This window comes from Cavia porcellus, unplaced genomic scaffold (genome assembly GCF_034190915.1).
Source record: "Cavia porcellus strain 051 isolate PalLab524CR breed Dunkin Hartley unplaced genomic scaffold, mCavPor4.1 scaffold_4, whole genome shotgun sequence".
In the NCBI taxonomy this organism is placed as follows: Eukaryota; Metazoa; Chordata; class Mammalia; order Rodentia; family Caviidae; genus Cavia; species Cavia porcellus.
The window spans coordinates 66,499,325-66,571,413 of NW_026947487.1; the positions used below are offsets into that span (position 1 = coordinate 66,499,325).

The window sequence follows — 72,089 nt, forward strand, 5'->3', positions numbered from 1 at the left end:
ACCTTAGCTTGATCTCTATTGATGTTCTCATCTGAAAAGCTTGTGATTATTTTCGCTTTGTAACTGTGTGCGGTTGAAATTCAGAAACTGAGGCTTCATATTGAATTAATCTTTAAATAGATTGAAAATTATATTAATGTTTTTGGCAGAATGCTTTAAGTATTGCTATAATTATTTACATATGAGAATTTATGCAACACCTAATTTTATCTATTTTCTAAAAGTAGTCTTATCTAATGGTTATAAAATGTATCTAGCCGGGAGGTAATTTATAAATACAGCAATGGGAAGAAAAGATTATGTCATTATTTCAGTTCTGATTACAAAATACCCACAATATAACACAGAAACATTATAGGTAGAAAATCCTAAATGCTAACAGATTGCATTATGAATTTTCTTCAAGTTCAAAACAAATGCTGTTGAGTTGTATGAATGAATAGTAAATCATATTTTCCCACTATAGGCTATCTGAATCCAGAAGTCTTTAATAGCAATAACTTTCCAGTACTTTCATAAAATCCACAGAAAAAATTTAGTTTTAATTTTATCGGTTATACTTCAGTCAGTGTCAAGTGCTACCTGCACAGTTCTTTTTGACCTGTTTATTAAAATTGCTGTGTAACTTTGTTTTACCAAATTAATTATTGATATCTTGAGTTTATAAAGTTCTGTTGAAAATGCCACACTATCCTTGACTCATTTGGTCCAGCTGAAATCATTAAAGGAGTGGAGTCTAAGATATCTTCATTCAATAAGAACTAAATAATTTCAATAGCTCCCAGCTTTAATTTGACCAATAGACTGTGGCCACTAGACTGAGCTTTAATTAGCCCTTGTGACTCAAAATCAATAATAAATTCCTCAAAAAAGGATGTAAATCCAGAGTAAGATTCTTAAATTAAGAACTCCCCTTGTCAGGTCATATCACAAGCTCAGAACAATGAACAAAATATTTAATCTCAAGGTTCTAAAAATTTATTACTATGTCCCTACAACCTTTTCTACAACATAATGATAGTCAATGTTGAATAAAATATATCAAACAACTTTCTAAACAAAGATGAGGTAGGATTATTTCTATATAACTCTTTCAAATACTTCTCATTTATGAAGCATTCAGATAATATATTACTATTTACATAGCATTCAATCAGTAACTTAATTACAAATATATAGCCATATTCTTTAGTGTTTCATAAATAAAATACTGTACCGTGTAGTAATTGCTTGTATATATCTCTTACCTATTGCTGTGAAGATTATAATTCACATACAAAGCCAAATGGTCAACTAACTAATCTCAAATTTTTGTGGTCTCCTCATTGTGTCATTTTTATAGGTATTAGTGGCGATAAATTATTTTCTTATTTGAACTACCAAACTAAAAAGCAATGAGGCATATCAAGGCCACATACAATAAAGAAATAATAAAAATTCTTTCACAAAATCTTACATAACCACATCTTACAAATCCTGTTTGAAAAGTACCTTGAAATTCTATAAAATAACAACGAAATAACAGAAACTTCATATCTCCAAAGTACTATATGTTAAAACTGTTTTTAAACCAAGAAAACTTTTCAAAGTGAGAGGGCTTAATTTTAATCCAAAACAACAAGGTAAAATATAGCTATCACAGATCTAGCCATCTAATATGGAGGAAAAAAATCTGTATTTTTTAAAGAACCTCTTTAAAGAAATGTGAATCAACAGAAATACTCAGCTTTACAAATGATAAGTGATTTAGCTGCAATTAAAGTGATGTTGAGAAGGGTAAAATATAGACTTTCAGTCAACTTCACCAAGGTCCTGAGGTTTTTTCTGAGTATGCAAAGTGCTTGTCCAGTAAAAGGCTCTATATAGAAAAATAAATGATGCTTCAAAATGAAATTAGGAGTACAGATGGGAATAGGAGAATTCTTATAAATGTACTTGAAAATTAAAAAAGGAAAAGACACAGATACTATAAAAATGTTCAGAAGATGACCAAAGATATTTAGACTATGTGTACCCAAGAAAACTGAGGAATGTGGCAATTAATTTGAACTCTTTCATGAATAATCAAATAGCCTTTTATCTTGATTACAGATTTTCTTTAACTTTTTTCAAAAAAACTTCAAAGTACTATTGACTTCTTAGAATAATGAACTGATTTACAAACAAAATATTTAAATGTGGCATTATATTCAAGTAACCAATTTTGAGAAGAATGGATTAATACATTGTTTTTATCTCCACAGTGCAAGTTTCCTGGGATGACAGGAAAAAAATAAAAATAAAAATTGTTCTGGGAAACAAAGAAGATACACTAGGACAACAATATTGAACACATTAGAAGATATAAAACAGATAGTCCTGAATTAATAGAAAACCACTAATTAACACCACACAGGAGACAGTACATGAGAAATGATGTAGTGATGAAATTCCCCACAGATAATACTTATAAGAATTGGATAAAATGAAATTTAAGAAAAAATTGTTTTAATATACAACAAAATATCAAAAGATAAAAGGAGAAAACAGTTAATCTTTTAAAAATTGCACCTGACAGGAGTATGAATTTTGACTTTGTTAAATATTCTGGCATGCCCAAGTCTCACAGCTATCGCAGATGATTTAGCAGAAAACCACAGTAATGTGGGGCAAAAATCAGATACTAAAATTCAACTCAGGAAAAATCCCAACAATTGAAAGGGGAAATCACATCAGGAAGAGATCCATAAAAGGAAATAGAGCTCAAAGCATAAACTGTCTAAATACCAAGTCAATAATGTTTTGGAAAGCACAGGAACACAGAAACTTGCTTTAGAAAGCAAAAACTATACAAAATTTCAGTGCTATGCTCTACTCACCTGCACGGACACATACACACCCACTTACACACAACTTCACTATAGAATGCTTACAGCATCAGAACACAAATTACAAAGATGGTGGAGCAGCTGGAAATGAAGAAGAAATCCATATGATCAGCAAGATGAGTGCAATAGTAAACAACAAAATGACTGGAGAAAAGAACTAGTGAACTGAAAATAGATTGAGAAAAACTCTCCTGTACAAGAGGGAAGAGAAAGAAAAGACAGGACTCTGAATTGGTCTAACGTATATGTCATTTGAGTTCTAGAAAGAAGTTCAAGAAATATTTGAAAAGTATTTATTGAAAATTTGCAAGTTTAGCGGCTGGGGATTTAGCTCAGCAGCATAAGCGCCTGCCTTGGAAGCAGGCAGTCGTGAGTTCGATCCCTGGTACCGATAAAAAGGAAAAAAGACAAAAAAAAAAAAAAAAAAAAAGAAAAAGAAAATTTGCAAGTTTGGTAAGATATATTAATTTATAGTTTCAGTATGTTTAGCAAATCAAGATAAATGAAAAGAAATTCCCTCCCACTCATATCACACACAAGCTGCTATAGGCCAGCAGTGAAACAGTAATCTCTAAAGATACTTTTAAAATTTTTTTTGACTTCCGGGAGAAAATGGCGGATAGATAATTGCAGCTATGGAGGCTCTCTGAGATACCCAGCTTAGAATCCAGCAATGGTATGGTGTGAGGAGTCCTAAGCAAGGGGAGATGTATCCTGCCGACCCAGGAATGAACTAAGCTGAAAGAAACCAACTGGAAATTCGATCCCGAAGCTATAACCGGACCAGATAAAATCTCAGCGTAGAAGCTGGAACCCACCTCTGGAAGCCGCGATTTGAATTTCCTGCTGCCGCTGCTGCATCCAAATCCGCACAACAGGGAGACAGACGCACGAAAACCCTGAGAGCGGGAATGGGCAAATGGAGTTGAGAGTGGGACTAGCGGGGAGCACTGCATCAACCTGCGGTGAGTGTGTGGAACGAGGACCCTTCCATAGACTAGGAGGCTCCAAAAGAGGACATTCTGGGACTGGGCAGACTAGCCGGAACAGGACACTGCAGTGAGTTTAGTTGCATATTCCCCTCTTAAGCGGGATTGGTGTGAAGCACTTGGCCTGGGTGACGCTGCTGACTAAGACCCAGTAGGCTGGCCCAAACCAGGTCCCAGCCCCTGGCGGTGCACCCTAGCAGTGAAGCCTTCAGTAGGTTGACTGATCTGGAGGGGCGGGCCCAGCAGAGGCTGCCCAGGTCTGTGTCTCCCTAGTACACTGCAGTGGGCAGGAACACCTAGCCGGCACAATTCAAACAAACTGCAACAGACAAAGAAAAAAACTAGGCCTCCTACACACGCTTGTATGGAAGGAACAAAAAGTATGGGAAGAGGGAGCAATAAGAAAGGGTCCTCAGTCCCCAATCCTGAGAACACTGATCCAGGAAAGGTAAATGGAAAGGAGGACAGAAAACATGCAATATCAGGCACGGCACCAATAGACATAAAGCAATATCTCCGGAGCCTCATAGATGAGTTCAAAAATGAAGTATTTAATGAAATAAAGCAAGAAATAAGTAGAATAGTTAGAGAAATGCTAAACACCACCCAAGAAAAAACAGACGGTGGAATGGAAGAACAGAAAAAAAGGTGAGAATTGTTTGATGGAGAAAATAGAGAAAACATAGAATATGTAAAGCAGGTTCAAAGAGATTACTAGGAAATTAAAAACTCTATCGAAAGCTGGCATAACAGCTTGAAAGAAATTAAGGATAGATTATCTGAACTGGAGGACAGATTTGTAATGTGGGAGCATGAAATGAAAAACTTCTTAAAAAATAACAAGAGAACAAACAGCAATAATACAAAGGCTAGAAGATGATAAGAGGATCTATAACTTAAGAATTAAGAACATAAAAGAAGAAGTAGGGACACAAACAAATGAACTACAAAAGCTATTCACAGAAATAATCCAGGAGAATTTCCCTAATTTAGCAAAAGGTAAAGATACTCAGGTGTATGAGGCATACAGGACCCCAGCCACCTACAACCCAAACAGAACTACAACCAGGCATATAATAATCAAAATGCCAGAAATCCAATATAAGAACAGAATATTAAAAGCTGTCAGAGACAAGAAACAGATCACTTACAAGGGAACACCCACCAGAATTACAGCAGACTTCTCGGCACAAACCATCAAATCACAAAGTGCATGGGGTGAAAATTCAAGCTTTGAAAGATAATAACCTCCAGCCAAAATTGATATATCATGCACAACTGTCCCTAGAAATTGATGGAAAAACAAGGTGCTTCTAGGATAAAGAGGAACTAGGGGAATTTGCAACCACCAATTCAACTTTACAGAGAATACTGCAGGATATTCTAAAAAAGGAAAATACCAAGATTCCAGAAACAATGGCAGAGAGGCCACAATGAATGGAGCAGAAAGCGAAATGAGGAAGACAAACTGACAACCAATGACAGAAAAAGAGCTCAACAGAAATGAGCCAGAGAAGGTTGGATGATAGGAACAGCTATTTTGGAGAAAACAAGACATCATAATAGCTAGTGCTGATTTAGTATCATCTTGTTTTGAAGTCCCATCAAGCTTTGCTTCTTCTGTCTCCATCAGTCTTAACAGGTTGTATCTTATTGGATTTTATTATATGTGATAATATAAACAAAAACATTTATAGACAAGGAGATTATACAGAAACCATTGTTCATTTTCTGATAGTTGGTTCTAAATACCCTGTAATCCTGTCATTCTCTTGAATGGTTTTACATTGTCTTGATATGTTTGGTGCTACAGTATACAAAGTTATACTCAAAGATTTCAAGGAAAGAGACACTACGGTAACTACTCTTATGTCAGGATATCTTGTGGTGAAACACTATTTTGCTTAAATGGTTGTGTTTTGACCTGTGCTGTTTTGTTATTATGCTCTCTTTTATCTCAATCTCCTTTTTTTATTGTTTACTTTTTTATTTTTATCTTTTTAATTAAGGGAAAAATAAATTAAAAATAGCAGGATATATTACAGTAACCCACGTTGATTTCCTATTAACTTAATTTGAAACCCTATATTGCTCTCACCATCTTGTTTTGACTGATTTTCCCCTATTCTGCTTTGCTTGATAGTACCAACTTTGCAAGTATAGGCAACAACTCTGAAGACAATAAGATTCATTATGACGCCCATTCTGGTTGACTAATTATCTTCTTTTGAAGTCCTATAATGTCTCCAATGTTTTGGTTTTATTCTTTACTGTTTTGTTCAATTTTATTATAACTGATGATATAGGCAATTATTTTTAAGATAGCAAGAGGCAGTATGGTAACCATTGTTGATCACCTTGTATTTTGTTTTTACATTGTGTATTATGTCCATCCTTTTGATTTGACTGACTCTGTCCTATTATGTCACATTTGGTTTTACTCTCTTCAAAAAAAAGTAATAAGAACTGTGGGAGTAATAAAACCCAAAATGTGTAATTGTCATTGTACAAAAGAGAGGAAAAGAAAGTGCTCTATAGGATACAACTGCATGTATATTTAAGTGTATAAGATAGACAACCATATTACTGAGTTTTATTGGCTCATTGAGCAGAACTGTTTGCAGTCTCACTGTTTGAAAGTCCACTTTATATGCTTTAACTTTGTAACTTGAACAACTGTTTCTAAGATGACAATATGTAATCTATTAACTAGTGATTTCCTACAGTTTATTTTTTCTGAAATTCTGTATAACTTGTACCCTTTTTCTGTTTTTTTTTTTTTTTCTTTTTCTCCTTAAATAAAATTTTAAAAAAAATTTTTTTTCAAGGAACTGGAAAAAGGGAGGATAAGACAACATTTAATGACTGACTTCTTATCAGAAACTATGGAGTCCAGAAGATGCTGGAATATCACGTTGAGAATACAGACAGACAAAATAATCACATGAATTATTTTCAGATTAACAGAAAATGAAACAAACCTTTCAAAATAGATATGCAACTGTTGGGTAATGTTAAAAGAAGTTTAATGTGAAAGTAAATGACACTAAATGACACCTCATTTCTACAGGAAATAATAATGAGTATCAGAAATGGTAAAATTATAATGCCTATTCTTTTTCTTGATTTTTTAAAGTTATATAACTAAAAAAATTAGTGAGTTTAAAGCAACTATTGATATGATAGCATTTTGATCTTCAGTTTTCCTACATTTCAATTTTCTTATTTAGTTTTATATTCACTTGCATATTTTTACTTTGTTATTACTATTAATCAACTATATTTTAAAATGCTATTTTAATATCTATAGCTATCTCTGCATATTTTAGTGGTTGCTCCAGAGACTGTAATACATAGTTTGTACCTACCTATTTGGAGCCTTTAAAGTTCCTAGTTATAAAATGACTGATTAAACCATAAAATTAATTTAATTTGTTAATAAAATTCTATGTTCAGTTTTCTCTAATTAATGGTTGAAATGAATTTACAAATACCTTAAATATTGACTAAATATTTAGCTAAGCATAAATCAGTCATAAGAGCTTAAAGGGTACTGATTATTTTAGGATAATTTTAAATGGAAAACAATGTGGAAAAAAATCTGTCCATATGTAAAGATATATGTTTGGCTATTTTTGCAAAAGAATACTTCCTTCTTTCTCAACTTGATAAAAGCATTGCGGCCTTGGTTATATTCTCAGGATTGCCAGAAGGAAGTCTCCTAAAGAAGTGCTTAACAGCTGGCCACATTTTGCTTTTAACTCTTTGATGTATCCTGTGCTGACTCAGCATAACTGGTTAGGCAATTATGGTAACAAGCTCATGAGAGCATCATCCACATAGTGCAGAAAATCCCCTTCTCTTCTCAGTCACTAACATACATTTAACTTGTGGGCCCAAGATCAAACAAATGACAGTGTATGGATATACACTGCAAATTTATCATCAGTAAAAAAATAATTTGCAAAGCATATTCAACTCACAATAGCGTAGCATTATCATTTTCTGTATGACACAAATTCAGTTTCTAGTGCTCTCATCATATGCTATTAATCTCAAAATATTCCTTTTTGATTTGAGAAACTGCTCAAATTTTATATCATTAATAGTATGTTTGCACCCTTGATGATTAATGCCTTCTTATATTTGTTATTCTTTAGGGCAAAATGTCTTCCAAATTTTTAACCTAAATAAAATCCACCTTTCATTGTCCCTGTGTTATTGTGCTGATGGTCCAATAGTCACACAGACACTGCTGAGAAAGAAATGTCTCTGATGGATCATGAGAGTAACATAGTCATCAGGCTTTCACTAGTACACTAATTTACACAAGGTTTAAATTTTATACAGGATATTGATGCATCCAAAAACATAGTTCCAAATTTACTAGAGAACACTGGAGTTCACATTCACTTTGAAGCTTCAAGGAATCATCTCTTGTAAGTGCTCTCTACTGAACATGACTTTGAATGTGGGAACATTAGGAAATCACAAGACGCTGCTTTTACAGTGAAGCCCCTTCACGGTACTCTAAGTAGTATGCTACATCAGATAACAAAGCACAAACCCTTATACACCTCTAGAAGAAGTCAGACTTCAGAAACATTTAAAATTCTAAGATACGCAGCAGGTGTCTCTGTGATTAATTGTACGGAATACAGTTTAAATGTGTCTTGGTTCCCATTGTCACTGTGTCAGAAGAAAGCAAAGATATGAGTGTGTAAGAAAAGAAAGTTCTTACCCTGCTTGAATATTAAGATAATCTATGAGCACTCATGCTTCCTTGGTCAGCTTTTCCAGAGCCTGCTGGTACAGCAGCAGTGCTGACCTGGTAGGGCTGATTATGAATGATCAATGTGCCTATTTGCAATAAAAGTCCCTGCACAGATCTGGACCCTCAGCCCTTATTCACTCATGCAGATAATAACGGCAGTTCAAGGCACTTGCCCATAACTCCAAGCTTCATTAAACAAAGGGAATGTCACCAAAAGTCTCTCTCTAACTGTCTTTATGTTGCTGGCCAGGGAAAAATTGGAAACGTGGAGGAAGAAGAATATACAGTGTTAATAAAATAAAAATGTGTCTATCCCTCTTTCCTACTTGGCACATGTTTCTTGAGCATCTAATGTTAAAATTCACCACTTTGGTGGGGAGCAGAGAAATGTGAACAAAGGATATTGTTTATCTGAGGTCAGATTCTTCTTCAGAAGAAAGATTTCAGTGGAATTTTTCAGGTCTCTGACAGGCAGTGGGGTGTTGCCACTCCTCCTCATTCATTAGAGACACAGCTAGGGTCAGGCTGGTGCCTCGGAGGGATGGAGATAGGGGAGCTTGGAGGGGAGGCTCCAGGAGGAGTTCAGTGATGATTGGAAAAGTGGGTCCCTTGGAGGTGCATCAAGGCAAGAAGTCAGCCTGCTCTCCAGTCTTTGAAGGATGTGAAGGTGTGGCTACCCATTTTCTCAGGTAAGAAATATTAACAAGTGGCTAGTGTTTGGAGACAACCACAGCTGCTGCAGTTGTAATAAGGGGTGGTCATTTTAATGCAGTCCTCAGGCAGCACCTCCTAACTATGCTCAACACTCCCCAAAATACCTTTAGCATCACTCATACATTACTCCAGTTCAAATATTGTCTCTAGGTGGCTTCAGTATTCATTCCAATTCTTTTATATTCCTGTCCCTTAAAACTAAACTAAGGATTTTTTTTTTTTGCCTGAATGACCCTCCTATGGTTTGAAATGTAGAAAGAAATGGTTTCAAATGACAAGTAATGTACATCAAAGTTTTCTTAAATATCATATAAATAGTCATTTCTGGATAACAGTATTCGCACTTCAAAAAATACAGTTAGGCAAAGCCAATTTGAGAAGAATGAAAAATTGGAGGAATGAAACATTTTTCTGTTTCTCATTTTCTTCTATTTCAATTTGCCTATTCTCTGTCCATTCAGAGCAGTGGTGGAGACACATGGTAACATAATTTAGATAAAGGAAGACCAAAATAAAATACCTTTCCACAGAAAAATGTTTGGCCTCAGTCATTTAGAAATGGTTTTTCTTGCTTGTACCCATAAAGAGTAGCATACTGAGATATACATACATGGCCACATAAAACTTGCTAGACAAATTGTTTTGTGCTTATTCACTAATAAATCTTCAGAAAATGGGCTGCCAATGTTTTCTGCTCACTCAGAAACTGATTAATGGGCAAACTGCACATAGCAAACTTTTGCACAGTGACCTTCTTTGCAAGAAGCTTTGTTCTGTAATCTCCTCTCAAACCCTTAAACTCTGTCCATCTGTTCATGTAAAGTTCAACACTCTGGTATTCCCAAATCACCCTGCAATAATTTTGTATGGGAAGAGAAATGTGGAAAAGACTTTTTAAAAATATAAGGAAATAAAGAGGGATATCATTGGCAATGATATAAAGTAGAAAGAAAGATTTATTATTCCTAAAATATCCTTTTGGAAAATATGCCATGAAAAAATAACTGAAGGACCCAAATATAACTGTCTCAATAAAAAAAGTAGATCACAACACCAGCATTACATACAAATGTTTGAAGAATATCTACAGATGAGGAACTCAGACTTGGGTTGTTTTAGTCTGAAGGTTGAAACTAGATTGGGAGGGGAAGTCACAAGGTAGTAGGTTTTGTCTCAACACACACACAAAAAGAACTTTCTACTCATTAAAAATAAAAACCTATGAGTTGTTTAGGAGGTAATGCATTCCCTAAGCCCATCTCTGACACTTTAGGAGACATTACAGAAATGAGTGGGAGATTTCTTAAGTGATTTTTATAATATATTTCTAACTATAAGAATTCTATAATGAGTCAATGGCTAAAAAAGCTTTAGGATATGAACATATAAACGAGAAACTTAGGCAACATTTATTTACTTGCCTAATGTCATATTTATGGCATGCTTGAGTCCTATCTGATATTTTTCTTAAGGTATTCATATCTCCTCTAACCCTGAAGATGACAGAAACTTTAATTAATTTTAAAGAAATTGTTTAAAAATCAAGAACTAACAGTTTGCTATTCTATAAATTGATCCAATTCATAAAAACTTACTATGGCATAAAGATATTCCGGTTTAATTTCTGGAGTGTCTTGCTTGTTTAGAATAGGTGGGTTGGACCTCTTGATACAGGTAAGACAAGAAATCCATTATTCCCACTAAAAAGCTCAGGGATAAGATATTCATAGCCTGTCTTCTTCTTCCCTCCCACATGCTTCAAGGGCTGAGAAGCTTCTGTCCAATCCTCTGTTCAAACTGAAAGCCTAGCGAAGCTATTCAAAGCTCCCTCGCAGGCACTTGGGTTTTGTGCTATTGTCCAGCTGTACAAAACTTCGGCAGATTCTGTGTTTTCATCTTTTCAGATACACCTCCCACCATTTGGAGGACATGTCCTTAGTGCTAAAGTCTCCTTTCATTTAGTTTTAATCTAGACATTTCTGACTTTGTTCTGTTCTATTTGGGGCCCTGAATTGTATCCTTGGCCTCCCAGTATTTGAACTTATTTCAGTATGTTTACACTAGGATGTAAATTCCTCTGGCTGAAGCTTTTCAGATAAGGTGTACAGAGATCATTTATGTCTTTGTTTCTTTATGTGTTCCACAGTGCTTGGCACAATGCCTTGCACTGTGTTTAACCAAGACCCATGTTTAACCAAGGTCCGTGAAATATAACGAGTCAGTGTGTGTGTGTGTGTGTTTGTGTGTGTGTGTGTGTGTGTTACTTGAACTCAAGCCTTGCTCACAAAGGCTCCCCAGCCCTTTTTATTTTTATTTTAAGGGTCTTAAGTCACTAAGTTGCCTAGGTTTGGCCCAAACTTGAAATCCTCCTACTTAGCCACTACTGTATATCCAGTTTTAGTGGTGTTTTTTCCTATACAAGTTTTATTTAAAATAATAAAACAATAGCAGAATAACAGCATTTACAAAATACCATGTACTAAAATATTGTGATACTTTTCATTCATTTCAACAGTGATTGATCAACCTAACTATTAACATCTATTAAGACATTTGAAGAATATGGTCATTTACCATTTAAAACCGACCACTTTAGTTTTCTAGAATGAAGAGAAGAAAAAGAAAGCTTGACTTGAAGAGTTAAATCAATTTTTGATCAACTTTATGGTTTCCTTACATGGATGCCCTATCAGGCCCACTGCACTGGTGCTGTAGAGGTTGGAGCAGTGGTCCAGAAGACCAAGGCCGTGGTCTTCTCCGTGCAAAGTGTAGTAGAGACTGCTATTTTCAGTAATGACAACTTGAGTTTCTGCTGTGGTAGAGTATGTCCAGTGGGTAACAGATGGCAAGCATATATTGAGGACACAATAACTACTTATTTTTCAAACCAAAAGGAAAATTTCCACTTTCTTCCCCAAAGAGCACATGGGAGGAATATTGTACTTTTGCTCTCTCCCTCAATGCCTTCCTCTCATGAGAAGACACTGATCTAATTGATACATTTGGGAGAAGCAATTGAGCATGGTCAGCTCAGCATCTTCTAGGTCGCTATCTTTCAGAGATAGTTTATCAGCAGGATCCAAGCTTTGGAGCCTCTTCTCCCATGTGAGCATTAAGTGAGGCTATCTCTTACCCTACAAAGGAGAGTGCAAACCTGGGGACAAAGTAAGGGTTATAATTGGGTGATGTATTCAAAAGCCCTCTCTGGCCGTAAGTGTAAACTATCCACTAATTTGGTCTGTTAAGAGTTGTAAGAATCTGTATCTATCCCATTTTTTTGTCCTATATCTCAGTTGTTTCAAAATTTACAAGAAACTCAAGATAATAGAATAGAGAAAGTCTCCATTTCTAAGTTCGTGTATTGGTAAACTATAATATGAGCTATTCTGTCATTAAATCAATTTTTAAACCAATATAAAAAATTAGTATGTAGCTAAACTTATAACATTTCAAAATTAAAATAATTTGCATCTTCTTGTATACTATGTTTCTTTTAGTGAAAACTAAAAACTTAAACTGTTATTGATAAATTTACCATCCATTTCCTAGGGAGGATATTTCCCCAGTATTACTTAGTACATTAAATGTATATATAAGTTTGTAATTTGGGGGCTTGGATAGCAGAGTAATTTTATAAGTTTACTTATTCTTGACTAATTATCAATATTAACTCTCTTTCTATGTACATAACTCCCAGGGACACCATATCTAAAACATAACCATATGCTTTCAACTTCTTTTCACAGTCAGCTGAAATAACTTTTCATATGGTTTTCAAAACATTTTTAGATATAGTCTTTTATTCAACCTTTTTAACAACTTTATAAATTGGGTGGAACAAACAGAAAGCTCATAAAGAGACACTGTGACTTTTTTTGAGTTGCTCAACAAATACAAAAACTGATGCAAGAACTTAAATGTTTTGCATCTTATTTCTACAAAATTTTCTATCTGCACTCTATTTTTGTTACATTACATATTTATATAGACAGGATTAATTGCAGATGACTAAAATCTTGTTTTTTGTTTGACTTCCAAGTACATATTAATTTATATAGTTAAAAATGAGTATAATATCCAGTACCAAAAAAATTACTGAGCCTCTAGCACAAGATATAAATAATTAAAAGCTCTAAATGTATTGAATGAGTAGATGAATATATGAGTGAACATGATTGGCATAAATATAGAAGTTATGGCTCCTAAACAAAACAAACGTGGTAATGCAAGAATAGCTACACATGTTAATATGTGCCATAATAGAGACAGATACATTACACTAGGGGAACAGACAATGAGCAATTCATGGCACCATGTTTTAAGGTTATTTTACAAATGGTGCACTATAGCCCCATTATAATGTTCTTTATGTTGGAAAGAAAAGAATTGGGAGTAATGAAGCATGAATGGTCCATTGTAAGAATTTTTCAAAGTTACCTTAGAATCCATGCAAATAGACAAAGAATCTAGGATTTTAAAACCCTAAAGAACTTAAATGCAAAACCCAGCCCTTCCCATTTTTATTAGAGCAGTGACATCCAGATGGGGTGGAGGGCAGAAGGGAGATGCATGTCATGCACATGTATATTTAGTAATGGGAAAAAAGGCAATGAACCAAGGCTTAACCAGACACATTTCTAACCTTGACACAAGTGGCTGATGAAATGGGCCTTAGGATAAACAGCAGAATTGGCCTTATTTTGACCTGAGTCAGCAGGAGCTTTTAGCAGAGGGGCACTTGGAGTTCTATCATGCAAATGACTACTTGAACAAGAATTAAACACATTATGCAAGTTGCTCTAACAGAGCTGTCAGGAAACTTGAGTCGAAAAAAAACAAAAAACAAAAAAACAAAAAACAGGGAAAGCATCTCTTCCAGGAGAAGTAGTGGATATTAGGGCTTATAAAAGAATGAACAGGAATTATTCCAGGAAAGAAAATGCATGAATCTAAAATACTTTGACTCTTCGATCGAATTTGCTGCTTAGGGAAAAAGCACAGTCTGTACCCCAACACCTGCTGGACCTAATGGACTCTGAAATGTTGTTTCAGAATTAATCAAGTCATTTAAAATCATAGCTGCAGTCTCCATTCACTACTCCTGTGCATAAATGTGCTGATCCTGATACTAATCCATGTCGGGTGACTTGAGCAATATATCACCATAATTGCCATTTTAGGGCTGCAAATTGGAGCTAAAATAACCAGATGCAAAAGAGATGGCCATATCATACTCTCAAGATGAATCTTCAAAGTTCAAGGAGAGTTCAAGCATGGGAGAGGCAATAGAAAGGGGTCAAGTGTAAGGGGATTGTTCATGTTCAAGAGGAATTAACTTTACAAATATATTGTTTCTGAGGTGGTAATTGTCCCATCTCACAGTTATTCATACCTCATTTACTCGTTGCATTCTTCTCAAGCATTTAATGAAATGAATTCGATTTTGACAAAATATTCTATTTCAAAATTGTCATTAATTTTCAAGATTTTTTATTCTCTTCTAAATTATCTATTTTAAAGGGATAGAGACAGAGTTTTGGAAATCTAATATTTCCCTAGGTAATTTTCTGGAAGAATCCTTATTAGTTTCAGATATTTCCTTCCCAGATCAGTAAATCACCAAACTTTAAAAAAAAAAATCACCAGTATTCTAAATATCTCAATTTGAAAGGCCAGGGCAAAGTCTGTCCCATGTGAGTAAGAATAAGGCAAGTAGCTAGCTGATGTGGCATAGTTAGTTTCTCACTTCAAGGACTACTACAGAGTTATTTATATCTACAAAATTTAGACAAATTAGGAAAATTGGAAGCAAAAAAGCACCCTGGTGAAGATGTTAACAATGCCACATTGTTAGCTGCTTTCATTGAGTCTTCTTTATCTCAATATCTTTATAAAGTTAATCTTCTAAAAAAAGCACAATACACTACTTCTATTTCAAAACCCAAATGTGTTGGTGTAGTACTCATGGACACGCATAACCTGGATGCACCTATATATAACATTTCTTTCTTCAAAAGCCCAACTTCTCTAGCAATAAGTGGTTCATCATTTTCCAAAGGTTTTCCAAAACCTGGTTCATATCTTGGAGTCTTTTCAGATACTTTGCTGTTCATATGACATGTCTCTCTTTCTCCTTCCTCTAACAAATACACTTGCACATATCCTTTAATACCCAGCTGAAATGTCTCCACTTTTCACTAATCAACCACCCAAATACAGTTCTTTCAGTGTTTGCTTTCCAGTAGTACAGAGCTGAAACTTACTCTGCAGAACTTATTGGAATACCTTTTTGGAATTTTTTTGTGCTTATCATATTTTATTAGGTTATGAGGATACAGAGTAAGTGGACTTATTTTTAGAACTGTCTGAAATAATATATTAAATATAGGTAAAACAATTTATAAAAAAACAGAGCAATATTAAAAGCTTAGTTATTATTCTCAAAACAAGCAATTATGCAGCATATTATAGATATTTCTTTGTGTCTATCAGTTTGTATCTAATGTAATAACCACTACCAAACATGGGTTAAAATATTTGAATAAATAATTGTTAAAATTTTTCAAAATTTAAAGAAAATTATAAATCTTCAATTTTGATTTCAAATAAAAGCAAGATAAGCCACATAAAACGAAGGCACAGAATAGTCTAATTACTTGAACAAATAATAGAGGACAGTAAATGTAGCCAGGAGGGAAGGGTGTCATATACAATAGAGGAACAAAGGTAAACAACATTAAATGCCAAAAGCATCGGATAAGAGGCGTAATGATATTTAAAAGTTTTGAAAGAAAAATTCTATATCCAACCAAAAAAATCCTCAAAACTAAAGGCAAAATACATATTCATATTTATGCTTATATTATTTAAATATTAGGAAAAAGAAAAATTTAGAATTTTCATCAGAGTTCCAATAAAAAATGTTAAAAAGAAGTCTTTAAGATGGAAAGTAAACCATATAAAAACTTCACTGTGTATAATATCTAAGATAAATATATAGTACAAGATAGGTTTCTCATTTTTAAAGTTTTTTAAGAGGCTTCAAAAAATGACATATGTTGAGGTTTATTACATAGAAAAATGTATGCCATCAATGGAACAAAAAAATAAGAAAAAAGAAAAGGAAGTATATGGCTTTAAGATTACTATAATACGCATAAACTAGTACATATAACTTGAAAGCAGATTATAAGGTAAATATTGCATATAATAGTAAATAAAATTAGAAAATATTGGTAGTGACCCAAAACAATAGCTTAAAACAAACTAATACAAACTAACTCAAATGGAAATAGAAAAAGGACAGAAACAAAAAAGGAGACATAGAAAGAAAAAGGGGAAAAAAAAGAATGATGAAAAACCTAAAATGAATCACATTAATACCTCTATTACATATAAGTTCCCCAAAATTTCCAGTGAAAATGCAGATTTTCAGACTGAATAAAAGAATATGACTGTTCATTTATAAGAAATGCACTTAAAAAGATGCATATTAAAATTTAAAAATAGAAAAATAAAGAAACACATTAGTCAAGAAAACAACAGCAATATTAATATCAAGAAAAGCACATTTTTAGAAAAGGTATATCACATAATTTTTAAATGCATCAAAATTACAAAAGCATCAATCAAGACAGAATAATCCTAAGTGTGCATATTCTAAATAACAGAGCTTTGAAATACATAAACTGAAAAAACTGAAGAGAGACAAATCTGCAGATACAGCTACAGATCTCAAAATTCGACTTCAATAAATTGATAAAATTAGTAGACATAAAATAATAAAACTATATAAAGACAAACAACACAATCAACTAGATTGACATAATTGACTTTATAGAACACTTAAGCCAAAAATCAAACTTGAAAAAACTTAAAAGTATGAAGCCATACAGACTATATATACTGTCTATTATATAATAGAATTAGGAATCAATTTTAAAATCTGGAAATAGAAATATTTAAATATTTGGAAATTAAATAAATTTTTCTCTGAAAATCTGTGAATCAAATAAGAAATCAAAAACATTATAAAATACAATTATTTTAGTGGAAATAAAAAACAATACAATTTGTGGGATATAAATAAAGCAAACTTTGAAGGAAATTTGTTGGTTTAAATACTTATTTAGAAAAAAAAGAATACAGTAAGTCAACTTATATTCCCTTTTAAGAAGCCAAAAGAGAACGGCAAATTAATAGTAAAAAGTATTTATTTTTTAAATACTAGTAGAAGGAAAGAAAATAGAAGAAAGTAAATAATAGTTGTTATTTCATTGATGTTGAAATTAATGAAAAGCATCAAAGAAAAAAAAAAGAAACAAAAATATGGTTTCTCAGAAACACAAATTGAAAAACCTCTAGAGAGGATACACAAAACATTCAACAACTAACGTGAAAGAAATGAATTTTTCAAAAGACAGAGTTTATCGAGAGCAGAACAAAAAGAATTGTTCCATGACTAGTACAAAGATCGATTCTGTGAATAAAAAATTTCCCACAAAGAAAACTGTAAGCCCAAACAGTTTCACTAGCTGACATCTAGCAGGTAAGAAAGAAATAAAATAATTCTAACGACACAGAAAATAACATAGAAAATAGAGGAAAACCCACCTAGCAACCTCAGGTGACAGGGAAACCTCTGGCACTGAGAGGGACCAGCAGAAGGGCTGCACAGAGAACTCCAGCCGTGCAACCTTGGCACCTTGCTCAGAACTTGGTAGGGCTACACCTCGCATCCCCAAACAGCCAACGCATTGGTAGGTCACTCTAAATTCTGGTCGGGCCCCGCCCAGCAACCCAGAGCAGCAGGAGAACCTCCTGCCTGAATGGCACCAGCAGCAGGCCTGCATAGTGAATTCCACCTAGCTGAGTGAACTCCACCTAGCCACGCAACCTCCGCAATCTGGCTTAGAACCTGGTAGGGCCCTGCCCAGCGACCCTGAGTACCTGGGGAGGTGTGGTGCACAGTGTGACATGAGCTGAAGGCCTGCACAACATACTCCATCTAGCTGTCAGTCTTGGCAAACCACTCAGAACATGGTAGAGTCCTGACCAGCAACCTACAGCAGCTGGGGAGCTTCAGAGTGCCATGTGGAGTGTACTGGAGGTCTGCCCACTGTACTCCCCTCATTTGAGGAGACTGAGTGCCACTAGGAACCTGGTAAGGCCCAACTAATCGCCTCCAGTCAACTGTGGAAACTCCCTGCAGTATGGCCTCAACCAAGGAAGCAACTAAAACTTTGCATTCAGCTTCTCCAGGGGAATATAGGAAAATGACAAAACAAATGAGAAAAATACAATCTCAAACCTCCAGGCCAACCCAAATAAGCCTAGGAGACATGGACATAGAAGAAAGCATAAGACACACACCTGAAACTTCGGGAATGATAGTTACTGAGGTAAAGAAACAACTCCGGGGAGCTGTAAAGGAACTCAGATTAGAAATAATCTCCCAGGTAAAACAAGAAATGATAAATATAATAAAAGAAATGCTGAACACATCTAAAGAAGACAGTTAAAAAGATAGAGCAGCACTGCCAAAAGATGGAAACCTTGAATGAATAATATAAGAAACAAACAGAATGCATGAAACTAATTCAAAGAGATATCCAGGAATTCAAAAATTCCATTAAAAGCTGGAAAACCACCTGAATGAATGTGAAAATAGACTTTCAAATCTCAAAGACAAGATTGCAGCTAGTGAACAGGAAAGCTACCAATAAAAACGAAAAAGACAAAAAAAAAAAAAAAAAACAAAGCCCAAAGAAGGAAAGGAATTATAAAGCTCCGAGGAGAAAGCAATAAAAAAGAGAAGAAGAAAACAATACAAAGAATTAACAAATCAAAGAGTTGGTTCTTTGAAAGAATAAATACAAATTGATAAACCCCTAGCCAACCTTATTTTAAAAAGGAAAGAAAAAAACTCAAATTCATGCAGTAAGGAATGAAAAGGGTGAAATCACTACAGACCCTGTGAAAGTACAGAAAATCATCAATACCTATTTTGAAAACCTTTATTCTCGTAGGTTTGACAACACAGAAGAAATGGACAGATGTCTAAACACATACAAATTACCAAAGCTGGATCAAGAAGATGTAAAACTGCTGAGTAACCCAATTTCAGTTAATGAAATTGAAAACTTAATTAGAACCTTACCAACAAAAAGGTCCTGATGTATTCATAGCTGAATTCTACAAGAAATTCAAGGAAGAATTAATGCCGAAACCCCTCAAACTCTTCAATGAAATTGAAAGGGAAGAAATTCTCCTTCATTCCTGGAAGGAAGTGTTACCCTAGTATCAAAATCAGAGAAAGATCCAACCAAAATAGAAAACTACAGGCCAATCTCCCTAATGAACACAGATGTAAAAATTCTCAACAAAATACTGGCAAACAGGACGCAGCAAGTCATCAAGATTATACACCACAATCAAGTGAGATTTATCCCAGGAAGGCAGAGATGGTTCAACATACACAAATCAATAAACATAATACACAATATCAATAGAGCCAAAGATAAGAATTACATGATCATTTCAATAGATGCAGAAAAAGCTTTTGATAAAATCCAACACTCATTCATGATAAGAACCCTATGAAAAATTGAAATAGATGATCTTTACCTCAATCTGATAAATGGAATCTATGACAAACCAACAGCCAACATCATATTAAATGGTCAAAACCTGAAAGTTTTAACTCTGAAATCAGGAACAATACAAGGTTGTCCATTAAAAACCAGTCTTGTTCAATGTAGTGCTGGAAACATTAGCCAGAGCAATTAGATAAGAGAAAAAATTAAAATCAATAAGGTTAGGAAAGGAAGAAGTTATATTTATTATTATTTGCAGATGACATGATACTCTACATAGAAGACCCCCAAAACTCCATTGAAAGACTTCTAGATGTTATAACCAAATTCAGTAATGTAGCTGAATACAAACAACAAACTCTCTGAGAGATAAATAAGAGAAACCACACTCTTTACAATAGCATCCAAAAAATGGAATACTTAAGAATCAATCTAACAAAGTAAAAGATCTGTTCAATGAAAATTATATACTCTGGAAAACAAAATCAAAGTTCTCAGAAAATAGAAAGACACTCCTTATTCATGGATAGGAAAAACAAACATTGTGAAAATGTTCATTGCCCCAAAATTTTTATACATATTTAATGCAATTTCAATTAAAATGCCATTGACATACCTCATATATCTAGAGAAATCATTTAGAAAATTTATCTGGAATCAGAAAAGACCTAGAATTGCAAAGGCAATTCTGGGCAACAAAGGCAAGGCAGGAGGCATCACAAACACTGAATTGAAGGCATACTACAAAGCTACTGTGATAAAATCAGCATGGTACTAGAGTAAAAACAGGCCTGAAGATCAATGGAATAGATTAGAAGATACAACCACAACTACAAACACACTCAACCACCTTATCTTTGATGAAGGGGTCAAACATGATCACTAGAAGATAGCCTCTTTAACAAGTGGTGCTGTAAAAACCGGCTGTCCCTATGCTGAAAACAAAAACTAGACCCATACCTATCACCATGCACTAAACTAAAGTCAAAATGGATCAAGGATCCAAATATTAAAGCAGAAACACCAAATCTTCTGGAAGGCAAAGTAAGTAGAAATCTGGAAGACATAGTGGTGGGCAGAGAATTCATGAACAAAAAACAAACTGCACAGGAAATGTTTCCCAGAATTAATAACTGGGATTTTGTCTTATTAAAATGTTTTTGCATGTCAAAAGAAATCTCCAACAGAGTGAAAAGAAAACCCACGAATTGGGAAGAAATTTTAGTCAGCTGTCCTTCAGACAGAGGATTCCATCTAGAACATAAAAAGATTTTTTAAAAACTCAGGTCCCAAAGTTCAAAGACCCAATCAAAAAATGGGCATCAAAGATGAATACACTTCTCAGAAGAAGAAATACAAATGACAAATAAATACATGGGAAAACGCTCAGCATCATTGGTCATTAAAGACAATTAAAACAACACAGAGGATCCATCTTACTCCAGAAAGAATGTCCAGGATCAAGAAAACCACCAATAACAAATGCTGGAGAGGCTGTGGAGGAAAAGGAACTCTTCTGCACTGTTGGTAGGAGTGTAGCCTGGTGCAACCACTGTGGAAATCAATGTGAATGTTCCTCAAAAACCTGGGATTGGAAGTCCCATTTGACATGTACATGTATCCTTTCTGTATTAGAGGTAAAAACAAAACTAACAAAACAAAATATGAGAAAAACAAGAAACAAAAGTGAAAAATAAATAACAACAATAAAGAGCCCAAAACAATAACCATATAGGGTTTCAGAACAAAGTGGTACATGTATAGGCTCATATATGCCATTCTGGGCATATTCCCAGAGGAACTGAAAACATACCACCACAATGATATATGTGCATCCATATTTATAGAAGCACAATTTGTAATAGCTATATCTTGGAAACAACCTAAATGCCCATCAACTGAGGAATGGATATAAAAGACGTTTTATTTTTTATACAATGGAATACTACTCAGCTATAATGAAGGACCACACTGAGGCTTTTATAGGTAAATGGATGCAACTTGAGATCATACTCATAAGTGAAATAAATCAAACTTTCATGTGTAAATACCATATAGTCTCCCTAGTGTAAGAAACTGAAAGAGTAAATAAGATACAAAATCTTCAGTAAATATTGTGGAAGGGTAAGAAACTGCTCAGAGGGGAAAAATAACTCAAATGAGGAGATAGAGAAAAGAAAAAAGATATAAATTGGTATATACACACTAAAGGTAGCTAAGATGCTTGTACTTCTATTTCTATTAGTTATTTGAATAAAACAGTTATCTTTCATAGGATTAAATAAATTTTGCATGTCTATATCTGGTAATCTGAGTAACTCTTTTGAAGATGACTATGAAAAATAACAGCCTTAGTTATGTTCCTACCACCTTGTTTTGAAACTCTATACGGTTCTTGTTTTGGGTTCTTTAGTGTTGTTATTTATTTTTTTCACTTTTGTTTCTTGTTTTTCTCATGTTTTGTTTGGTTTCGTTTTATTTTTACATCTAATATAGACAGGATCCATGTACATGTATAGGTTCATACATGCCTAGAACTTCTCCTAATGAATTTATAAGAATTGATTTTATTATGTGATGGTATGAACAGCTATTTTGAAGAAAATGAGATACTATGGTAGCCATTGCTGATTTTCTATCATCTTGGTTTGAAGTCCAATAATGCTTTTATTCTTTGTTTTGGTTGGTTTTAATCTGTTTTTTAATATTTGAGTTCAATATATTTGAAGGTATGGACAACTAGTTTGAAGAAAACAAGAGACATTATCAATAGTGGCTACTGTGGATTTCCTCCATGACACTGAAGGAAAAGCTTTTGGATTTGACATCAAAATTACAGGCAATAAACCCAAAAAAAAAAACAATGTACTACATCAGACTAAAAGGTTTTATGCAGTAAGGAACACAATTAGCAATATAATAAAGTAACATATACAATGAGATGTAATATTTGTAAACCACATAACTGACAAGGAGTTAATAATTAAAATATGTAAGGAACACATACAAGTCAATAGCAAAAATATAAATAACCTGATTTTAAAATGAGCAAAGGATTTGAGTAGCTGTTTTTCCAAAGAAGACCTAACAAAGGCCAACTGATATATGAAAAGAAAATGAAAGCAGACATATGAGAAGACATCAATAATCATTAGAGAAAGGCAAATCAAAACCACAGTGAGATATCACAGACATGTGAGGATATCTTTTCTCAAAAAGGCAAAAGGTAAGTGTTGGCAAGGATGTGGAAGAAACTCTTGTGAACACTTTTGATGGAAATTCTGCAGTCATTATGGAAAAGTATAGTTTCCTCAAAAAATTAAAAGTAGGCTTGCTATCTAGTAATTCTTCATTGAGGTAGTTATTCAGAGAAAATGAAATCAGCCTGTCAAAGAGATATTTGCAAGCCTAGGTTCACTCCAGCATTATTTACAATTTCCTAGACATATGTTCAACTTAAATGTCCATAAATGAATGTGTAAAGAAAATATGGTGCATGTGAACAATGAAATACAATTCTGCTTTTAAAAAGAAGGAAATCATATTTGTGACAAAATCAATAAACCTGGAGGACAGTTTGCTAATATAAATAAGAAAGGAACAGGAAAACAAATATTGCATAATCTTTCTTATATGTGCAATCTTATAAAACTAAGTGAATCTTGCAGTAACAAAGGTTACAATTATGGTTACCAAGGTTACAAGATTACAATTATGGTACAATCTATGGTTTTTAAAGCATTGGAGGGAGAATGGTTGGCCACAAGGCATAATTTTCAATTACAAAATAAGTAAGTTCTGGAGACATAATGCATAACATAGTAACTATAGACTATAAAATTAACTTTAAATATATATAATGTTTATTTGTCAGTCATATCTCAATGAAGCTGCATGAGCATGAAAGAAGGGAAGATCAGCATTACTTTGACAGCTAACCAGAAAGCACACTACAAAAAGAGGCACTCAACAATGATTCACATGAATATGGATGTAAATACTTCTTTATTTTTAAGATTCTTTTTATTTTGAAGGTAGTAGAATACAACAGAACAAAGCCAATTGAGACAATGCAGTAAAATTGGTACAGAACTTCCCAGCAGGTTACCAGGATAACAGTAATAGGTACCATAGTATATCTCATTATCTTCACAGTAGTTGTCCTTTCAAACAGGTATAGCAAAATCAAACCAAATACAGAACATCATAAAACCTATCAAATCAGAGTATTGAATAGAGCAAAACAATTAGTCAAAACAAAGCAAGAAAGTGATAACAATATTTGCTTCAAAGAGATGGTAGAAGAAAATCTCCCATATTTGCTATGTTGCATACGGTCACCCTCCCAAGAGATGCTCAGACCTCTGGCTCCCATTTGCTAATGAGGGGGTGGAGGATGGGATATTTGATTCTTATCCTGCGGTAGGCTCATGGCTACTTACCAGGGAGGCAAGTGGACTGCATTGTTGCCCAGTGCCCCTAAGTTCCAACATGGGGCATCTCAGGAGACCCTGGCTGGTTCTATCCCTGGGTTGCCCGCCGCTCCCTCGCCCCACGGCTGCTTACCAGGGAGGCTGTAAATAGTTCTTAATATAATGTTATAAAATCCAGAAACAATAAAAAGAGCATAACATAGAATGACCAAGTTTTTTATGCAAAGAATATATAGTTTATTTTGCATTTGAAAACCAATCAATTGATTTAATCCAAGTATGGGATTAAAGGAGAAAATTACAGAGTCATATCAATAGGCATAGAAAATTCATTTGATAAAAGTCTGCAAAAAATCAAGGCAAAATTATCAGTAAACTCAGAATAGAAGAAACTTTCAACCCAGTAAGAGAATAATTACAAAAACTACAACTAATATCGTACTTAATGGTGAAAGTTTAATCACTTTCTTCCTAAATTGAAAACAAAGCACAGACATCATTTTTTCACTTCTATTTAATAATGTTCTATAGATTATACCTACTGTAATGATGCAAGAAAACAAACTAGAAAGAAAGAAGTAAAAATTTTTTCTAATTTTTCAAAATATTTGCATACATAGAAGTTGTACATAATATGAATGAAACTAATATAACTAATATGTGAATTTAATAATACATAAAAATCATTTGCATATTTATATGTTAACAGCAAACAACTGGAAAATATAATTTTAAAATTTCTAGTCTCACCGCAGAAAGACTAGCTAACATCAAGAAATTAACCAATAACAAATGCTGGTGGGGCTGTTGGGGGAAAGAAACCTTTCCCCTATTGTTGGTGAGAATGTTGACTGGTACAACCACTGTGGAAATTAGTTTTGAGATTCCTCAAAAAAATAGGATGAGAAGTTCCATTCAACTTAGCTATTCCCCTTCTGGGTATTTTCCCAGACTAATTAAAAACATCGTAACAGCGATATATGTATACCCATATATGTATATATGTTTTATCTCAAAAACAGTGTGTTTATATGTAAAGCCATATATATTAGGGTAAAAGGAATAAAAGGAAAAAATATATCATCAAAACACTAACCAAATTAAAACTGAATTTTTATTCATACCAAAGTAGATTTCAGAGCTAATAATATTACCAGACATAAAGGGGATCAGTTTTTTTTTTTTTTTACACTTTTTTTTCTTTTTTCTTTTTTATCAGTACCGGGGATCGAACTCATGACTGCCTTCTTGCAAGGCAGGTGCTTATGCCACTGAGCTAAATCCCCAGCCCCAAGGGGATCATTTTCAATAACAAATCGTCGATTCACTCAAAGGGTAGAATAGTCGTGCCATTTAGTAACCTAATTACAATTCAAAAGCTGATAGAGCCACAAGGAAAATATACAAATCTGTAACTATACACAGATTTTAACCTCCCTCTTTCAATTACTGATTGAACAAACAGACAAAAAGATTAAGGATACAAAGACAAACAGCACATCAACAGACTTGGTGTAATCTGGATTCGTAGAACACTCCATCCAACAGCAGACTATGCATTCTTTTCAATTGCATGTGCATAATTAATCAAGAAAGGACCACAATCAGTGTCACAAAGCAAGTCTAACAAATTAAAAAGCTTTAAGTCATTGTTTAAGCACCAAGAAATTAAATTAGAAATGTTGTAAGAGAAAGCTGATCACTTAGTTAACCCCTCAGTAAGTGGTAGCTATTGTTTTTACTACAGCTGACTTTTCTCAGTGATATTCTCAAGGCTGTGGTCTCTGATGATCACGGATCAGCAGTGACCTTGTAAGTAAAAAAATCTGAAAATAGAAAAGGAAGACAGGTGAGGGAAGAAGAGATAAGAGAAAATGGTTTTAAAAATTTCCCATTCATAAGCTTTAAAGTAACTTCTGAGTCAGAAGAAATCAAAAGAAAAACTAGAAAATATTCTGGACTAATGAAAATGAAAAACACAGCACATCAAAATTAATCTGATGCATCGATAGCACAGCACTACTTAGAAATATTCAGCCCTGAGTATCTCCATTAAAATACAAAGTGTCAGGCCAGGGATTTAGCTCAATAGCACAGCACCTGCCTAGCAAGCATGAGATCCTGAGTTTGATTCCTAGTACAAAAAAAAGTCTGATAATCAACAATTATATTGTTCAGAGAAAAAGAGATTAAAGTCATCCCAAATACTATAATACTCCTGAAAGTACTTCCTTGAAGAAAAAAGTATTTCAAGATTAATGAAAAAAAAAAGACATGCTACAAATTATTAGTATCAGGAATGATAGAGGCAGCCTCAATACAGACAGTAAAAAGACAGAGAAATTGGATAAACCACTTTAAAACAATGAATTTGTCACTTGAGATGCAAAGTATTAATTCTTTGAAAGGTATAACTCACCCTAAGGAGAAATAAAATATCTAAAAACCTTTGTAACTAGTAAGAAAAGGAATTTTTCATTTAAAAAAAGCCTTGCTACTAAATAATTTCTAGACTTCACTGGAGAATTTTAACAAACAATGAACAAACAGTATCAGCTTTACACAAACTATCACAGAAAATTAAAGAGTAAATATTTCCCAAAATGTTGTAAGAGACAGACAAAACTCTAAAAACAAAACCAGAAAAAACATGTCAAGAAAAATATACTACAAACTTTAAAAATTCTTATTAAAATGTTACCAAATTAAATTCAACTATCTGTGAAAAAGAAAATACAAGATAGTGTGAAGCCATTCAAGACAATGAAAGAATTACAGGGTATTTAGAACCAGCTAATAGAAAACCAACAATGGTTTCTATATTATCTTTTTGCCTATAAAAAATTTTGTTTATACTATCACATATAGTAAAATATAGTAAGATACAACATGTTAAAACCAGTGGAAACAGATGTACCACAGCTTGATGGGACTTCAACAAGATGATATTAAATCAGCACTAGCTTTTATGTTGTGTTGTTTTCTTCAAAATAGCTATTCGTACTATCACAGATACTAAAATCGAACAACCTAGGTTAAAACCATTGCAATTGTGAGTGAAAACATTATATGGCTTCAAACCAATATGATTGGGAATCATGATTACAATATAATTTTATGTATTCTTATCATTTCTTACACTAGGGAAATTTCGGTATTTATACATGTGAGTTTGATTTATTTCACTTATGAGTCTTGATATGCTTGATGCTATGGCATACGAAGTTACACTCAAATAATTCAAGGAAAGAGGCACTATGATGACTACTATTATGTTAGATAATGTGGTGGTGAAATACAAAGATGCTTAAATTGTTCGGTTCTGACCTGTGTTGTTCTGTTACAATGTCCTCTTTTATCTCAATCTCCCCCCTTTTTTAAAATTAATCTATTTTCTCTCATTTTTTTAATTAAGGGAAAACTAAATTAAAAAATAGCAGGACATATTATAGTAACTTTTTGTTTTCCTATTTACCTGATTTGAACCCCAGTATTGCTCTCCCTATCTTGTTCTGTCTGATTATTCTATATTCTATTTTGTTTGATAGTGTCAAGTTTGAGGGTATAGGCAACCGCTTTGAAGGCAATAAGATATACTATGATGCCCATTATGGTTTGACTATTATCTTCTTTTTGAAGTCCTGTAAGGTCTTCAATGTAGGTTTTATTGGTCTTGTTCTGTAGTGTTTTGATCAATTCTATTATACCTGATGATATAGGCAACTCAATTTAAAAATAACAAGAGGCACAATGGTAACCACTTTTGATCACCTGGTATTCTATTTTTGCATCAGGTACTATGCCCATCCTTCTGTTTTAACTGACTCTGTTTTGCTTAGTCACGTTTGGTTTTATTCTCTTCAAAAAAAAAGTAATAAGAACCGTGGGAGTAATAAAACCCAAAAAGTGTAATTGTTAGTGTAAAATGAGAGGAAAGGAAGGTAGACTAAAGGATATAACCACAGATATGTTTGAGTGTGTAGGATGGAAAACCATATTACTGAGCTTTTGTTGGATCATTGAACCGAACTATCTCCAATATCACTGTATGAATGTCCACTTTATATGCTTTAATTTTATAATTTGGATAACTGTTTCTAGGAAGACAATATGTAACCTATTAACTAGTGATTTCTTACTGTATATTTTTTCTTAAAATTCTGTATCACTTGTACCCTTTTACTGCTTTGTTTTTTTATGTCCTTTCTTTTTTCTCTTTAAATAAAAAAAAGAGAGAGACCATAATAAAAAAGAAAAAGAAAATACATCATGATTCATTTGGATATATCAAGTAATGCAAATTTGGTTGAAGTTTTGAAAATCAGTGTAATCCATGATATCAAATTCTGAACAAATACAAAAAAGTGGTTGACAATATACTCTAACGTTTCTTCCTGAGAAAAACTTTTAGTAAACTACTTAATGTATATGGAAATTTAAATGGCATCTTTAAAAGGCTTCTAGAACCAAAGAGACATTAATAAGGTTGCAGGATAAAAGTGCAATATACAAATCAGAATATCTATATATAAAGGAACTGACAAACATCTGAGTTGCAAACTTCTATGGTGCACTGTATAGGACTCACTTTGTCAGATTATGAATGAATAAAATTAATGAACATTTCTCCCAGAATAGAACTTGCTCCTAAGTCAGGAACTGACTGTACTAATAGTTACTAATGAGAAAATAGGTTAAAAGCATAATTATCAATTACAGTAGCATTGAACCTATAAATAGGTTCTCTGTGGACTTACCTGCAGGCCAGGACAATGTGGCGTTTCTAGTTTTATTTCTTGTGAAAACTTTACAAAACCTCACCCAACATGAAAAAATTACTTTAAAAAGTTAAGGACTTAATTTTGAAAAGAATCACAATATTCACAGATTAGAAGATTCGATTCTGTTAAAATTTAAATTCCACCAAAACTTATTTAGCACACAGTTCCATTAAAACTCTTAGTGGAGCTTCATCTAGAAATTGACAAGCTTATTTTAAATTCATTTAGAAATGCAAGAGACTAACCAAAACAACTTTGAAATGTCAAATACAAAAGACTAACATTGTCTGGAAAAGTATCATGAAATAATAATGAAGAAAGTGATTACAAAGAGATTTACACACAGAAATAGAGTCCTGAAATAAACTCATATGCCTATGGTCATAGGTTTTTATGATAAAGATGCAAAAGCAAGTCAGGGAAAAAGATAATCTTCTCAACAAATGGTCCTTAACTAATTTTACATGTATTTACAAAAAATAAACTTCCATTCAATCTTCAAACTGTGTACAAAAGTCAACACAGGGCCGGGGATTTAGCTCAGCGGCATAAGTGCTTGCCTGGCAAGCACGAGGTTGTGAGTTTGATCCCTGGTACCAAAAAAAAAAGAAAAAAGTCAATACAAAAAAATGAACTGTAGGCCTAATCTAAAACTGAAAACCTTCTAGAGGAAAATAATAGAAAAATTTTGAAGCTTGAGTTATGCAAAGATTTCTCAGCTGTGACTAAAAGCACAATCTATAATTAATAAAATTGATAAAGTAGGTCTCACAAAATTAAAAATTTCTGTTCTGCTTATGACTTTGACAAGATAATGAGAAGACAGGTTACAGACTAGGAGTAATTATTTTCACATCACATGACTGCATCCAAATTATATACAGAACTCACAAAACTCAGTTCCATTAATCATCAGAGAAATACACACTGCACTGCACAGTCACTAGAATTTCTAACTATGACGGTATCAAGTGTCTGTGATGATGCATAGCAACTACAATACTTACATACTAGAACAGGAAACTAAAATGTTAAAATCACTTTAGAAACCAATCTAACTTTTCTTTCTTTTTGAGAGAGGGTCTCATGTGTTGCTCAGTTGATCTTAAACTTGTGGGTTCAAGTGAGCCTCCCATCTCAATCTCCCAAGCACTTGGGATTACAAATATGCACCATCATGCCCAGCCAGTAAAAATTTCTTTAAAAAGGTAAACAGACATAAGAAGTACAATTCCATTCATATGTAGCCATACGTTTACATAAAAGTACTCATAGTCAAATATTTAAAGGAACTATATTTATAATGACAGAAAATAGAAACATCACAAATGCCCATCAATAGAGGTATGTGAAAGGTTTTTCCCTAGAATAAATTATGAACATTATGGCAGTGGTCTAACATAGCAGAAGGCAAATAAACAAAGACAGCTTATCTCCCTGATGACCATTTCCTCCCCTTTCCCCTCAGCCCTGATTATAACTTCCTTTTTCCTTTCCCACACCTGAAGAAAATTCCAATCAGCTCCTCATACATCATCAGTGCTTGCCCAAAACCTCACCTCTGGCCAGAGGTCACAAAACCACCTGCCATGCTTGTCACCAGTCAGAAGGGAAAGCCCAGCCCAAGATGTACACTTCTCTACATGTCCTCAATAAAGATTTTTTCTTTTTCTTTCTTTTTTTTTTTTTTTTTTTTTTTTTGCCTCTCTAATGTACCAGAAAAACCTAGCAGTATGTCTGACATTATTCATACACTATAAGGCTACTCAGCAGTAGTAGTAAAATAGAACTAGCGTCTGATATACACAATAATGTGGAAGGATCTTAAAAATATTATGTTACTTAAAGAATATCAAACCAAAAATACTGAGTGATACCATTCCTAAGAAATTCTGGAATGGGCAAAACCGCTTTATAATAACATACAAATCTCGTGAATTAGTGGGGGTTTGGAACCAAAGATGTAGGTGCAATTTAAAAATGGTAAAAGGGAATTTACTGCATGATGGAATTGTTCAATATCTTAACTACTATGTTGTCATGTATATGTTTGTCAAAATTCTGCAAATTCAAAAAGGGTCAATTTATGATATATACAATATGTTAACAAAATTTATTTAAAAATCTTCACATATCAACTATTTTCTAGGAAAACACTCATTACTAAAATGAATTTAAGTTGTAAAAATTTTGAATGAATTATTGAGGAAGAAATTAAGATATCAGAGAAATTGATTTGAAAAACTTCAAGATATTGAAGTTTTCCAAGACAATATGTAAATGACCAAAATTGAGGACACAATGTTCTAGAAAGTCAAAAAAGATGTACATTTTTAGGTTTCCAAAGATTGAATTCCCAAAGATAATTTTATAGTAAATCCTTTCAATCTGTTGAGAAACTATGTCTGTTTCACAGCACAGAAAAATAAATTCATTTAATCGAGTTTATAAAAAAATGAAATTAAAAGATTGGTGACAATATGAAATCCATGTAAAACTACAAAACAAAATCGGACTCTGGCCAACCAAGACATCTTAAAAGAATTAAACTGTAATTCAATATGTTAATACAGTTTTCACAAGAAATAAAACTAGAAAAACCACATTGTCCCAGCCTGCGGGTAAGTCCACAGAGACCCTAGAGGTAGAGTGGGGATGGAAGGGGACAAGAGATGCAAAGAATGGAGATAAGACAGAAGTCCGATCAAGTCTCATTTATTCAAGGAAAAAGTATCAAATATGTAGGGTATTGGGGGAGGAGGGAGTTGGGTTCTGAGAGGTAACTTGGCAACAGTGGCAAGACTGAGGGTTATAGGTTAAATCAAATTTTCAAATTTCCCGCCCATGGGCTCATAAGCATAATCCTTGAATAGGCCAAACAAGCTAGGCAAGGTGCTGCTTTAACTACCAAACTTAACTCCTAGAGGGAGTTAAGGTGGTGAGGCCTGCAGATATAAGGTGGCAGCCAATTACAGGGCTTCCCACACCACATAATCTATTAATGGTAAAAGAAATCAGATAAAGAGACAGTTCTGATTCAAACATTTTAAGCTAAGAATAAAAGTTTGTTTCTTAATATATTGAAGTAGAACTCAAAGACATCTTACACAATGGCAAACAATAGAATACTCTTATTCAAGACAAATGAGGGTATCACAACTTTTATGAAGAGTCATGGAAATTCTAATCAACACAATGAAAACTAAATAAGAAGTTTAAATAATGGAAAAACAGAAACAATTCTTTCTGAAAGATGATATAAAGAAAATTCCAAAAGATTCTCTAGGAAAAAAATGTATAAAACTAATATAAGAATTGAGTAAGATGATCATTTAAAATGCATAGCACAAACATGCAAGGAAACTCCCAACATATCAAAAATATAATTTATTCACTTTTCATACTGTACTGTAACAATTTAGGTATTAAGCTTTCACAATAAAAAAAACCTATGTGAAAGTTGTTTTGAGTAATAAGTTAACATGAATTATTCAATTATATCTAATGAGTAAATTATGATTTTTTTCTTAGCTCTCACAAACTAAGAAAACATTTACATCGAGTTAATGAAAAAAATGATTCCATTTACATAAAAAGAAATACAGGTGGCCAAAACAATACTTTAAAAAGTTCAAACCTATTATTGAGTGAAATAATTAAAACTCAAATTGATAAGATTTGTCATAAACTGAATATTTGCCCTTAATTAAAATAGCAAAAAAAACCCTCCCTTAACATCGTTATTGGTAAAAAAAAAAAAAATATGCCAAAATTCACATTTTCATGCTCTTCTGGTGAGAATGTAAATAGCCTATTATTTCACAGTAGCAGCTGAACAACACAGACTAAAAAACAGCTCAGTCATAGGCTTACCCAAGATTTTTAAGGTTGTTTGTTATCATTGTATTTATAATACCAAATAAAGAGAAAAAAACTAGAAATTCAACAAAAGATTGTGTATATACTAATACAATAAATGCATGCAAAAAAGAACTTATGCTGTAGTAAACTATGTTAATGAAAATATTCAGATATATACTATATTTCATATGATTTCAAATTTATAAAGACATATGCCTAGGGAAGGAAAAAAGACTAAAATCTACCATGATGTTCTGTTATTTCCTTCTGACCTTAAGTTTTATTGCTTTTTTATTTTCCTCATCTTTCCAATATTTAAGTTTTCTATAACAATTAGTTTTATAATCTGACATTACTTTTTATTATAAAATCAATTTACGTTTTCCTTGTCGTCAAAATATTTCACTCAAATGTCCTTTCCTGGGTCAGGCCAGTATGTGACATCTGTCTTCCTTGGCTCTCAGGCACCCTGGCCTGACACCTTAGCCATATTCCTATTGGCTAACAAATCTGTCTTGCCCTGAGGCTGCAAGCTCAGAGAGAGCTGGAATACCCCTGTACACTTAGGAACCCTAAAGCAAGCAATAGACTGGCAGAAGAAACATCATGGTTGGCACAGGACACATGGAGTGGTACTGAAAGAAAGGTGAAGCGAGCATGGCTCCTTCTAAACCCAACTGGAATCCAAGAGCACAGACAAGGCATTATGCATATTTAGGTTTCATCTTCCCTTTTCATCTTTCAGTATTATAAGAATAAGAGCCTATTAATAATTCCTACTCACTCAGTGCTATATTAAAATTGTACTCAGATCACTGTCACATTGACTCCATTATGTCATTAGCCCAATCCCAGTCCTTGGTACCTGAGGAGCAGAGAAGCGGGGATAAAGTTGTATGCCCTAGGTCCAACCCTGACCCAGTCTCCGACTAGCTCTACAATTTCAGTGAATGACATAAGCTACACACACACACACACACACACACACACACACACACACACACATTTCTGCATGTATAAAATCACAATGTTATTAGGATTAGCTGAGTTGATACATGCAGCATGTGTTAAAGAAAACCTAGATAGAATAAGGTGCTGGTAACATAATAAAGACTATGCTTCCCAGGCTATGAAGTAAATACATACAGAGACCCTTTCCCCATTCTCATCATGGTCCAGGAAGTTTTTATTTGAAATCCCATGGCAACATTATTGGAATTACGGCAAATTAATTTCAATCTACTGCCTCTAGTGCATCCTATGGCGAGAATAATGACACTAGGACATATTTATAGATACAGGCAGCCAGTTCTGAGTCCAGTCCAGATGAGGGTTCATGGACCAAAGGCCTTGACCCAGGGCCTAGCTTAAATTTTATTAATTTGTGAAGAAAGGAGTGGCTGGAGAATGAGTATGAGAAAGGCGGGAATTACCTGAGTACTGTGAGCCAGGCTGGCTAGAAGCCACAAATACCTCTGCAATACGCGGAGAGAAGGATGTGCAGAAAGACCAATCTGCATAACACAGCCAAGGTAGCAATTAATGTCTAGGGGATAGAGCTTTACTCGGATATGTCAACCTCTCCTGCCCTGAGAAGTCCCAGCCTCTTTGTCTGCTGCATCCTGCTAGGCTTAACCATTTGAGAGACATTGAAGTGAGGCAACAATGACTGTGGCTTCAAAGATTACGCATCAGCCCCTCAGCCAGACCTGTTCACATTGCTTAGAGCCAAGGAAAGGAAAAGAAAATCACTTAGCCAACTCTGTACACATCAGTACACGGAGACAGACAGGGCCAGGTTTAGCCAAAGTGTAGGTAACTGCTCTTTTATTCAAGGAGAGCCATCCAGGTGGCCTTCTACAGATATACTTGTTAATTAATATTTATCAAAAACACATCACCAAAATTCTATGTTTGTTTGTCAGACACATATATACTGGTTGGCTTATCTTTCTTGATAATATATCCTTAATTATTTACTAGAAAAATATCCTTAAAAAATTAGTAATCCAAATGAACTTCCAAGGCTTTCACTTTCACATAGCCCTGAAAGTAGTCAACCACATTCTTGCAATGTACCTTAGACACCAAATTTAAACATGGAAAACTCTAAGCTTAATAGAGATATTATTCTGATGAGAAAATTTTACAGTAAACATGTATTTATTCTTCTACAAAATGAAAATCCACCAAATCACAACATTATTGTTCTTTGTGTTTTCAACAAATAACAGTTCAGAGTATAGACAAAAGTACTTGCTATATCTCTGTCTAGTTTCTTTGACCAAATATTCACAAATTTAATTAATTCAGTTACTAGGTAAAAAATAAAACTATTAAAATAAAAATATTTCTGTATCTGATGCACTTACCCCTCTTTCTCAGTGTATGTGTGTGTGTGTGTGTGTGTGGCCAACCATGCTTGTAAGTCAAGAGAGAACAGTGCTTTAGGGGAAAACTCAGTGTGATGACTAGGTCCGAGGCATAAAATGACATGTTTATGACAAGGCACAAACTGTTGTTATCTCATCTGCAAGATTTTGTTTGTTTTGTCATTTTTCAGTCTCTGTGGAATCCAGATTCAATATCAAATGCCAAGCAACCTCCGTGACATTCTAAGAAACTCATCCTGTCCTCACTGGGGCACTCAATGACTCAGAGTAGCCCAAATACGCCACAGGACACATGGCAGCCGCAGCTGGAAGAGAAAGAGAGAGAGGAAGAGGCCAAAGAGGTATTTTCCTCTTCCTAGCTGTAAAATGCCAACAACAGCTCCTAAATATTAGCAGTGCTTTCGGCAGAGCATCTGCATGCTAGGTGTGTAAAGCAGTTGCCTGCAGTTTATTTCAAAAATATAGAAAAAATAAATGAACAGACCTTTTATTAAGTCATACAGCTAAGGGAACAAAAAGTTTCCACTATCTCTGTTACTAAATCAAACCTATTACCAACTTGAATATAATTTAAAAATAAGACTTGTTTATTTTACTGACAAAAGAGCTCCATTCAGTACACGCATATTCTCACTTTTAATCTATTATGCAAGCTGGGTTTTGTTTGTTAGGATAAGAATTTAACTGTAGAGTAAAACTAGCCCTTATGGAAACATTTCTGAAAACAAGCATATGCAGGAAAATCTCCAAAAGTTAAGGCTTCCTTTTCATCATAACACTATCATTAAGTAAAATGTAATGAACAGCCACCAGATGCATAGAACTATTTCAGGACTAATACAATAAGATTCAGCATATGTCTCTAGACAAAAAACAAGGTTTGGAGTTAAATGGTTTCAGCAAATCTGTTTTCCACCATAAAGTACCAAAATGATTGCACCAAGCGTTTACTTATACTTTTGATGACAATTCAATGCAAATTATAAATGGTTTGAACTAAGTTATCAAATCTGTTGGACCGGAAAAAGTAAAATAAAAATGAAGCCTTCTAACATTACCTGAACCATCTCACAGCAAGAACAAAAATAATTATATGAAGACTTGACTGCACTTAAATACAATATATTTTGATAGTTCTAAATATGCAATGGATGCCTGTTAATTACCTTATGGACTTACAATAAATTTCACTGAAACATAGTTATAATTCAGGGCATTTTATTAAAAGACAATATCTTAGAAGAAATAGAGAGTCAAGGTTATTAACGTGATTATTCATATCCACGTAAAGCTACGCTTTGCTTTGTAAGACAGCAAGATTAGTGAGAATTTCCTTGGTTTCACCAAAGGTACTTTGAGGTACACTTGGTCTCCCAGGGAAATCTGCATTACATACCCATGAGGTATGTCTGCAGGGGTGGAAGAGAGGGCAAGCGGGTGACGTGACATAATCACTGCTAAAATGTTTTATTTGCAAATGATAATTTCTCCTTTCATAAATAGCAAATATGCTTCTCTCTCCCTCTCCTTTCCCCACTCTCTCAGGATATCAGGCAGATAAGAGTTATCAGTAAAGGTCATCCTCAATTTCTGTACAGAAATGATCTGTCTCCGGTATGTAATAAACATTTATCCATGCCTTTATTAGCTATATTGAAGCTGACAGTTCTGTTAAACCATTTTCTTTCATTTTGCTAGGTCATGACGGTTAATGCTGCTAAAAAATCTCATCACTGCTTTTGATCACTGTATTGTCTTCCTGGTATTATCAGAATTTTGTGAAGGTAAGCACTGGCTGGAATGACCTATTAAAGTTACAGCCCGTTGAATCTCTGGTTGTTTTTTTTTTTTTTCTATCACAATAAAAAGGCAAAGGAGTGCAAAGGATAAATTTTCCTCAGAAGGTATATTTAGTTGGGCAGTTGACAAGTTCAGCCAATGCTGAATTATCCACAGCTAGAAGGATCCAAGCATCAAATATAAATGAAACCCATACATAATCCAAAATTTTTATTTTGGCTACATACCACAGTATTCTCAAGATGTAAAAGATCCACCATATTCTAAAAAGCTAAAAGGACAATTTCACACATTCAAGTACCTTTCTCATATCCAGAGACCATTTCTTAGTCTATAAGTGGAAGAAGGAAACACAAAAGCAAGAAGAGCTTTTGATAGAAAATACATCCCCAGACCAACGGGAGGTACGACCGAAATGTGTGATTGCAAAGGGGGAAGTTGGTGTTTCATGTCTTTGTCTTTCCGTCATCTATTTAACTGTTATTTTTACCCAAATTAACTTTTAATAATGTTTCATTTTGAGAAATGTAGAAAACAACAAAGCAGCACTAACTGGTTTACCTTTGTTGCTGGTTCTTATGAGCCTTGCCAAAGATCAAGAAAATACTGTTCAGATTAATTACAAAAATTTAAATATTTCCTTTCCATTCAGTAAATATGTGTGGTGTTCCTGCTACAAGCCAGGCATGACAGAGGTGTTCTAGAAGTACAAAGATATCCATAACCCATTTCTGCTTTCAAGTAGCCCATAAGCACTGGATGTGGTGGCACATGCCTGTAATCCCACAGTTTGAGGCTGAAGCAGGAAGATTGCTGCAAGTTTGAGGCCAGCCTGGGCTACATGGTGAGTTCAAGGCCAGCCTGAACTATGTAGTAAGACCATCTAAGAAAGAAAGAGAAAAGAAGAGAAAAGAGAAATCAAGTAGCCCATAAGTAAGAAGGCATAAAATAGATAGTAAACACAGGGGGACATTAAAGCAGAGAAGCATCTTTCCACCAGAGATCATGGAACAACTTCAAAGGAAAGATGAGGTTCACGGTGACTCCTAAAGAAATGCAAATGGCAGTCATCCAGGTGAAGAAGCAAGAGTAGAAAAAGGAACCCCAGGCAGAGGAAAGGCATGAGTTAAGGCACAGGTGTGCGGCAGATTGTGTATCTGGAGACCACGGTGATCTTCGAATTGTCAGGTCACAGCAATTATAAGGATAGAGGACAAGAGAGGGAAAGAAAAGACAATTATAAATCAGAAAAGTGGGTAAAAAACAGTGTTTTGGGGGCTACACAAGGAGCTTAAATCAGTCATCCTTCCAATATCATTAATATACAATACATCAAGAACACTATTCCTTTTGATTCATTTAATTTTTTTAAGCATCTGCCAGATAAAAAGCACTGTTACAGATGGCAGAGGTAGGGTGGTAAACAAAACCAAGTCCCTAAACCCATGATTTGCTTATTCTGATGGGATGTGAGGCATAAAATCAAACAACTTACGGCAAGCACTGATAAACTCTAGTATGGAGAAATAAATTAAGCCTGAAGTAAAGGGGCTGGAATGTGAGGCACAGGGATGGAGCACAGCATAATATTTTACTAAGTGGTCAGCCCAAAGAATTCCTAAAAAGTGATATATGAGCAGAGCTCTATGAATGAGAGTGAAAGATGTGGATATTTGAGAGAATTGCTTTGAAACAGATGTGATCACGAATGCCAAGCTCTTATAAGGGCAGCGTGTTTGGTGAGTCAATGGAACACAACTGTTAATTATGCTGTATCAAACTGACTAGATTAAGAAATGCCTAAGAGATAAGTATAGCACAATTTGGGGTGACAGCAAAGATGACTGGCATGTGGGCTAGCAATCTGAGGGGGAAAGATCCACTCCAGGTGTGGGTGGCACCAACCAATAGGCTTGGAGCCTAGATAGAATAAAAAGGGAAAGGAGGCAGTATGCTTGTTCTGGAAGAGCTCCAGGTTCTTCAGCCCTCCAATAGAGATTTGCTCCTGCAACTCTCCAGTGCACTTCTAGGTCTTCGGCTGTGGACTGGTGCTGCACCCTTGACCCAGCTGCTTCTGCATCTTCCATCTTCTTGGGCTCAGCTGCTAATGCATCCTCTGGCTCTCCTGAGACACTTTTCCACACTTTTTGTACAATGATCCGAATCAATACACATGTAGTGTTATATGTGTGTGGCTTAATGGTAGACCCTGACATCAAAATCTTAACTTCATGAAATGTTTACTATTTGCAATATACTCTGTTATTCACAATTCTATTATTTTAAAATTTTGATCACCATCTATCAAATGTATTTGACAACATACTAACAGGTAACAATCTACATTATAGGGGACACCTAGGTAAGGCCATGGAGATTATCTGGGGGAAAAACTACATATATTTTCCAAGGAATCCGATACCTGGCCCATACCATTTGATACCATCAGGCACATAAGCATTCTAATGTCATTTGGTGAGTGAATAAGTAACTTGATAATCAGTAACTTGATAAGGCCCACAGAATGAAAACTTCAAATTGCTACTTTTGTGCCAAAATGAAACTATAACAACCACATGAGTTTTAGATCATAGCTTGTCACCAGCTTCACAATAAGTTACTCAGAAGTTAATAAGTAATTGAGAATCACTTCTCAAAGTGTACAGTTTCCTCAGAAAGACTATTGGAGGTAGGAGGAGAGTACTCAAATTTACTTTAGAAAAACTATGGACATTTTCTGGAACTGGACTATTTTATGATAAAAAATAAAATAAAATAAATTGGAAGTAAGCTCTTTTAAAAGTTTATGGTTGTTTTATGGAAATTAATTTCTTTTCCCTAACGTAGATTCTAACAGAGTATAAAATCATGGATTTAAGTCTGATAATGTGTTCGAGCATATTTAGAAAAAATCAAACAAACTATCTGTGAAGAGTACAACCCCCTCATGAAATTAGCTATGTTTTCTAAAATAACTGAATTGGGGTTCAGATAATCCTATCTTATTCTATCAAATAGTTATTGCTAACATTTGCAGTTCTAACTACTCTATATATAAAATATTACTCTATTAAATACTAATAATAATTATGTGGTGAAAGTATTATTACCATCCCTATTTTATAAGCAAAGAAACAGAGGCACAAAGAGCTAAATAAAAAAACTTACCATCAGCCCTCTGGATCCATGAGTTCTAAATACAGGAATTCATTATGAAGTACTCTTCTGCCATAATGAAGGGTAAACTTGAGTCATTTGTAGAAAAACGAACACACCTTGAAACCACAATGTTAAGTAAAATAAATGAGACACACAATTTTAAATATTGCATAGTTTCTCTTACATAAGAATCTTAAATTATAAAGAGAAAAATAAAAGCTAAGAAGCAAGAAAACAGATCTTTCTCAAGTAGGAGGCAGATCAGGAAATAGGAGGGGGAACGAGAGGGAAGGGGAGTGGAAAGGGGAGTGGGCATGTGATGTGGACACGTGCCAGCTCCACAGTGTGACTACCACACACTGCGAACGTGTACTCACACAGAATAAGAGGGGGAAAGCATTGTGTCTGTACTGAAAGTGTACAGATTACTTGTCATTACTTCCTAAACAACAAAGTCTGAGTGCTATTAACATAGCATTTACATTGTCTTAGGTCTTATAAGCAATCTAGGGCTGATGCTATCCATACAGAAGTATGTGTGTAGATTTAAGGCAAATACTATGCCATCTCACATAAGGATTGAACTCTTGATTTTGCCAGGAGTCAGGGGGCACAGTTTCCTAGAATCAATCCCTCAAGGATCAGTAAAGACAATTACTGTGTGCCAATCCCTACAATTCCATCTATATATTAATCTGTTTAATTTTTTATAACAGCTTCATTTTATAAATATGAAAACAGGTACAGGAAGATCTAACTTTGTTGTAATAGAACCGGCCAGGACTGTAAGTGCCAGAGCCTATCTGCCTGATAACTACGCCACTCTTCCTCCTTTAACTGTATTATCTGAGCCCAGTTTGCACTGTAAAGTTATGATCATACTTGCCAAAGTAAGACCTGAGCAAACATGTGAGCTCCTCAGGAGATAAAAATGGCCCTGCCATGCATATTCTGCACAAATCATTATGTCAGAATGTAACTTACCTTGCCGTCAAGAACTTAAAAAGCACAACTTAAAAATTTTATTTTATACTTTGCCCAATAAAATTCCTTGTTAGGATTTTTAAATAATCCTTAATTCAACTATTATAATCTTTCACTTGGCTTTTCCTCTTGTTCTCCTTAGACCCAAGTTTACAATATTATGATGTTACACTAAAAATAAAAATAGCACATGAAATAGACTATGTGAAATAGCCTATTTCACATCTCATTTTTAAAAACTGATATGTATCTTTAAATGTTCACTAAGAGATGCAGATGTCTAAACAGCACTTACAGCTTTATTAAAAAGGAAGAATTTCTGTAGTAATTTCTAGCGTTTGCTGTTTTCTTATCCAGCACTTAGTACATACATCCAAAGAAAGAATGTGATGTTGACCTTGATGGACTGCTCCTTAACCTAAGCTATGTTCTTCATTGTCTTTACAGTGGTCAGAATCCATTTCCTAAGGAGACTTTGTTTTTCATGGAGACTAAACATATACATTCCAGTAATAATAATTTGTGTTCAAATGCTCTATCAACACAACTTGGGGACGAAGGTTGGTTCTAACAATGATAACTGTTTTTCACCATCCTGAGTAAAGATCAGACAATACGCACAGAATACCACACTGACCTCTGACCTTCATCCTGAAAGTCACTAGGCTCCGAACAAGAGACAAGATCCTACGGTGATATGAATCATGAAGGGGAACTTTAAACTACAAGTGGTATTTCTTTATGAAGTTATGTAGCTTAAACTCTGATCTGAGATATGCTCCAAAATTGTCTTATGAATAGGTAAAGATTTCAAAATCTGAACATAATTCAGAGGTTGAAAAAAAATAAGCAACTGAAATATTCACTTTCCTATGGTGGTAAGGTGTTTTTAGATCCACTGTTCTCTGAGAGCTTTCCACAGTTTGGATCAAAATGAATACAAATCAAAGGACCAAATGCTTAGTAGCTCTACTAATATTTCTTGTTATTTTTTAAAGTAAGTTTTGGAGACAACCCACAATAAAACTGCAACATGGTCAGGTTGCCCTCATTTAACTTTACTCTGCTAATATCTATAACCTTAAGACTCACTTCCAAATTAGTTTTACAGAGAAGAAACTGTATTAATCACATGCTTCTTTTCTCTCTTAGAAATAGCCTAAAGCTCATTTTAACAGCTGTCTTCCAGATGTTTTACTATAACATGAGGTTACAGAGCAAAAGTATAACAAAATTTTCTATACAATTCAGTAAGACAGACTAAGATAAATCTTTACAGTATGTTCTATTCCATGCTATGTCAAGATTAATGCACCTCATTAATTCATTTTTAAAATGTTACTGACTTAAACTTCAGAGGGAGGAGATCCTCTCATGGGTTAACAAGAAACAAACACATGAGTAGGAATTTGCTCTTGTATAAAAGAATAATCTGCCTCTTCTTTTACAGGATGGCTTTAAACACTATCTGATATTGAACAAATAACTTAGATGAAAGACTTAAGTCCAGCAAAAACCTAAAAAGAAGTGTCCAGTCACAAAATACAGAACAGAATGGAGGCATCAGCATGCAACAACTCCACCACAGCTAGTCTCTATCAGTTAGTGGAAATGTCCTTCCCACTTTTCAGGAGGAGACAAGTAGTCAATAGGAAGGAAAACTATTGATCTACTTACAATTTTAATACAACCTTGAAATAAATTTTGTTTAAAACCCAGAAGCCTGATTCGGTATAATAGTTAAATTACTGACTCCCGGGCAAAACAAAAATCCTACATTTAGGCAATTATCAGCATGACCCTTTATTTGATGTCTAACAGGCTGTTCAAGGAAGACCCTGATAGTCTGGCCAAAGGGAAACAACACATCAAGTAGCTCAGTACAGGCCAAGCAAAATGAAGCCTCCCAGTATGAAAATATTAAATTATTATGGCTCCAACAGGGGGCATAGTTGTTAGTGGCCCCCTCCCATTTATGGCCCTGCTCCTTTCTTCCCCACAGTGAGTGTTCATTGTCATACTTAATATTACAATGCTTTGATAATAATAAGATTGTCAAAATAGTAGCAGGAAACTTTCAGTAGAAACTCAATTTTCAAAAACCAGCTGTGTTCAAACCTAACTGATCTAAGGAGATGTCTTCAAAAAGCAAAAATTCTCCTGTTTAAAAATTAGAACAAAGCTCCTACTGTACATAAATACAAATACACAGGGTCTAAGCATAGCAGTACAGTGCGCATTGTCAATTCAGTACCACAAACAGAGAATGAATGCTACAAGACAGTCAAAATGGACTGCAGAAGGAATAGGGGAGCAGAATGCGAATGAATCTTTCTTAATCTAACATTCATTTGGGGCGGGTGTGTTTTCCTCTGTCCAAAGGGCTTTAAGTGGATGCACAGAAGCAGACAAGGTCTTAAATCAGAAAACGATCACCCATGTGGACATTATTGATGGCACCTTGTTAGAAGGAATTTAGATTTCTTTATTTCCTTTCATTTTGCACAACATTTTACTCAATAGATTCAGTGAGGTGGGCTGTAATGTGGTTTTTTCTTTTTGAAGAACACTAGTATTGTTAACACGTTCAATATCTGTACTTCTTAAGGTTGATTCAGAAAACCTTGCTCTTTTGTCCCAATAAAATAATGGTTTTAGGCAAACTCTACCCTTTTGCTTTCTTTTCATAGTCAATGCTATCAGATGCTCAGTCATTTTAAAGTTTTTTTTTTAAGTGCTTACAGATGAAAGAAAAAAGTAGCATTTGAAGACCAAAGCTTTGCAGCTGGCTACTGATAAAAACAGTATTGTAACTTGCTGGCATGGACCCTCTTAGAGTGCCCTGAATACAGGTCAAAAGGCTCGATGAATTCCGAAGTCAGCCTTAAATTACAACCTTCATACAAGTAAGCCCTTACATGCCACCCAAAAGGATTCCCATTTTTTTTCCTTTCTTAGTTACATAGGAATGGACAGAATTTTATTCTGCTTCCATGCACAGATTCCTATCGTTGTCTCCATTAGCACTACTGAAATGTAGCTATTCCGGATATTGTTCAGCTGACAGCAATGGTGAATACTTTCTTAAAGAGGAATGCTCAATCTATCTTTAAAATAACATATTATATGAGAAAAATATCAAAGTAAAATTTTTTTAACTGGAAAAGTATATAAAAAGAGTAAGAATTGTTTATTTCCAATTTGTTATTCCATGATACAGCAAATACTTAAATCACATTATGTGGCTACATTTGATTTATTGTTCTTTGCCACTCACAGTTATGTTTCTCATTTTCATGGAATTAATTAGCAATTTCTTGTATGTTTCTTCAAAGTATTGTCTTTTGTATATGTTTACTTTTATATATAGATTGTAGATTTCTCAAGGTCAATTGCCATGTCTTTTACTGGCTTTTTACATGTTTCCAAAGAAGCTTCCTTCTGTCCAATGTAAATATTCAGCAAGATAGCTGACAGATTACAAAAGGAAGAAAAGAGATTTAACTAGACTATAGAACAACTTCCTAGTAATGATCACTTTTGCAATAATAGAATCTGAAGAGGAGAGCTATGTTATAAACTATGAAGCATTTTAATTATAAAATATAATATTTTATGACAAAATAAGTCTTAAAGAAAAGAAAAAAAGTAAGAAAACATGAAGAGGCACATTAGTGCTTACCTTGAATGATTCAATCCAAGTAACACTTCTATCTTATTAATGAATAGCCAAGCAAGGGGATGGTACAGGGAAATGAAGATAAACAAGAATTATAGATTGTGTTTCAGAATGAAAAAAGAGAGGTATTTACCATTGAATCCTAATCTCAATTAATCTATACAAATAAAGAAAATTTCTTTTTCTGTAGGACAGTTTGACTGACATTTTACCATATTCATTCATTCAACACAAATTTTTTAACATCTACTAGGAACTGAGAATATAGCAGTGAATGACACAGGTAAAACAGCACTGTGTTGAATGAATTACATTTAGTTCAGGATAACAGACACAAACACTAGACATTTAGTAAGTCCTTAAGGAATGTTCATGTAGGAAAGGGAAATTGAGAGTTCATTGAGAAGGAAAGATAATTGCAGTGAAGAGCAACAGAAGATGCTTCTATACCAAGACCATCAGCAGTGGTTGTTTCTTTAAAGGAAACTGCGAACCCTTTACCTATCTCATATTAAACCCAAACAGAATGAATCTCCAATTTAATTTTCCTGAGTCATATCACAAGCATCCAGTGACCACTCAGATGCCACCCAAACACAGGCAAAACAAGAATCTCACAAGGCTTCCACATTTCACAGATAGTACACTGACTCAGAGTGACCTGCAGTGGCAAACGGATAGTGAACCTCAGTGCTAGAATGTCAATACTGGTCATTTTTACCACGCTAAAGGATGCTTTCCTGATAAAAATTTAAAACAATCAACAAATAAAAGCACAGGAAGAAGACAAAAACCAGAGAATATCACTTATTGAAGGATTTTACTAAACATAACTCTAAAAACTAGAACCAGGTAGTCAAGATTAATAGATAAACTTAGCACAGTTTTAAAAATTACTGAATAGGTTCCAACCTTAAGAGTAGTCTTTGGGAAAATTCAAAACTTTTGATAATGGAAAAAAGGGTCAAAAGGGAAGTCAAATCACCCAAATCACACTCTTCTCCAATTCCAAGTAGCCCCTGAGTAATTTGAAACATGTACTCTATGTTGATGTGTGGCCACCTACCAAGTAGATCAGGCTGTTCTCTACTGGTTCTCCAAAGCTTGTTACCTGAAAACACCGTGGAATTCTTATTTCCATTGCTTTATTCCTGTAATGTGGTATTTTATTAAACACTTCAGAATAAACTTCACAATAAAAGGATTTTTGAAAGAATCAGTCTGTCAATAATTTATTGAGGGCCAATTATTGCTACATAGTGTGCTCAAGTCTAAGACTATTGTACAAAACAAGGCAAGAAGACTGCATCCTCAAGGAGGTTTACATTGCAGGGAGAAGTAGTGAGTAATAAATATTTACATTAATAAAGAAAAATTCTGATCAGGGCTATGAACACAAAATAGTATGGCAGGGAGTCGGGCAGACTTTCATAAGATTAACAAAGTGACATTTGATGTAAGATCTAAATGTCAGGGAGAACTGATAGAAGAATTTCTCAAGGCAAGGGTACAATAAATAAAAAATTCCTGAGGTGGAAATGAGTTGAGATGTTCTATGCACAGAAAGAAAACCCGTGGTGCAGTTTCCTAGATGAAAGAGCCATACAGGGAGATGGGCAGGACCAGCACATTTAATGAGCCTGGGTGTTCTCCCACCCCACCTCACCCCCACTCCCTGGGAGAGGCAGGCAGTGGGTACCTGTCTGATACTCTTGACTTTCAAGACAGTGAGTCAAACACATCCAGCAGCAGCAGCCTCCCCACTTATACCTGGTCATTACCTGTGAATATCTGGGACCCTGAGATCCTAATCAATATAATGGAATATGACATGACCTTTTCAGGTTCACCTCAATGCTTGTGGCCTCTCCACCCCAGCCATTCCAGGTATGCTATTCCAATGCCTGGCCAAAAAGTATACCTGGAATGGCTGGGAGAAGGGCCACAAGCATTGAAGTGAATCTGTAAACGGCAAGTCACAGTATTTTCACCATCAATCCAGAGCAGGTTTGGGGTAGGTCACTGCCAGACCTGCTGTAGAAAGACCTGATAAACAAGGGCCTAATTAGTATGTTTAAGAAATGACGCTGTGGCACAGCAAAGTTCTCCTTAGGTATGCATCACGATGTAATGAACAGGCCAGACTGAGTCCCTGTCTCTACAAAGGCAGCTTTGATGGTCAAACTGAGTGGTCCTCTAGAGGAAATAAAGAGAGGATAAAAAGGAGCCACTTCCACACACTTAATCTCTCCTCTCATTACATTATTATTTTCTCTTGCATTCGCCATGACAGACTGAAATTCTCATCAATCTTCGATGAAATATGTCCTTTTCACAGTGGACCATCCTTAGGGAACAAAGATTCAGGCAGCTTGCAGAACTGTTTGGAGACTATAAGAGATCTATTTTATCACAACTCAGTATTCTCATGAGTATTTCATAAATGCCTGTAATTTCAGAAGCACGCTTCAGTTGAATATCAGTAGGGTTTATTTCAACAACTGTAGCTCATCCCAAGAAATATCTTCTTAAAAATGTTTTTGAAAATTAAAAAAAAATATCTTCTTCATTCACTTAATAACTTATTCAAACAGGGAGCCAAGAGAAAGTGCTCCTACCCCATTGTTACAGTTGATAGATACACTGTGTCAATTTGAGAACTTTAGAAGTTTAAGAGACTCAGCAGGAGCCGGTGTTCTTACTTTGTAAATATTCTCATCTTGCACAAAGGAAGGCAAGGAGATTTTGTGAGTACTACTCCTGCCCTGAAGTGTGTGTGTGTGTGGGGGGGGGGTGGCCTGTGTACAATATAAGGCAAGCAAATTTGTAACCAGTGGAGTGGAGTCATCTCTATGACTGTACACTGACCATGTGGTTCAAGAGCCTTTAGGAATGGCTTGTGGGAAGAGTGGAATTCTTTGGAGATGTCACCTGAATGTATAGAGCTAGAAAGCCTTAGGCTGTTCTACATGGGAGATTCGGAGCTCAGGAGACCAGAAGGCTGATAGAAATCCTCTAGTAAAGCCCAGGCTTGGGAGGTTTCTACTGGGAAGGACTACATGGTTATTGGAGTCCAGAGAATGTGTGTTATGGCTTGGTAGAAAGTTTGTCTGCATTTTGCTCACGTCCACAGACTTTGCCTGAGACTAATATTAAGGACAATGGACTAATTAATCTGGCAAAAGAAATTTCAAAGTAGTTGAATGTTGAGGTGGTGGCATGGCTATTGTTGGAGACTTTTTGCCAGATTTATGTTGCAAATCAGGAGGAGGCCAGCAGGATGATTTAAAACATTGTGAGTTTGGCCAGAAAGGAAGCTCCAGTAAAACTATGGATTGTAAAGACAGAGCTGAAATTGCTCAGAAGGAACAGGAAAATAAAAAAAAAGATGGCCTGTGGGCATCACATGAAGAGGAAGCTGGTCCCTGTGCTTTGCAGCCTCAAAACTGCAACTTAAAAGGCTTTACTTGGAAGAGAAAACCTCAGAGCACCATGTTTGAGAATGGCAGTGGCGGCCACACCAGTTTGCAGAATGGTGGTGACATAGAGAATCTGTTCCTCAGTTAGGTTGAGAGTGCCCAGTGATCCAGGCACTCAATCCCTACAGCCAAGAGAGAGGAAAGCCTGGCTACTCCTCCAGCTGGCAGTAGACCTCGGCATCATGCACATGCTGCTGGTTTTAGATACATTCAGAATGTAGTCGTTCTAAGATTTAAAAAGCTTCCACCCTGATTTCAGAAGGCCTGGGAGGCCAGGCAGCATGGCCCTGAGAGGTCAGTGTATGAAGCTGTAAGTTTGAAGACAAGGTGCAGTGGAGACCCCAGAAGTTTGGAAAAGCCAGGAGCATGGATCATCTAAGGAAACCTGCAATAAGAGAGCAAAGCCAGTACAAGAAAGAAGCCATGGGATTGGAAACCACCAGAAGTACCATAGGGGTGGAAGCACACAAGCCCTTTGGAGCTCACAATTTGCTATCTGCTGCCTCTATGCTGCACATGGAGCTACAGGACTTAATGTTTGCCCAGCTGGATTTTGGACTTGCTTTTTGTCTCAATCCTTTGTACCCTCCTGTTTGTAACTTTTAGAATGGAATCTTTATCTTGTGCCCTTGCATCTTGGAAGTGTTTAACTTTGTTTTCATTTGTACAGGGTTATGCAGCTAAGAGTTTGCCTTCCATCTTGGAGAAGACTTGGGACTTGAACTTTTCAGCAATGCTGAAACTCTTAGGACTTTAGCAACTCTTGCAGAAGGACTAAATGCCTTTAGCATAAAGAGATGTGCATGAGTCTTTGGGGGATCCAAGAACAAAATGTTGTTTCTAATGTAATATAATGTCGATAGACTTAATGTTGGTTCTTAAGGATTGTTAAATTGTGTTTTAATGTTCAAGTTGCAAAATGTTAAGAATAAGCATGCCTTTGTATCTAGAGACTGAGGTTAATGAAATATGTCTAGTTGCCAAGTTGACAAGAGGTGGATTGTTATGGTTGATACACTGTGTCAACTTGAGAACTTTAAAAGTTTAACTAAGACACTCAGCAGGGAGCCAGGGTTCTTTGTAAATATCCTCATACTGTGCAAAGGAGGGACTTTGTGAGTACTATGTCTCCCCTGGAGGGTGCAAGGGAGATGAGGCTTGTTTTGCTCTCTTTTTTCTCTGGCTGCTGCCTTGAAGTATTGTCCCAGGGCCATGCCAACCTGCCTTGGAGCCAGCTGATTATAGACTGAAACCTCCATCACAATGAGCTAAATAAACCTTTCCTTCCTTCATTTTGATTGTTGGGTATTTGTCCCAGCAATGAGAAAAAAGTAACCAAGACACTCACAAAAAATGCCAAACTCAAGATGAAAATGTATATTCTAGAAAATATGTTCAAACATCTGTTTTTCCCAAATATAGCTAAACTTTTACAATTTATTCCACCCCTTTGGTCACTTTTTAATTACAGGGTTTTTTAAAGGTGAGAAAAATGCTGAAGAGTATGTTTGCCAGCATTGAAGTTGCCACAGTGCAAGTTCTAAGGATCTCAGTAGAAACTGCTAAGTACTAAAGCTTTTGAAGGACCAAAAGAAATGATGAAACAAAATACTTAATTTAAAATGGGTTCCTCAAGTAAATTAATAAATAACTTGATTAAAATTAATTGTTTTACATGGTGATTCTTATAAATGGTACCTCAGCATCCATCTCTCGTCAAAACAAAACAAAACAAAACAAAACAAAACACAAAGCTTTCTTGGCTAACACGAACTACAACAAAAACTACCAAGCCATATTTGCTCTCAGGCCAGGATGACTAGCTCTTGATGTTCTTGTCTCTTGAAGACAAGGATCCTTGCTTCAAGGACTAAGAGAAACAATCCAAGCAGAGATGATAGCATTTTCTTTATATAGAACATTTTTAGCTTTATATGAGCTTCTCATTGTGGACTCTGTATTTTTCTCTCATTTTGTTCAGTTTATAGCTAAGAACAAAATAGGGGATCTAGTATAGTAATGTGTAAGAAAAATATAAAAGGGAGATATTTAGCAGTGTCAAATCAAATAGACATTCAGTGTCACATGGATATCAAATCTTTTAGGACTATAACACAGTGACATTTTCTATTAGTTGCTTCTCTCCTAAGTGGAGCAGTGAGGAGTCCCTAGTCACTAGAAATCTGCACTAAACCCACACTGGAAGGACTTCTTCCTCTGAAGAAGGGAGTCTCTTTCCTTTCTCTGAGGTTTCTCTTGCAGAGAACAGAGTGCAAGCTCAGGGAGGTTCGGTGTGGGACAGAGAAAGGGAAAAAAACCCTTTTTTCACATGCGTGCTGCTCTGAATGCGGACCATCTGTGCCCCCAGCTGGAGCGCCGGCAATGGTCTGGCACTTGAACCACACCATATTTACAGATCTAAACACAAATGGCTACTGCCTGATTGTTTCATGATTCATTAGTCAGACAAGCTCTCCTCTCCCGCCAGCACAGCTGTTACAGAGTAAACCTTTGTCACTTAATAGGCCTGATTATTACTTTCCATCAAAGGTATTGATCTGTGTCACCTCTACTTAAGGGAATGGGGGAGAAGCAAAAAGGGAATAAAGTGGAGAAAACATGAACAAGGAGAAGATGGAGGGTAAGGGGGGACATCAGGTGCAGTCACAGACACTGGCCTCCTCTCTTCTACTCTCCTGCGTGCCCTGAATACGTGGACTCGGGCTTTCTTGGGAAGAGGAGCCATCCCTCACAGGATGTACCCCAGCCCATGGCAGTCACATACCCTGACCATGCAGATCATTGTTCCACCACAGGCACAGAGTGAACTGAACCAGAAATCTGAATCAATTAATAAACCAAGCCAGTGTGCAGAGAAGTACAGGCTCTAGAGGGAATTTTTTTATAGCTCCTTTAATTATCTCCCTTTGTTTAACAAATAAAGTGAAGCTATAACCCTGGGCTGCTCCCTGCCCGTGATGCAGCGCACTGGCCCAGCTCGAGGGGTGCTCCATCCTGCCTGCCTGCCAAGCTGCCCAGGCCTCCGAGGCTGGCCGGGGTGTGGACACCAGCTTGCATGCACCCTGGCTGACACACGATTTTTCCTTCTGTCTCATTCTGTTCTTGTTCTGTTATCATTTTCCTCACCTTTACTGTTTTGGGGCTTTTGTTGTTGTTATTGTTGTTTATTTTGTTTTTTAATCCTCTAAAAAAAAGAGAGAGAGAGAGAGAGAGAGAGAGAGAGAGAGAGAGAGGATTTTCTGGAAAAAGAAAGACAAAGAAAAGCTATTAAAATTAGTTGCCTCAATAAAAGCCCAAGTAAGATTCCCACCAACTCTGCCTCCTTAATAACAATTATTTGGGAAGTAGGGAATTTTAGAAAATCTTTCAGGCAGCCTCCTGACTTTCCTACAAGCAAAAGAAGCCTAGGTGGATAGGAAGCCTCTTCCTGTCATACAGGCTCCTGGGTGGTACACCTGAACCTAAGAGAACCAAAGGACACCTGCCAGCTAGTGCAGCGCTCTTTCCAAAGGCTACACCCCAACTCAGGCCTATCTCCTACATCCTTACAGAGGGATGAAGCCTTTGTTCATAGCTTGTGGCATTAGTCCCATAATACTCCTACTTTTGTAACTAGATCCATATCACAGAGAAACAGCATTCTACTTTAAAGGGTAGAAAAGTGTACGCTAAGGTGTGAACGTATGGTTATCACATGCACGTAACTCCAATGCAACCAAGCATGTGCAGTGGACATTGGTCTTACCACCACATAATAGCTCCAACTCTCAGATCCCAACACTAGCTGATTCCCTTCTCTTTGCTTCTATAACATTGACAATTGTTATCCAGATTTAATATATTAACAAGACCTTTATTACTTTTGCCCCAGAGCTCATCCTCCTCTAGTTGCAGGAAACTGTCATTCTAGTTCATAAAGGTCAGCAATTTCACCAAGTACATCACTGCTTGTTTTACAGAACTCACCACAGGTGATAGATTGACAAGCCTGGACATCAGGTTCAGCATTTGTGTAGCTGTCAACAGAAGGAAGAGACAGAGGCTCACCCTGCCAGCTTAGTTCAGTCAGAATTTAAAAAGGATGATCAGAACATGGTTTGCTTGTGCTTTTATCTCCAAAGGCATTGTTAATAAGTACAACACTGAGAAACACCCTGTATGGCCGCAAGAGCTGAGCGAGTTTATTTCACACTTATTTTATCCCCAGGGGCCCCTGGCTAACTGTATGATGCTAATGCCTTGAGATCACTTCTGACTCAGCCCAGATTTCAATCAGGAAACTAGCAAAAGAAGAACACTGTCCCATTTCCATGGCATGTCTATAGTCCTCTAGGTGGTTTGACACTTCCCCTTGATGCCCATATCCAGGCATCCCCTTGATCCATATCTAGGACCATGTAGATTTCACCCTTGCCCCTCTTGTAGTTCTCAAATGGAAGCCAGAATTTTAATTTTTGGAGAAAAATGTAAATTTAGTGTTTTAGTAACCATCAGGGGAGAAAATTTACCAAATACTCTATTTTTAATTTTTTTCCATTAAAAAGAAGTTTAGATTTGGAAGCAAATGAAATCTTACTGATAGTCAACTTTCAGCTTTTGAGCCTTCCAAACCAGAATTTCTTTTTGTAAGTTATGTCTATCAGTTGACAAGACCAATATGATCTTATGTGGACACATTTTGGCAAATAGGAACTCCACAAAATATAGTGCACTAGGGATCCATATAAAAAGAAATCTGTCAGCAAGTAGAAACAGAGGGCATCTTTCTTAACAGGGGAAGAAAATCAGCTTATAGCCATTAAAAAGGAACTGATTAGTAAAACTCATGTGAAAATGCCAAAGTTTTAAAAATATACTTTTATGTTTGGTCTTTTATGTTTGGTTCATATTCTACTTGGTAGCTTAGTTTTTAATTTAAATACACATTTTTCCTAGCATATTAACCAAAATAGACTTTACCTACAGATCTACTTATGGTTAAAAAAAAAATAGCATGTGGAAGTAGTCTCTAGAAAAAAATCTCAAATTATTAAAGGCATCTGACTGATTGATGGTTTGGTATGCCCTAACAAATTTTGGTGAGACAAAATATATAAACATGCTTTATTCATTGTACATCCAGAATAGTGATAAGAAGGACAGAGAAATATCATCAAGCAATATTTAATCCCCATGTAGGGTCCAATGTTGGAATAATTCCAGTAGCAAAAGAGCTATTGGAATGATTATATTCCAAGAAGGCATACATGTGTGCACACAGATGCACACACACACCATCACCACTAGAAAATCTGAGCCTGAGATCTTACCAAGACATCTTCAGAAAAAAAATCAGAAAATATACTTGCAGCTGCTCTCATGTCATGAAGGTAGACATGCAGGATGGGTTTGGATCAGTGCACTTTCTACTCAGAGTAACATAAAATGCACTATGTATGTGCAGTTGGTTAAGACAATCTGCCTTTATAAATAGGCGTAACGCTTATTCTTACATAGCTACATTATTTAATTAAATATACATTGAACAGCTGGGACTAAAACCCAAAAACTACTATAGCAGATTGCAATGAAAATCCATGGTTTTATTTAGTTACCTACACATTTTAATTTGGATCATGCAACCAAAGTCAACAGTGTTCAGAGCTTGATAATTGTGCTTTCCGGCTCCTAGCAATATCAACAATGTGAAAGTATGATCTGGAAAATGTCTTTTTCTTTAAATATACTTCTATATTTTTCTTTATGAGTTACAAGTACACAAATATTTAAATGTATTGTGTTTGTATTTCTACATTGCTTTAAAAAGCCATCACAGTGCATCCTAAAATGTCTGTAGTCAATGTGATATAGGTCTGGATTATATCATAATAAATAAATGCACAAATGAATGAATCACAACCAATACTAGGATTCCTTATATGACAATAACACATATATTACTCAAATATTAGAATGCCCCTATAAATTAAGTTCTATTATCCACATTTTACAGATGAGTCAACTTAGTCACGAAGACTTAAATAACTATCTTATCACATATAGCTGGTAAAGTGGAGATACTCAGATTCATGCTGTCTGTTTCCAAAGTTCATGCTTCTAAACAATAAATAAAGCTCCAAATAAAGAGGAAAAAATGGAAGATGGAGGAAGGAAGGAAAAAGGAAAAAAAGAAGGAGAAAAGGAGGAATGGAGGGAAGAGAGGGGAGAAAAGGAGAAAAAAGGGATCTAAGTATTTCCTCTACAATGCGATGGGGAAATTTGAAAAATGCATGTGAGGAATGAAAGCAAGTCTTTTTAAAAATGGAAATAGTTTTTTTTTTTTTTTTTTTTTTTTTGGAAGGAGAGGAAAAAACGAGGAGTTTGATGTCAAATGAACCTTTCTTCCCCTAGTGGGGAAGAAAGGATGCAGATTCCACTGTCTGAGCCAGCTATTAATAAAGGTATCTTGACCAACTGATGATTTGGTATGCCTAACAGATTTTGGTGAGACAGAAAATATAAACATACAACATCCATTGTACAGATAGGATACTGATGAGTTAAGGACAGAGAAATACCATCAAACAATATTTGACTACCATGTGGGGACCAATGCTGGAACACAAAAGAGCTGCTGAAATTATTAAATTTCAAGAAGATATCCACATGTGCATACAGGTGCACACCCTCACACACAATCACTAGACACACAATCACTAGAAAAATCTGAGCCTGATATCCTTTCCTGGAGCACAACCATCTGCCCCAGTATCTCGATTATTTCAAACACAGACCATCCCCGCTTGGGCTTGATGAGATGTCAAGGAATAAGACTTTGAGAAACCTGAAGTACAAGTACAGTAAAGCAGGGCCATGCGGCCAGAGGAGTGTGCCCAACTCTATGCCAGGGGTTAGCACCTGCCTTCTTGCCCAAAGCCCAGGTACTCAGCATACAGCACACCAGCAGAAGCAGCAGGCACAGGGCAGGAGGAATCTGTCCAATGGGAGAGAAAGACCTTCCACACATGCAGGGGGAAACAAGGGCAGGAAGACTAGACCACCATCGACAGTAGCAAGGTAAGAGCCTTGGTAACCAGGTAAAGTAATTACAACCCAGCAGTGATACAAACCATATTATCTGGAAACAAAAACATCAGGTAATTCACCCCACAGAAATATAGGGGAGAAGCCAACCAATGCAAGCAAAGACACAGACACTGCTTTTGGACTTAGGCACAGTAGGAGATCAGGGCCACCACAAATCTTAGCCATAGATGGCTGAAAGTATTTGGTACCAAGGACCTAAATGTTTGTTCCAATTTTTTCTTTCTTTGTTGCACTAGGCTTCTTTGGGTGGCTTTCTTTTGTGCTCTAAACAGTAGAAACAAAGACTCAATGAATCCTGGAGCCCTAATTGGAATATTTTATGTACATTTTAGTACTGATATTTCAAAATAAAGTTTTCTTATACATTAAGTTTTTCCAACTCTGGATGGAATTCTATTGCTTTTATTGTGGTAAATCAATCAGAATGTACAAGACTTACTTGTATTCAGAATACATATGACGACTAATGAGTGCCCATCATGTTCTTTCAGATGTGCTACAATGTTCAATGCACATTAACGTTCACAACAATACTCAGGCAAATGGTGGGACACCCCAGTGTGCAGAACAGAAAACAAGAATATGGAAACGGTAGCAAGCAGAGCCAGGATTTTACCTCATATTCTATCTTCCTTGCTCATAAAAGATGTTATCTTAAGAAATGTCATCAGAAAACCAGATACAGCAGCACACTTCTAAAATTCCAGCTTCTCAGAAGGCTGAAGCAAGAGAATCACAAGTTCTGACTCAGTCTGAACAAATCAGCAAGACTATCTCTCAAGACAACATTTTATGGGGCAGAGAGGGGATGGGGATGTAGCTCAGAGTACTCACATGGCATGTGCAAGGCCCCAGGTTTGATCCTCCAACAAAACAGTAAAGAAAAGAAAGGAAAAGAGAAGACAAGAAGGTCAAGGCATCAGGAATATTAAAGGAAATACACTCCAGACAGCAGGCCTTTCACTGGCAGTATTCTGTGATGGCTTCAACCTTCAAGCTGCAGAACTAGTAGCAGTTAGACCACAGTGCAACAATCGGAACAGTACAGACAGTCCAAGCCTGGGAAAGAGTTGGATTTGGGGCCTGAAAAAATCTAATTCTCTGTTGCCTCGCGCTTATTCTCAAACCCTCTGAATATCTGCTCCCGAATCTCAATAAAATGGTAATAAAGAGATCTGCCCTATTAACCTCATCACAGAGAGATGAAAATTGTGAAACACTTCAGAGATGAATGTTTTAGAACCTCACTACATGAAACTCTCAGATTTGAATTCTGGCTTCAGCAGCTTCAGCCACTGCAATAAAGATCAGTGACTTCCCTTCTTCAGTGCCTTCACCCCAATAACAACTGCAAGAAGCATTCTCCAAATACTAGAAATTACACCGAACAGGCCTGAGCAAGATGACCATAAGTTGGGGGTGAGCCCAGTCCTGGGGCAAAGACAAAGGGACACCATGGGTCTTGAAGTGCTTGTGCTCACTTTTTGCCAAAAATTAAGAGGAATGAATCATTTTTGTATTTTCTGAATGTACACTATTGTGATTGGCCTACAGCACAAGCAGGAATATTAAATTTGTGACCATCTGACTATATCACTGTGCAGAATGTAAAGATGCACTATACAGAAGCCAAATACAGCATATATCTGTAAGGTATTCAAAAATGCCAACGCCTATCAAAATTCCACTTTTGTCTCCAGCATCATAATTATGCTTTCTTCCTAGAAAGCTACAAGTCAGGACCTTTATTAGATCTCAGGATTATATCTTTTTGCAATTATATTGAAAAGTCATTCCAAAATCCTACTAAACATTATCAAGAATTTAACTTTTTAAATTAATATTCCTTTTGAAAATCTTACAAACCATGGACTTTCTCCCTAGACAATTTCCCCAAAACACACACACACACACACACACACACACACACACACACACACCTGTACAAGAGGTTGTATTACAGTCAGGGGTTGCAAACAAAACAATTATACACAGGACACATAATTTATAGTATTATTTATAATGGTCATACAAGGAGTTAAATACAAAGGAAGTATAGGAAATCTGTCCACACACTGAAGACCTAGAGAATCTAGCCGAGGACCTGGAACCCATAGCAATGTCTAGCATGAGTCCAGCTGAAGAACTGAAGCCCATGACAATGCCCCCACAAGTCCAACTGGAAAACTAAAGCCCATGACAATGACTCATGCAAGTCTGTTTCACAGATTTGCAGTGAAAAGGCCCAAAGGTCAGTGGTGAAAGCTAGAAAGTTTATGCCAGTAGAGTGTAGGAGCTGTGTTTGTAGGCTGCTGGTTTTGCATTATAGTCAAAAAGTGACGCTCAAAATAAGAACCAGAACTCCCCTAGCTATCCTCAGTGACAACAAGGTCCCTAGCTCTTCTGTCAGTGAGAACAGCCAAATTCATATCTGGAAGCCAGTGTGACAAGCTTCTCCCAGAGATTGAACAGCACACCATCTTCCCCTCTGGATCCAGGAAGCAACATGCAACGTAAGGACCAGAGCATCCCCAAAGTGAACCACAGCCATTCTCAGCAACAAGGTCCTGAGCTCCTCTGATGATAACAACTGAGTTCATATCAGGGAAGCCAGCATACAAGCTCCTCCAAAAGAACCAACAGCTCCACAATGCTACTGTTAGAAGAACCCACAATGCTACTGTTCCTCTCCAGGGCTCCTTTTTATGCTGGCACCTTTCCTCTCAGGTAAGACTGCACTCAGCATTATGCTGATTCAGTTCAGCTAGTGTTTAAGTTGGCCATCCGTTTTTCAATCCACAACAGGTTTCAAATTATCTAAAAATCATCCAGGGACTTCGAACACTTCCAGATGCAAAAACAAGAACTCCCAGAGGTCACCTGTATCTATGTAGCTTAAAATACTGCATTATTAGGTGTGGTGGTGCACAGCAGTAATCCCAGCACTTGGGAGCCAGAGGCGGGAGGACTTCTGTGAGTTCAAGGCCAGCCTGAACTATATATGAGATTGTGTTTCAGTAAGTAAGTAAGTAAGTAAGTAAGTAAATAAAATACTGCACTAAGGTGCTGGGTCAGAGGTAAGGTAGGGACTGAAAACCATTCCCCTCACCAAACCATGTGGCATCATCCAAATAGGTATTCTTATCTAATTTGTGAAAAGTTCCATATGGCCACCAGGCAAACTAAACTGTGCATCTCCTTCCAACATGAGTTTAGTGACAGTCACCATCACAGAAATGTATAAATGGGTCATCGTCACTGAAAAATCCAGTCACCGAAGACTTACCAATAAGTACATCGCTCCAAAAGGTGAGTAGAGACCTTGAGAACTACTGTCCTATACAATGATAGACTTTTAAACCAACATTCTAATATCCTTTCAACTTGTTCTAACTGCTTTTAGGTCAAGGGCACATGAGCCCTGGCTTTTTGAGCACAGATTCAATAATTAACATATGCTAGAGGCTGTATTCAGAAGAGGCTGCTGGAAAAATGAGTTTCCACTCAATCCAGATGAGTCTGAAGATAGTATCCAGAGCTATAAACCTGTTTTAAAACATCTGTAGTACTGATAGCAGTAACTGCCACAGAACCATTAAAAAAAAAATGATGGTTGCATACAAAATTTATAGGAATTAAGAAGAAGACCTATGAGGGGAAATAAATCTGAAGACCCATTACTCTTTAAGATGGCAAGGAAGAAAACCCCTGCCCGCAGCATATATAACTGTTGTGGACTGGTGTCAGGTGTCTTCTGCAGGCCTTTTGAAGAAATGCTCTTTACAACTGAACTCTGTCCGGAGCTAAGGATCCTCTGAGCAAGGGGGAAAGAAGTCAAGTCAAACCATTGATTCCAGTTTTGAATTACAGAGGGCTATTGATTTTTCATTAAGTTTCCTGTGCTCTCTCTCAAGCAGGTACAGAAGGGAGAAAGTAATTCATTGATCAGAGCGGAGGGCCGTGCTCATTTATTGGCTTTCTGCCATGTCCCATTATTCCTGGTTCTAAATGTATATTGAAGTCAGTTTATTTTCATCATTGCCTCCTGTCATGAGAGATCTCTCCCAGTAACTATTAGTTGAAACATCCTTTTCTCATGATGGTAATGAGTGATAATATCCTCCGTGATCCTAGATTCATGGATATTATTCATTGGACGACACTGGTGCCCCTCAAGAGATTTAAGGTCAAAGATCTGCTGACAATTTACATAACTAAAAGACATAAATAGCTTGAGCATTTTTAAAAAATAAACTTGAACTAAAAATATCTACAGAATTTTAATTATACTTTTATTTATTTAAAAAAATTAAATAGAACTTTCCTGGAAGATTCTTGGTTTTTCACCCACCAATCATGATAGTGTTAGGGAGCACAGGAAACCCCCCCACATCAGGCACCCTTCAGATACACCTCGCCACTAGAAACCAACCTAGTAACACATCAGAATAACCCAGCTACTTCACTTGGCATCACCATTCACCTGCAAAAACAATCTTAAATTAGTCTATATGTCACAATTCACACCTGACACTTTACTACACACATTAGCAAACGGAGATCTTGAAAGACAGAATGATTAAGAACCACCCAAGAAAAAGAACCATGAGAACCACATCCCTAACATGCTGACTTCACAGTCACTGTCCTCCCCACAGTCAGATGCTGTCAGTCTTACAATCTACCATCTCATCTGTGTGGTAACTACAATGCGTACAACTGGAAGTCGATATCGATCTAACATTGAACCCTGGAAATGCTGCCAAGGATCTTTTCTTTTCACTCATATCTAACTAAGAAGGTGTTTCCCACTAACTTCTGCCTCATGCCTACGTGAACTAATCGATTGCCCACAATAAATAATAGGTAAAAGCCTATTTGCCACCTAATGGCTCTCAATACTCATCTCTCCAGATAATTTGCTAAGGGCTCCAGAACATTAACTGTTCTGAAAATGTTTTCTTAGCACCCTAAGAGAAAGAATTGTCCCATTTTATAGATTTTTTTGGAGAAGGATACAAGGAAATAATTTGCAGAGCTTTAACTCAGATTCAAGCCTTTCTCATTAAGGAGGACTCTTTCCACTACACTACAGCTCCCTCTGGTGCTGAATCTCACAGTAGGAGCTAGTCAAAATGACTACAGAACAATCATTTCAAAGATGTTACAAGTAAATTGAGTTAGCAAATACAATGGAAAAAAAATCCATTCACAATAGCAATCAAAAATATAAAATATGTGCAGGGTGTGGTGTCACACACCTGAATTCCCAGCACTTTGAAAGCTGAGGCAGGAGGATTCCAAGTTCAAGCTCAATTTAGGTAATTTAGCAAGCTTGTCTCAAAATAAAAATTATTATTATTATTAGTGTTGTTGTTGCTGCTATTATTATTGTAATTTTGTACCAGAGATCAAACTCACAACTCATGCTTACCAGGCAGACACTTATGCCACTGAGCTAAAAAGCTAAGGATTAACTCAGTGCAGACACTCTGTGTTTAATCTCTACAATACAGTTAAAAAAGCTATGGATAACCAAGACCAAACAAAAAATTAGTGTATAATTTATGACCCAAAGTAGACAATTTTACTGAAAAAAATGCAGATGATGATACAACTGAGTGAAGAGACAAAATACTTAAATGTTTCCAGCAGAGTATTTTGGGGGTAAAATGATGATGAAATTATTTTCTAATTTCTCTGAGGAAGAGATAACAAACAAAAAAGATATTTTGGAAAAAATGAATTACTCATTCTATTGAGTTAAACACCAAAATGTAATTTAAAACTTCATTATCTGAAACAAGTTAAAAATCTGTAAAAACAATCAACAGATTGATCAATGAAACTAACCAGATGACCATGAAACACAATGCAACATATGTGGCAAAGAAAATATTAATCAGAGGAAAAATAAATTTTGGATAGTCAGTTCATAAAGTACAACTAAATGTATTTGAAATGAATTAAAGACCTTAATATTTGGAGGAGGGTAAGGCTATACAACAGAACAAAAATAGTGACAAACATTAGAATTACAGAAGAATTTTTATCAGCATAAAACTAGTGAAAAATTAGAATGACAATAGGTTTTTCTACTTGAAAATGTAGTCTATTCAAATCATCACAAATTATAAAAACCATAGATGCAAATCATATGTATGTACCAAAAAAAGATTAAACCTGAACAGCATTTTAAAATATCCATTAAAATCACATCATGATAATGATTTATCTAGTGGATTGACAAAATTATTCTGTATAACTATAATGAAGCCTCTAATGAGATACAGTATTGTATTAGTGATGAGAATAAATTGGTAGCCCCTATAAAAACAAATACACCAAAATCCTTCTAACCCCTTTAAAACAGATTAAGACCTCATAGTCTAAAACTTTTATTTGTAGATATTTCTCCTATGGAGATGACCAAAGATGCAAGTAAGAATTTGAATAGAAACATTATTTATATTAGCTAAAAAAAAAAAAAAAAACACAAATAACCTAACAAATGGAAGACTAATTGGGTGTGCCCATATGATAAAGTAGTACCTAGACATAAAAATCTTGTGTGGGGGGGCTGGGGATTTAGCTCAGTGGCATAAGCGCCTGCCTCGCAAGCAGGCAGTCGTGAGTTCGATCCCCGGTACCGATAAAAAAAAAGAAAAGAAAATCTTGTTTGGAAGGAAATATAATACAACGAAGACATATCCATGCATAAAAAGAGAACAATGTGGCTCAAGTTTGTAACAACAGAAATATCAGTAAGACCAAGGAATTAGGGGTGAGAGCACTGAAATTATGCTCAATGTCAATTTAAGGCTTAAAGTAATAAAATAAGACCCAAACATTAAAAGGATTTGTGAAGACAGAGATGAGTCATGGACTATTCCAAGGACACCAACTCCCGTGTGCGGAGGAATGCAGAAATCTGCCAAACAAGGGCATGCGCATGAGAGGGTAGACATCTGACCTCGCGTTCTCATAGGAAGCCTTGAGCATTCCACTTTACAGCTAGCTTTTAAGTCCCATTACTCGTTCCCCCCCACTACCACAATAAGGGGTATTTTAGGAATTGGGAAACTCTCACTTTTCCTTGCCTCCTCCTGACACATCTAAAGACCATGCATAGTCTCTGAGCATTGAAATTATGCTCAATGTCAAACTACAACTACCCAGAGGTTTGAAGGCATGAAAATATTAAGTTATTGTTGAGCACAAGGTTAAGTGGGAGAGTTTTTTTGCTTGATTTTGAAGGCCTATAATGCCTTCATCACTCTGTTTTATACAGTTTAATACTATTTTGTTTCGTATGGATTCATTTTGTGTGAATATATGGAAAACTATTTGGAAGAAAACAAAAGATATTACGGTAGATCTCCTGTTGTCTTGCTTTGAAATCTGTGTCACTTACATTGTTTTCTTCTGATCTATCTTGTTCTGTTTTGTTATGTTTAGCTTTATTCTCTTTAAAATAATAAAAAATTTTAAAGTTTAAAAATCATCAAATATATATAAAAGATGATGAACTTTTCACAATGCTCATAAGCATTCGACTACACAGTAAGAAGAGAATAACTATGTGAGAAACTCAACATTTCAGTAGTTTTTGCCACCAAAGATTTTGAGTGTGTGGAGAGTTTAAAAGATACTTTTGTCATAATCTCCATAAAGCAATTAAGGAAAATAGGTATTTCTGCCATTTTTTAGTATGTACACTCATGTTTGTAACAGCATAATTTGTAGTAGCCAAACCTTGGAAACAACTCAAATGCCCATCAACTAAGGAATAGATAAAAAAAAAGATGTGGTCTTTTTATGCAATGGAGTACTACTCAGCTATAAAAAGAGATAAATTCAAGGCTCTTATAGGTAAATGGTTGCAACTTGGGACCATCCTCATACATGAAGTCCTCAGACTCACATGTGTAAAGGTATTGCCTCTCAGAGTAAATAAGATCCAAAATATACAACAGATTTTGTGAAAGGGAGAGGGAAAGAAGCTGCTTAACAAAAAAGAAAACTGGGATAAGAGAAAGGAGAAAAGAATATATATATATATATATATATATATATATATATATATATGATAATTATACTATTAATCTCTGTTAGTTCATCAAAAAGAATGGTTTGTGCTTTCATTGTTTGATCATTTTTTCATGCCTAAATCTCATAATTTGAACAAATATTTGAAGATAAAAATATGCAAAATGTTAACTATTGTTAACCTAGTATTATGCTGCTTTGAAATTCAGTATCATCATTTCTGTTTTTTAATTTCAAATTTTTTAAAAAGGTAAAAAAGTAGGTATTGATATTAATCAGAACTTGAGTCAGATTTGTTAAGGTTAATACTCAGACCAGATAATCCATATACACAATTAGTGGGTAAAGTCCATGTTCATAAAATTCCTCCAAATTTTTCTGAATTATAACAAATTCCAATATAACTATACAGCATAAATTTTTACACTTATGATTCAGCAATAGCATTACTTCTTCCCCCACAAAACACATTTGTAAACCAGATAATGGTTTCTTCCTACAAATGATACAAGAGTTAGTTCCAGCAGGTTAAAAACATTCCATGAAAAATTACTGTTATGACTTGTATCAAAAGTGCTTCTTATCAAAAGTATCTTTTAAACTCTCCACACACTCAAAATCTTTGGTGGCAAAAACTACTGAAATGTTGAGTTTCTCACATAGTTATTCTCTTCTCACTGTGTAGTCGAATGCTTATGAGTATTGTGAAAAGTTCGTCATCTTTTATATATATTTGATGATATATAGTAGTGTTCTCTCTTTAAAGTTTCCTTTAAAAAGAAAGAAAAGTAGGTTTAATTATGAGCCAGCATTAGTAGAATGAATTCCACCACAGAAGACAATAACACCTTTCAATTTTCAATTTGTGTTCATGAATGTGACATTTAACTTCTATGAGACTCAGCTCCATAGCTATAAGTTTTTGGGGAAAGAATAGTTTACAATGGGAATTGTAAGGAGCAGAGATACTGCAAAGCACTGTCGCTAAAATACTAGTGATAATAGTTTAGTATTATATGTACTTTCTATTATCTAAATTAACCTTTAAAATAATCTTATTCTTTTCTCTCTTTAAAAATCAGGCAAGTGAGACAGAATTTCAAGAGGTTGGCCAAAGTCACATGCCTAGCAGCAGAGCTGGAATTCAAACCAGGGCGGTCTGATTTTGGATCCTGAGTATTCAGTCCCCCACAGACTCACTTCCTGGAAGCATCTTTTTAGTGCAGGCTGTTAGAAATAAGAATTGTCAGTGTTACTGTAGCTGTTATAACTTGTATCAAAAGTGCTTCTTATCAGAAGCTCTGTAATGGTGCATGTTCTCAAAGACATACTGTTCTTTATTTCCTAGACAGAACTAGAATATCATAAATATGTGTGTGTTTGTTAAAAATAAACTCCGTAAATGGTTAAAAATCTTACCAATATAAATCCAAATGCTATTGCACCTTACAGTTCAAGGTAAAAAAGAATGGCTGGTGTAAATTGTGTCAGTACATATCAACATAAACCATCAGGGCACTATATATTACAGTGCAAGCTCCACTCTACACATATATCTTGATACAAGCAATACTTTTGACACCAATCACTTCCCGAGATAAAATACAGTTTGTAGGGAAATAATTTCAACACCATGTAAAGTGGCACCCTCCCACAAGAGCAACATTCATTTTCATATTAAAAAAAGTGTTCACAGCATTGAGTAATGTAGCCACCAAATACAAAATAAATGTAGTCCTGTACTCCTCACTCAGATTGATATATTTATTCTCATTTTCCAAGCTAAATATAATTTCTTACCTACATCAGAAGGCGAGTATTGAGAATTTGTTCCCAAATCTTCAATAACTATATTTTTCATTGAGATTCACGGGAATGTGGGGGAAGGGGCAAAGTAAAACTGCATTCTAAACAATAGATTGATTCTGCTCATTAGCAACAAATTTTTTCATACCAACTACATCTCCTTCTTTCCCAATTCTCCTTATTAAAAAATCCTTGCATGGATCATAGGTATAAAGTATTTGTTATCCTATTAAAAAGGTTTTTCATGGCCACTGTGTTTAACATATAGCTCACATCAAGGCTTGTCATGTTTTCATCACATACAGCACGATGCACAGCATGGGGCATATTTCAGACTTCGAAAACTCTGTAAACCCTAAAGGCACACATTACTGCCATCCAGCTATGATCAAGAGAAGACACCTGGCGGTAAGAATTAGAAAACGGTTTAGAAAGATGCCTTTTGCATATTTTAAAATCTTACTACAGTTTCCTTTGGGTTAAAAAATCCCATGATAAACTCTGACTTTTATATATCCACATAGTGTTTCTTCTTTTATTTTTTTCTTAAAAAAGAACAATAATAATTCTCAACCTGAGGCAACCGAACTTCAGAACTTAGTAAAATAAATCAGGTCTGACCCAGCCAGACCTAGAAATAATTAAATTTGTCAATAATTGTTTTAACTTGATAGTAACTAGGCTATGGGCTTTAGTTCTAGGCTATCTGTAATTTTACAAGATACAACCAAACTCAAGTAACCATTTGTTATCAGTCTGTTTCTCCAATAGACTCTAAAAATTAAGTCTGAGGCCTATTGCTTCCAAACATTTTCCTAAAAAACATGCAGCGAGAGAAAACCAACTCAAAACAACTGTAACACCTTGAACTCTGATCACTCTAATCATACCACTTGCTATGATTTACAGTAGCAGTTGCAATGACTATGCATTTGAAGTCAATGAGTATTAAGAGAAATGCAGAATTGCCAAAAGGAAGTTGTTTTTTATCTTTATCAAATTAGAAATTGTACTTAGCCTCAATCCTTCAGGCTTTGCCAAGAAAAAATCCATATTTTTCACACATATTTCCATATTTCCCCTGTATTTTTCACTTTTCTTAGAAAAGGAAAATTACCAACATTAGAACATTAAATTACTTCCTAATCCAAAGAGATAAGGAGAGGAAGAAAATGGATCAGAAGAAAAGGTGGGGCATTGTGTGGAGATTTTACTGGATTTTACTGGACTTGTTCCAGCAAACTGTTAAAACATGGTGGATTACTATGAAGTTCTAGGCGTGCAGAGACATGCCTCCCCTGAGGACATCAAGAAGGCATACCGGAAACTGGCACTACAGTGGCACCCAGATAAAAATCCTGAGAATAAAGAAGAAGCAGAGCGAAAATTCAAACAAGTGGCTGAGGCATATGAGGTGTTATCAGATGCTAAAAAACGGGACATCTATGACAAATACGGCAAAGAAGGCTTAAATGGTGGTGGAGGAGGTGGAAGTCATTTTGATAGTCCATTTGAGTTTGGGTTCACATTCCGGAACCCAGACGATGTCTTCAGGGAATGTTTTGGTGGAAGGGACCCATTTTCATTCGACTTCTTTGAAGACCCATTTGAAGACATTTTTGGGAACCGAAGGGGTCCCCAAGAAACCGTGGCACAGGCTCTTTTTTCTCCACCTTCAGTGGGTTTCCATCCTTTGGAGGTGGATTTTCTGCATTTGATACAGGATTCACTTCGTTCGGGTCCCTGGGCCATGGGGGCCTCACTTCATTTTCATCCACCTCATTTGGCAGCAGTGGCATGGGCAACTTCAAGTCTATATCAACTTCTACGAAAATCGTGAACAGTAGAAAGATCACCACAAAGAGAATTGTCGAGAATGGTCAAGAAAGAGTAGAAGTTGAAGAAGATGGACAGTTAAAGTCCTTAACAATAAATGGTAAAGAGCAGCTGCTACGCTTGGATAACAAGTAATTCAACACATGAATTTAACAGAAATGTTGAACTATAACAAGCATCATTTGAGGATTAAACAGGAACATTTTTTTGAAGATTTCAGACGAACTCAACTTTCAGTATAACTGTATCTAATCTAAAGTATTTATAAAGAGCTCTTCGGAGCCCCTCTTTGTCATAGAGTTTTGAGTTTATTGTTGGGATCACACAATAGGACCATTTTTTGTCTTTAAAATTGTTGTAATCTCTGTATGCACTTTGCTTTTTTATTAAACGTGATCCAAGAGTAAGCCTGACTCTTGAGTAGCGGTAGGACGAGACTGTACTCTAACACCAGCATGGATCTGTTTTCCATTGTGTGTGAAATGTGAGTCAAGTAGTGTCTGCCTGCTGTAAAGCTAACATGGCCAGGATGAGTCCTCCACAGAAATAATTTCCATTTTCTTCAGTATTTAGTAATGACAGATATTAATGCAGCATTAATGGTAATACATTTCTGGTTCAATACGAATTTAAGGATGTTTTCTAGTTGTGCATGGATGCTGGCAACTTAGTAAAGTTTTGACAATTGTTTAAATGTGTAATGTTAAGCTTAGGTTTATAAACGCTGGTAAACTGGGTCTTTGTCATTTGCGTAAAAAAAAAAGAAAAGAAATGTGAATGTGTTTGGTGCATTCTTTCTGGAGTGGGAAAAAAAAAAAAGAAGAAAAGGTGGTTGTATACTTTCCACACTTCCTAAATAAAACAACCATAGTGAAGGACTCATCTATTGTGTATAAGTAAGTTCAAAAACCATTCTCTTAAATAACTTTTTTAAGAAGGAGGTTGGGACTATACTACTTGTACAATAATTTGGTCTTTGTCCATTTTTGTGGAATGGAGTTCTAAATCCTTGGAATTTTCTGAGTTAAAAGAAATATTGTTGTTCAAGAGTTGTATGGAGTTCTTACTAATAAAGTGATACATAGTGGACCCTTGTATAGCTTCAAGGTGGGCACTGAACAAGTATTACTAGAACACTAAGCTTTGAATCTCAAACATCAGCACGACCTCCTGACATACAGGGAAGGAAGGGACAGTGAAGATTAAATTATGTGGACAATGATTTAGTCAGCCATGCTTATGTAATGAGACTCCAATTAAGCTTCTTGCCATCAAAGTTTGAGGAAGCTTCCTGGTTGGTCAACAAACTAGGTGTTTGAAATGCAGTGATCCTTTGAGGAAAGATTAGAGAAGCTGTGAATGCCCTCCCAATCTTTGCCCTTTGTGTCTCTCCATTTGATTCATACTCATTTGCATCTTTATTAATCAAACGCATTCTCAGCTTTTTAAATTGTAGGAGTTTTTCTAATTCTTACATTTGTGCCCATTTGGTCAGAAGTACAAGTGGCATCAAGAGCTAAAATTTTAACCTGGTGTCTCAAATAAGGGCAGTTTTACTGGGGACCATGACCTTTAACCTGTGGATGCAGATGGTAACGTGTAATAGTTAGTATCAGAATCGTACCACAATGCACTATCACTGAGGAAGAGCATGCCTCTAGCAATGACATAAATATCTATGTTTTGGACAAGCGATTAAGGAAAGTGATTAAGGAAAATCCAAGGACAGCATGTATTCACTGCCATAATCAGAACTGAAACATATTGGAAGAAGACTAAAACTCCAGTCTCCAGGCTATTCTGTTTCAGGACAGAATACCTTGACACACATCGCACATGTCTGTGTTTCTATGAGCCTACATCCAGATTTTAATATCCAAAAATATTGATGATGTTCTATTATTCCCCTGCAAGACATCATGTCTGATACTTACTTCTAAAGACGATGACTGTAGTGCTGACTCTGAAAAAATTTGGATATAAGTAGTACAGTTTCCATCTTCATATTTCATAAAATACAAGGATATCTATTTACTAAAAGTTTATCATTTTAATTACCTAGAATTCTTTGGCTATGTTCATTCAACTTCAGATTTGTAGGCATTTTCTCCTTTCTGATTTTATTTTTAAACACTTTGATATAAAATAGACTAAATTTTTATAATACTGCTGAACTCTAAATGGAAGTTGAATTTATAAACTGTAGTCCTTTATAGTTCATATAATAGCTTTACAGGGAGACTATGATACATATAAGAATATAAGCAACCCATATCCTCCCATGAGCCAGCAGTAGTCTTGGGCTTGGAGGAGAACCAAGAAGCCAAGTCATGCCCTCCTGTGAGCCAGTGGCAATTGTGGGCTGGGAGGAGAACCAAGAAGCCAAGCTGTGCCTTCCGGTGAACCAGCAGCAATTGTGGGCTGCAAGAGGAACCGAGAAGCTACCCCATGCCCTCCCATGAGCCAGTGGCACTCATGTGCCAGGTGGAGAACCAAAAAGCTAATGCATGCCCTCCCAAGAGCCGGCCAATGCACAGGTTGGGACATAAAAAGAGTGTTGCACTCTCCCCCAACAATGATTCTGGTGAACACAGGCTGAGATGAGAGCAAACTGAAGCAAAACATAACTTATTGTTTGTATTGTTTGATTGACTTTGTGACCCTGACTGCATTTGATAAGTTTACAGGTGGTAACTTTTTATTAGCATGATTAATTTATTCATCAGTTTATGTCTTATTACTGTGCTAGGTAGCAGAGGGCTGCTGTTTTTTATAAACTTGGTGTGGCACACATCTGGTGGTCAACTGTTTGCCCAGACAAATTTCCATACCCTCCAGCTGCAGCATTTTCACCCAAAGTGGAGCAAGCTGCTGTGTCATAACATGGAGTCACTTGGGGCAGTGCTACTGCTCTATACAATATGGAGTCATTCGCAACAAGCCTGCTCTACTCGCTGATCTTGAAAAGATTGGCATTCTTAGATTGAGACCTTCCACGTATGTGAGATCTGAGCTCAGAGTGCCTCTACCACATCACTGAGATAGGTTTTTGGTTACATTCACCTCTCAAGGTGTCAATAAGGCCCTACAACGAGCTTCCATGAATGTCCCTGTCAAATAGAGAATACTACATCAATTCACCATGACTCGTAGATATTTTAATATCTGTGCTTTGAGATAAGAAGTATGCCCTTTTAGCAATAGCAACAACCAAATAAATGCTTCAAGACCACAGTAAAATCTACAAATTCAACCTCTACCTCATAAGCCTACTTTCTCTGTTCTAGAAATAGGTTGATTTTAATATCAAATACCAAGGACAATCAAATTATCTCAGCTATCATGTACACTGGCAAGCAAAAAATAAAATGATTCAATAGATTATCTCTAAATGTCCAGATAAAAGGAAAAAAGGAGAGAAAGAGAGAGAGAGAGAGAGAGAGAGAGAGAGAAAGAGAGAGAGAGAGAGAAACAGTCTCCAAAACACTAAGCACTATGTTTGGGTGACACAGGTGTCCAACTTGAGAATTCATTCTAAACCCATGGGTCTTCCATAGCACAAGCCTTGAAAAACCCATATTGGGCAGGAGCAGTGTTACTTTTAGAGAGTATGATTGATTTAATTGTTAGAAGATCTGGCTCTAAGTAGCAGTGCGACCTCAGATGAGTCACTTAACCTTGGCCTCAGTTTCATTTTTAAAGTGAAGGCCTCAGATTAGATTATCTTTATATTTCCTTCAAAAGTCTAATATAGTATGATTCCATTTCTCTTTTTGCTATGTAGCAATTGCAATCAAATCAATGGATAGAAAAGAGCCTCAGCAGATTATCAAATTAATAAGGATAAAATGAAGTTGAAGATTTAAAAGCTCCTTAAAACATATTACATATTTTACAAATGTTAGATATTATTGTCTCCATTATTAATACAAAGTGTCTGATGTTGAAATTTTTAAAATTAAAGGCACTACATTTAAAATTTGCCAAATGTCTGAAAGCAAGACCATACATCCATTTAAGCAAGTGTCAAGTCTGAAATATACTTTATCTTTTAATGTCCACTGGGGGTTATTGTAAAGTTCCACAAGGAAGTAATAATTCATTTATGGTTTTATTTACCTTTTCCATTTTATCATAGATAAAGTTTTTTAGAGTAGCAATTATGTCATATGTGTCTATAGTTATACAACCAATAGCATGGGAGGAAATGCAAAGGAAAATTACATATGAATATTTTTATACATAGTAAACAGCTATATTGACACTATATTCCTCATAGAATATAAAGGGCCACATAGATGGCCTTGTAAACTGTAAGAAACAAGAACAGTAAGAATAAACACTTAATAAAAGTTAAATTTAAATTGTCAGAACTAAAATTCTGGCTCAAAGAGCTGTGCAGAACTCGTGTCATATTTACAATGAGTGTGCCCTAACAGGTATACAGCAGTAATTATTAATTTGCCAAAGATGTCTAGAGTAGATTGTCTCATTACTAGTAACTGTCAAAAGGAGAATTCTGCAATTTTAAAAGTTTATAAAAATGTAAAAAAGAAAAAAGATGCATTGTGCAAGACAGCTATACAATAACGATTCTTTTTATTACTTTGTGTTTCTGTAAAATATTACAAGTGAACTATGATTAATTTATTTTTTTTAATTTTATTTAAGGAGAAAAAGAAAGCAGAAAAAGGGTACAAGTTATATAGATTTACAGAAAAAAATAAACAGTAGGAAATCACTAGTTAATGGATTACTATTGTCATCTTAGAAATAATTGTTC

At 35.5% G+C, this 72,089-nt stretch overlaps 1 long non-coding RNA gene and 1 pseudogene across 1 annotated transcript; both read left to right on the plus strand.

The window, feature by feature from the left end:
* The first annotated feature begins 9,182 nt into the window (after positions 1–9,182).
* LOC134475608 (uncharacterized) lies at positions 9,183–41,907 on the plus strand. Its single transcript, XR_010046789.1, has 5 exons — positions 9,183–9,319; positions 35,578–35,748; positions 36,953–37,021; positions 37,106–37,191; positions 41,798–41,907. It is a non-coding gene; the product is annotated as an uncharacterized LOC134475608 (long non-coding RNA).
* A 24,785-nt stretch (positions 41,908–66,692) lies between these two features.
* Positions 66,693–68,133, plus strand: LOC100717690 (dnaJ homolog subfamily B member 6-like; annotated as a pseudogene).
* Positions 68,134–72,089: the final 3,956 nt, after the last annotated feature.